This window comes from Haliotis rubra, unplaced genomic scaffold, assembly GCF_003918875.1.
Source record: "Haliotis rubra isolate DU_JTF1 unplaced genomic scaffold, ASM391887v1 Scf29, whole genome shotgun sequence".
In the NCBI taxonomy this organism is placed as follows: domain Eukaryota; kingdom Metazoa; phylum Mollusca; class Gastropoda; order Lepetellida; family Haliotidae; genus Haliotis; species Haliotis rubra.
Window position 1 is genome coordinate 1,338,560 of NW_025766957.1, and position 71,039 is coordinate 1,409,598.

The following is a 71,039-nucleotide window of genomic DNA, read 5'->3' on the forward strand; positions in this document are numbered from 1 at the left end:
GTGCTGTTGTACTGAATAACCTTAGTGCTACGTCTCTGTCAAGGTATGGATGTAACAATCACCTAAGTGAGAGAGTGAGCTTAATGTTACGCCGGTTTTAGCAATATTCCAGCAATATCACGGCAGAGGACACCAGAACTGGGCTTCACACATTGTGCCCATGTGGGGAATCGAACCAGGATCTTCGGCATGACAAGCAAACGCTTCAACCACTATGCTACCCCACCGCCCTAACAATCACCTTAGCTCTAAGATCACTTTGTACTACAGTACCAAGGTCACATATTGTAACCACCCAATCCTCATTTAACATGTTTAAGTTGCTTTACATCAAGTATGTAATGCCTCTTGTATAGGACGAACAGTCTCTAACAGAACGGAGAAACCCGATGAATGAATGTTTAATACAAATATACAGGATACACCTCACAGTTGTCGATAGGTTTCATACACGTACAGCTCTATTGCCATCTGTTTTATATACAAATTAAAAAACCTGAAAACTATGTGTAGACACAATATATTTAATTTCAGTTTACAGACATCATACTGCAACTCCTTTGTCAATACTCCATGGGTTTGTATACAATACATTTCTCCATCGTTTTCAATCAGTATGGCCATTTTGGGTGCAATAGTGACATCTGACTATTTTAACTGAGCACATAACTTCACTGAAATAAATATGCCCAGTCTGGGTATTAAGTTTTGTGTGAACCTTCTGTGGCCTGTTATTGAAAGAGTATGGTTTTACACTGCTTTTAAAAAGCAATATTCAAGTAGTATCAAGAAAGAAATGGACTTCTTATATGCTTTTTGCAATATTCCAGCAATATAATGGCAGGGGAACACCAGAAACAGGCTTCACACATTGTACCCATGTGGGGAACTGAACCTGGGTCTTCGGTGTGACAACTGAATGCTTTGACCACTAGGCTACCCCATCGACCCTATATTCATTAGCAAGGTAGAGTATATGAACCCATAAAGTACTGCCAATGAGTGACACCTTTGTAGTGAAACCTCCTCTCTCCTCAAACACTGATTGGTCACAGCAGTCTCATGTATGGCATAGAATAAATAGCAACAACACAGATATTGAATATATACACTATAAAACAATAGGACACATCACAGATGTGCCCTGTACATCTTGTATTGTTATTTTTATACAATTCATATTATTTGTTGTATCCAATATTCTTTTCATTATTGCCAGCCATCTTGAATTGTTTTCCTTCCTCTTGAAAAATCCTTTTTGTGCAGTCATTCATTGATTAGCTCTTGAATCATGTGAATGGTACACTTGTGCGACAATTGAGGTACTGTATTCAACCATCAAAGAATTAACTAGACACCTAGCAGGGTTTCACCTTAACCTTGAGTGAGTGAGTTCAGGTTCATGCCGCTTTTAGTAATATTCCAGCAATATCATGGCAGGGGACACCAGAAATGGGCTTCAAACATTGTACACACACATGGGCAATCGAATCCGGTTCTGTGGCGTGATGAGCAAACACTTCAACCACAAGGCTAACCGACCACCCCCTTAACCTTGAGAACTAGGAACCAAAGGACTTCCAATTAACTAATCTCAAGGGATCTTACTGGAAATACTAGGGTCCTGTGAAGTCATGACATGGTGCAAAGTACTTACTTCAGTGCATAAGTGAGTGAGCATGCTTTTACGCCACTTTTACCAATATTTCAGCAATATCACAGCAGGGGACACCAGAAATGAGCTTTGCACATTTTGCCAAGGTGGTTAATTGAACCTGTGTCTTTGGCGTGATGAGCGAATGCTTTAACCATCAGGGCACCCCACCGCCCCCGATATTTACTTCAGTTACATACCTTTATATTTCTTTTCAAGAATTTGGTAGTATTCACTACTGTGTGCTACTGCATCCATTCTATACACTTATGTATGATGGACACACATTTCCATGTCACTTTAAACCCTGTCTGATGAGGGGCGGTGGGGTAGCCTAGTGGTTTAAGCATTCGCTCGTCATGCCGAAGGCCCGAGTTCGATTCCCCACATGGGTACAACGTGTAAAGCCCATTTCTGGTATCCCCTGCCATGATAATGTTGGAATATTGCTAAAAGCGGCGCTAAGCCATACTCACTCACTGTCTTATGAATTTAAAAAAATACAAATCTGCTGACCTTATACTGGCTTTGAAACCACAGTCAAAATACTGAAAATTTCATTTTGTTTAGTGCAACCAGTCCTACTATACATATATTCTGTAATGAAAGACAACCCAGTGAATATCATATGGTGAATCATTTTAGAGCTAACAATTTGTCCATCTGAATCAACCACAACTTACCCCATCTGGTATCTCAAATAGTCAGTTATATGAGCACCATCTGGGAAGTATATTTGTCACAGATATGACCCAAACACAACTTGGCATTAGCAAGAATAATTCACTATCATCCAGGTGAACTTATGGTCGAGGAATGTAACCCAGTTTCAGTGAGTTTTGTCCAATGGATACGGTGGCAGCTGCTATCACTTCTTTAGAGTCACCACAAGTATGATCGTGATAATGATTGCGATCACTAAGAATACCACCAGCAGACAGCACATCTTCTTTCGGGAGGATTTCTGACAGAGAATAAATGTAATGAATTAGCATGAAGTAGTTTGTAAGCCACAATAAAGCTACAGAAACGTCAGTGTTCATTCCAGCATTTCTAAATAGTGAGCCCATGGCCCACCAGCCTCAGTTATGTGGGTCATCTAGAAAATATTGTGGGTCATGTCAAATTGCTATGACGTTTTAGCCATACACTACTAGTCACTAGTATGAGTTCACTTCCTTTTTAAACTTGCAATCCAGGTAAGATCAACAAGAGAAACCAAAGACGTACTTGAGTTTAGCTTGAGTTGCCAAGCAAAACAAACTGGTGACATGCTTCAGATTTACATTTATGGATGCACCAACACGACCTGCCCATACATGTTCAGTGCGCCGTGTTAAATATTTGTGCGCGAATATTGCAAGGGCACAGCTTAGAATGAACACTGTAATGTAATAGGGGTGAAACAATGTGGCAACGTCACACTAAAAAATGTATTACAAGATGTGCAACATGAATCTTGACACACAGGTCACGATACAATATGAATCTCGATACATAGGTCATGTTTCAATATGAAACGCACCATCTAATAAAATACACAATGGTGTCCAATGTTTCCACTGCAAAAGGACAGAACTCAACAAAAGACATCTCACAAACCATAATCAAAATGGTTCACTGATAATGAGTCTCCTAACAGGAGCATAAGTCTATTCTAGGCTCAGGGTTGAATCTTAGTAAAATCTAAATATTTTTTATATTTGTATACTTATCCTGCACTACTTACTTCCTGCACTTATTGCTTACGACTCGAAAAGCGTGGCTTGCCAGACGATGTCAAAAAGACGTAGAACTGCAATCACTTCCTGGTCTCGGCTGCTTACTCATCTGCGCATGCGTCACCGGAAGGTGACGTCAGCCACCTCAGATTATTGCTTAGAAATCCCACAGATGGCAAAACTAAGCGGGGAGGTAGCTGATAGCACAGGGTGGGCCTTATCATAAGTAGTGCAGGATAAGTATACAAATATAAAAAATATTTAGATTTTACTAAATTTTTAACTAATCCTGCACTACTTACTTCCTGCACTTTATCCGACAGGCTGGAAGGTGGGCGTCATCTGAGCGATCATACGCTACGCGTAATAGCAGCCAGCTCAATCCGTAATCCCGCTCTCGGGAAGCGTTGATAACGCGCCTATAACAGAGAGCTTAATTAGCGAAAGTGACGATCAGGTAGCGGTAATTCGCAAATAAGACTGCGCCTTAAATGAAAAGAACCCACTAATTTTAAAGCTGGCGGCTTAAGGAATGCAGCAAAAGCATGGACTTGAAAAACAAGGATACTTCTTAACTGACATACCTAGTTGTTTGTGAAGAAAAACAACTCATTCCCCACATGGTGGTCCGTGGAAGGAAACACAAGGCAGGAGGGTCACTTTCTTCGGGGAATGGCGAGTTGCTGAGCAACCACCAATGGTCCGAAGCTGTGGACATCATCATTAACGTCCCTGACAGCCATGTCACGCAAGTAATGACTGGCAAACACTGTGTCCGACCGCCAAAAATAACCTTGCATAATGGATGACACAGTGCAATTACTGTGAAGTGCCATAGTCGAAGCAAGTGCTCGAATCTCGTGGGGATGAGAGGACGTAGGAGGGTCCAGCCCAGCCGCTTTATACGCCTGAAGAATGGTTGTTCTTAACCATAAGGCAATAGTGTTTTTGCTGACATCTGACTGCGGCGCCGGGACAGTGGAAGAAATAACCGCTTCCTTGTACCACGAACGCCTTTGGTGCGATCAATGTAAGTTTTGAGCCGCATCGAATCGGACATAACAGTAATTCCGCGATCGCCTTCAGAGCCAACAATAGATGATAATGGCGGATGGAAAACTGGCGATCAGGTTGACCTGGTAGTTGGTTTTTAGCGATGAAATCCCAACACAGATCTAAGTGCACAGAACCATGACGACGACGTTCAAACTTGATCCTAGTCACGTCAAGGGCGTGAACCTCACTCACTCTAGCCGCAGTCGCTAATGACAACAGAAATGCCGCCTTCCTGGATAAATCAGCGAGGGAAGCGTTATCAAGAGGTTCATAAGGTGCACCACGGAGATGGTCTAAAACAGTGTTGAGATTCCATGCCGGGCGATCTAAACTTCAACTTCTGGTCTTCAAGTCGGAATGAGCGAAGCATGGCCTGTAATTCTGGGATTTTGGAAATCCTTCTGTCAGTGGGAATCGCTAAAACAGAGCTAATTGCCGCCAAATACGTGGCAATGGTGCCTCCCTTCAGACGCCTGGACGTTCGGAGATAAAGTAAGAAATCTGCTATGAACTGAGGAGACACAGTCAGCGGATCCTGCTTCTTGGTAACACAAAAACGTTCAAACGACTGCCACTTGTCGTCATACAAATGTCTAGTAGAAGTTCTGTGCGCCGTCGCAATGGCTTTGGCTGCTCTAGCCGAAAAACCCTTAGCACTCAGTGCTTTCTGCAAATGGTCCATGCGTGCAGATTGAATCGGTCTGGAGCCGGATGCGGAAGACGGCTGTGAGGGTGCACGAGAACATTCCTCCACGTGGGTAGAGGGAAGGGATCTCCTACCACTAGACTTTGTAGAACGGGAAACCAGTTCCTGGCTGGCCACCAAGACGCGACCAAAATTAGTCGTAAGCAAGTTGTCTCCTTGACTTTTGCGAGAACTTTGGGTAATAGAACTGGTGGCGGGAACGCATACGCGTGAAGTCCCTCCCATGATAGGCTGAGAGCATCCACCGCCCAAGCCGCTGGATCTGGGACTGGGGACACATACACTGGCAGTTGATGGTTTTGGCTGGTGGCAAACAGATCTATGTTTGGAGAACCCAGTGCGTGACTTAAAAGAGTGAAGGCCTCCTTGTGTAGCATCCACTCCGTGGGAGCAACTCTGTCGGGTCTCGAGAGAGCGTCTGATAGTATATTGAATATGCCGAACTCTCAACAGAATGTGGAGATCGTCGACCAGTTGAAAGAGCCGAAAGGTCTGATCGAGGAGAAGATGTGAGTGTGTCGACCCTTGCCTTCGTATGTACCATACGACCGTGGTGTTGTCTGTAGCCACTAGAAGACAAGTTCCTCGTAGTCGATGTGCCCAATGATGAATAGCGAGGATCACGGCCTCCAACTCCAGACTGTTTATATGCCAGTTGATGTGTTGACCCGACCACAGGCCGGAGGCTGTCTGGTCGTGTAAGTGAGCTTCCAACCCTGCAGGAGGCGTCCACTTAACAGTTGGCAATCCGGAGGCTGCTCTGTCAAAGAGACTCCTCCTAAGACGCTCAATGGGCGAAGTCCACCAAAGAAGATAGCGATGTAACTGAGGTGGAAGGCAAAACCGTTGATGAACGCCTGCCCGACGAATGTATGGTTGAAGAAAACGCTGCAGAGGACGGTTGAAGACGCCCTCTGCTGGTAAGATCCTGCGCCGACGCCAACAATCCCAGAAGTGACTGACCACTCTCTGAGGGACAGAGGTTGGGAGAGCGCCGCGGGAATCAGAGACTGAATCTTGTCCCACCTGTCCAGGGAATCTGAACTAGGTTCTTGTCCGCCTGGAAATGGCCTCCGATGAACGCCAGAGTGTGAGTCGGGACAAGCTCCGATTTGTCCAAGTTGACCAGCCGCCCTAGTTGGCTTAACAGACCTAAGGGTGAAATCCCGTTGTTGTATAAGAAGTAGACGGTCTAACAGGTGCATAAGGCAATCGTCCAGGTAATGGGTCGAAATTGATGCCCCTCAAATGCAGATACCGGAAATAGGAGTTGTGATACGTGGTGAACAACCACGGGCCGCTTGAAATTCCAAATGGGAGGACAGCCCATTGGAAATGTTGATTGTTGAAAATAAAGCGCGCAGGTACTTCCTGTCGCTGGGGATTGGAACATCGAGGTATGCATCCTGTAGGTCCAGGCTGATGAGGAAGTCGCTGATGCATACCATAGATTTGAGGTATTCGAGGGACGCCATTCGAAGTGCGGGAGGATCGCTCCTGGAAAGTCTCGTTGAAATAGGACAGATTGTGAATCATCCTCATTTTCGCGGACCCTTTCTTTGGCACTAAGAATATTGGAGAATAAAACCCTGGTGTTATGATGGGATACGGGAGGAGTTCGATGGCTCTTTTCTCCAACAAAATCGCTATGTTCTCCGCTAGAAGGTTGTGTTGAACCTGAAAGTGATTGTGCCGGAGCGGGAACATTGTCAGAGGTGGATCGGAGAGGAGGGGGAGCCAAAACCCCTGCCTCAATATATCGGTGACGTATGGATCCTCTAGGATGGACCGATTTTCCCAAAAGATCCCTATTCTCCCACCTACCGGTGTTGGATAAACTGGGACGACTAGAGGTGGGAGTGTCCAGTCGTGCGTGTCCCTCACTTCACTTGCCCCTACGCCCGTCGCCCTGGGCGGGAACACGGCGACATTGATATCCACCCCTGTCTGATCTAGGCTTGGCACCACGTCCCCTGCCACGAGACGGCGCTGAGTTTCTGGCACGCCGAACAGACGGTCGCCGAGGCTGGTAGGTGTTGGATGACGTGGAGGCAGGACGTTGTCCCTTTTGAAACGCTTTCAAGGCAGTCTCCCCTTTGGCAAAATCACACACCTGCCGATAAACATCATGAATGGCATCGTTAAACAGTGACGACGATGACCAGGGTTGGTGGAATAATTTCCGCTGAAATTCAATCCCATGAAGAAAAGGAGAGGAAGCCTTGCCGACGGATTACGCACGCCGCTGGCAAGCCCGACCTAAGGTGTTCACGCAGGTCAGTGATCACTTTACCCTGCCATAGCATCATAGTTGTGAGATGATCCAGTCGATCCGGATTTATTTCCTTAAGATCCTGAGTGATGGCATCAGTCGCTGACGCCAATGCCGATATAGGGCGGAGCATACGCTTAAGCTCTAAGTCCAAAGCCGCCGACCCTTGTATCCTGAACTTTATAGGAGGACACAGAGGAAGAACCTGTCACACGCTTCATTTCCTCATCCACCTTAGTCACTGTCTGGGCAAAGTCCAAGCCATGAATAGGATAGTCATCACGACGCACTCTAGGCTTTAAAAGTTGGGTTGAGAGTCATCCCCGCCAAATCTTCATCAAGGGTAGAGAGAATCTCTCTGACCGCCTCATGTGCTGGTAACATTAAGGAAGGCGAGTCCCAAATAGTAAGTGACTTTGCAACATCAGGGCCTGGTGAAGGGACTGAGGCTATTAAACGATCAGCAATCCAGTCAAACACGTGATCAAAGCCAAGGTGATTAGAGCCCGTGTCTTCCTCATAGTCTGGGGCAAAGTCCCTCTCAGAGGACGGTGAACGAAATGGCAAGGGGGAACGGCTACGTGCAGACGACGCCTTAGCAGAAGACGCTTTACTACGAGGTCTCGACCTATGTTCGCCTGCCGAAGACGTGGACGCAACGGAGACGCTGGCGTGAGGGCACAGGAGCAGACAAAGTTGACAGGATAGGCACCGATGCTGGAGGAGGCAGAGGCTCGGAATCGCCGGAGGTGGCAAAGGTGGCAAAGGCCGAGGCCGAGGCCGTAGGGGAGAGCGCCGATGTAGCTGGTGGCATAAACGGCATAGGCGCTGATGTACCGGCTTGACCTGATAGTAAAGTCAAGAGAGTGCTGAGCATGGATACATCAAACTGCTGGTGGCCGTATGGCGCTTTGCATCATAGACGCCTGAGGCATTGGAAACCCCGTGATGTGGTTGATACGCATAAGGCGCCTCGCCCCGAACACTGGCTGGGGTGTCTGATACGGGCGCAAACTGCTGGCCCATCGGTCGTTGTGGAGATGACATCGGCAACAGCGGAGGAGGTGAGGGAGTGCCAAGCTACCGGCGCCAGGCGCCCGCCGATCCAAGCGCAGCGGCTGCAAGCACCAAGGCGCGCTACGCCATACAAACGCTGTAACACCCGTGACATAAGCGGCGAAGACATAATCTGAATGCTGGTGACAGGCGCACTTCGTTGACACAGTTGACGCCGCAACACTTGACGTAGACGTAGTGGTCGCCAAGACCGGTGTCGGCGTAGTAGACATACTCTTCCGTCTCTGTTGTCCCAGGCGCTTCTTAACAACCTGGAGATAAACGGAGAAACTCTTGGGTGATAGCACAGCGCAGCTGGCACATTTATGGCCAGGGGTACATTGAGTAGTACATTTCAAACATCGGGGATGAGGGTCTTTACGAGACTTCCCACCCGACAATGTATACAACTGGCTGTACATAGATCTGCAATGAAGCAGAAAAACCCAGTAAACGCATTACACAAAGTAATGAATATAACAGCAAAGTTGAGAACAAAAGTCTCAAAATAACTGAAAGTTTAAGAGACCATAATACAGGCACAATAAATATACCACTATTATATGGTATAGTATATAAGCCTGAACCAAATGAAACACAACGACGATCAAATACGGCAAAGTGTTTTAATGGCGAAGTGAAAGTGTGATGACGGACCGTGTATAAACGAACGACATCACTACACAGAACTACTGAATGACAAAAAGAAAGTGAAAGATAATACCTACACTTCTCGTGAGGGTACAAAAACAAAATACACACAAAGTCAGTCTTTATTAATGCTTCACAAAATATAATCCCGTAGGATACAAGTTGAGCTGGCAAACAACACGTCTAACGAGGCGTGCGAAAAGCAATAATCTGAGGTGGCTGACGTCACCTTCCGGTGACGCATGCGCAGACGAGTAAGCAGCCGAGACCAGGAAGTGATTGCAGTTCTACGTCTTTTTGACATCGTCTGGCAAGCCACGCTTTTCGAGCCGTAAGCAATAAGTGCAGGAAGTAAGTAGTGCAGGATTAGTTAAAAATTTAAATTTTAGAATCTGGAAGCAGAGTAAAATCATTTATTCTAAGACCTTGCTTTCATGTTACTTCTGAAAGTACAATTGACCACTGTAATACCAGCACCTACCTGATACTGTGATGCCTTCACCAACTGCTCATTGCCAGTCTCCACATTACCATACGCCTTCTCTACATTCGCCTCTATTGTGTCTGAAGACAAAGACAGGAAAGGAAGTTACCAACAATGTGATACAAAATGTCATATCACCGACGATACAGCCTTACCATAGGCTAAAGCCTAATGGTTGGCAGTAATAACAACTTATTATGGTTTCATAAACAAAATGTGTGTATAGCAAATAGACATCCAAACATTTCACATATCAACAAGTGTTTGCCACTAACATGTCAATGTCCCCCACCTTGAAAATAAGGTCAAGGTCACACAAATTGACTGGTGTCCACGTAATCTCCCAATGTAGGCTGTCACCATATTTGAAAACATTGGGTACAACAGTGCACAAGATATCGCATTAACAAGAGTTTGAAAAGTGGTCAAAGTGTCATGGTGACCTTGAAAATAAGGTCAAGGTCACCCAAATTGACTGGTGTCTGCATAATCCCCCAATGTAGGCTGCTATGAAATTTGAAGACATTGGGTACAACAGTTCATGAGATATCGCGTTAACAAGAATCGTGACGTACGACGGATGCTGCTGAATGCATAGTCCCCTGTTCCGCGTTCCAGCGGGGGACAAAAAAGATGTCGAGATTTGTCATATAATTTAGATGAATACAACTTGAAGATAAATTGAAGTCTACCATCACTTCTACAATTGTGGTCTTCATACCATAAGCTTTTTTAAATGAAGTTGTTATCTATTTAGTTTATTTCATATTCTCTGTACATCTGGAAGATCATTATCAAAATTCTAAGAATAGAAATGTCTTTACGTTGTGAAGTGGACGACTGACTCACTGTATTTTGACTTTGTACGAAAAAGAAAGTGAATATAAAAAAATAGAAATGCGTGATAATTAACTGGTTGTTGTCCATCCCAGAAACAGAAGGTCTACTGTAATCAACCTATCCCCATTCTATAATTCTATCAAGATATTCAAGAATGATGCATCAGCTATCCACTTGACACCTAAGAAAAGAGCCATTTTACACAATGATTTTTGTTTGCTTGTTGTTTAATGTCACATTCAGCAATATTGCAACTATATGGCAGCGATCTGTAAGTAATCGAGTCTGGACCAGACAATCCAGTGATCAACAGTATGAGCATGGATCTACACAATCGGGATACGATGACACATGTCTGCAAAGTCAGTGAGCCTCACCATCTGATCCTGGTAACAGCCTCATACGCCAAGCATGGGTTGCTGTTCTAACCTGGATCTTCATGGGTTGTTTTACACAAAAACTTGGTGTTTGAATACAAAGATAACCAAGCTATCAAGCTATCAAGCCATAAAGATGGCTGCCAGTGGGAGGCTGCATGAGATAGGCTCTTTAATCCCCCAGTAAGCATAAGTGTGGAAGCCTCCATGTTTTATGTTAACATATCTGACTTTCAAACATTTGTTGCTATGGGAGTAACATACCTTCTGATGACACAAGTGGACGAGAAATAATGGTGATTCCAAGTGAGGTCAAATGTAACATCTTATATTTGGGATTGCAGATTCTTGTACTTTCAGGAGTTGAATTCCATACAGGATTCAAAACCACACTCTTGAATCAGAGACACAATGACAAGGAAAGTCAGTGATCGAACCCATTCAGTCACAACAAGTGTAAACTGGCTCGGTTATTAATATCTCATGTTCACCTAGCCATTTTGTTAGAACCAAACTTAAGTAATATCATAGGTGAAATCTGACTGGCCAACAGAAGGATCATTGAAGGTACACAACTCGTAATAGGTACTGATGACACTATGATCGAGCCACCAAACTCCTGGCTAGTTCAGAACCTGGACAGTCAGAGTTAACTCCCTTGCTTCAGGAAAATGGTGACAGCCATAGTGCAGCAACCAGCCAGCATCAACTGAACATGTTTCCTGTACTCACCTAGTGTTTCTCCCTGCTCTTGTATCATGGCACCCAGGTCTCGGAAAATCTCATTAACATCAAGGATGTCAGACTGAAATGAACAGTTGATCTCTCGATAAAACCCACTGTCAGTCTATCGTTCTGTCTCATATGTCTACCCTAAGATAGATAGATCCATCTCCCCATCATGCCAATGTTTGCTCAATACAAGGTGACATGAGTATGACTCACAGCGGACAATTCTAGTAACTCAGTGATGTTCCATTATTTAAAATTACAATGGTTAAGATGTTCAATGAGAAAATGAGAGGAATCAATTTTAAACATTTCATGGATAAGCCTAGTTCATATCTGGGATTAATTGCAGGTTTACATATTTTGTATCTGTACCTATATAGAATAACAAAGTGTGTTTCAATCTATGGGGACACTGATGTATCATACAATACTTTATAGTTGAAATATATAAAAAAATGTCCAAACAATGTCAAAACCAACATTTCCCTGGATATCTTACCAACTACTTACTGAAACAAATTGTTCTGCTTCTTATAGAAAATGATATATTCCCTTAATGATTGCAGTCACCTACTAAAAAACTGGCTTTAGCTCAGATGAGTGTAAGTGTGAATATGGTTTTACTCTGCTTGTAGCAATATTCCAGTAATATCACGGCAGGGGACACCAGAAATGGGCTTCACAAATTGTACCCATGTAGGGAATGGAAACCGGGTCTTTGGCTTGACGAGTGAACGCTTTAACCACTATGCTACCCCACCGCCCCTTAGCTCAGATGAAACAAATTGCCAAAACTTACCTCAAGCTGTCGAATCCTCTCTTCTCGCTCCCTGATGAGGGCAAGGTCATCCTCGATGATCACTTGTTGTTCCTGTAGCTGTGCCCGTCGGTCATCCTGTATTAGCTGACTTGTGTCCGCCGTCCCGTCATCCTGAACAAACCTAGTCTGTTTAAACCACCAAGCTTTTGCACAATAAATGAGTGAGTTTAGTTTTACGCCACACTCAGCAATATTCCAGCTATATGGCGGAGGTCTGTATATAATCAAGTCTGGACCAGACAATACAGTGATCAACAGCATGAGCATCAGACTACACAATTGGGATACAATGACAAGTGTGGATCAAGTCAGCGAGCCTGACCACCCGATCCCATTAGTCGCCTCTTACGACAAGCATGGGTTACTGAAGATCAAGTCTAACCCGTATCTTCACGAGTTGCACAATAAATGCCCAAATAGGCATTTGTGGTTTCTAAACACTGACAGATCTATTTTTGACAAATTTGAGTAAATGGTTTATGAAAGTCAACAATATTTAAGCCACATAGTGATACCATTAACACTCAACAATCCCTCACCTCAAGGCTCATTAGAATTTGTGTTTTTTTCAGTATAGTGGAGAATAAATGGACGTTAATGTAATTATGAGTGAGTGAGTGAGTTTAGTTTTACGCTGCTTTTAGCAATATTCCAGTAACATCACGGCAGGGGACACCAGAAATGGGCTTCACACAATGTAACTATGAAGAAATGATAGCATGTACAAAAATCTAAAAAAGATAGCCAGGGAATTTAAATATAACTTATAACACACATTCTTACACTCAGTCTGGAGAACTATCTCTTAGATCTCTTAAACACTCTCAGTCAGTAGCTTATCAGTACCTTCAGTATGTTTTTCTGAGAAAACGTCCATTTCACACAGTATGGTTTAGGTTGAAAAGCAGTGAGCAAGGACCTTAACTCTGAAGAATTGTAAGCTGCTACACCAATACTTATACATATTTCACCATGTGATCAGTATGATCAGTGTGTAAGATTTGATATCTCTCATTTGAACAGTTTCGGGGAAACAGTGTCCCCATTGAGAAGCAGATGGACAGACTGAGGAACTCCAATCTTGTATCCCACTATGTGGCAGGGAATAATAAAGGAATCTGGACAAGGCCAATCAGTCGATAACTGAACAACCTGAAGACACAATTACACAACAACACACATAGTCAGGTCAAATCAATCACAGCTTGAGTGAGTGAGTTTGGTTTTACTCCGATTTTAGCAATATCCAAGCAATATCATGGCGGGGGACACCAGAAATGGGCTTCACACATTGTACCCATGTGGGAAGTCGAACCTGGGCCTTCAGCGTGACGAGCGAATGCTTTAACCACTAGGCTACCCCACTGCCCCAACAGTTTGAAGACTCTTTACAACAAGGGTAGTATTCAGAGGGCCATTGTCACCCTGAATCAGTGAGGGTGCCTCCACTGTTGCAAGCTTCAAAACTCACCTGATAGGGGGCCAAATCCACCAATGGCTTCGACGATGACCCTTTAGGACTCATAATCACAGTTGTTTTCACCTTCTCAGCTGCTTTCTGAAAACCCAAAGTACAGCTTGGTTACAGAACACACAATGTATACCTTACAGACAATGAGTGAGTTTGGTTTTATGGCGCTTTTAGCAATATTCCAGCAATATCACAGCAGGGGACACCAGAAATGGGTTGCAGACAATGAACAAAAAGATTGAGGAAAGTTACAAAGGCTGCAGTAGTTGTCACCAAGCAAGACAGAGCACACTCATATGAAAACTTGACCCATAGTTTTTTCAACACTAACACAATGAGTGAGTGAGTATGGTTTTACGCCGCTTTTAGCAATGTTCCAGCAACATCACTGCAGGGAACACCACAAATGGGCACTAACACAATGAAAAGAGTCAGTAAAAGTATGAATTATATTAGCCTATCTAACACCGTCATTTCCTAGCAGGCCTACCATCAGCAGAAACTGGTCGGCATCCAAAGCTAATTACAGTATTGAGCCAAACCAAAGCTCTTCAAGACCTACCCACTGTAGAGACTGGTAAACGTCCATTCAGCGTGCAGCATACACATGCACGCATGCACACACACACACACACACACACTCCCTAGCAGACCTACCCTCTGTAAAGACTGGTATCTTTGCACTGCTTCCTGGAAGTCATTCCTGAGACGGTCAAGTTGGAGTTTCTGTTGCTGGAATCAAATTGTGTGAAGTCAGTAAATGCTGCTTAAAGTCTGGTATGGTTTTATGCCAAATTTAGCAATATTCAAGCAATATCATGGTGAGGGACACCAGAAATAAGCTTCACACATTGTACCCATGTATGGGGAATCAAACCTAGTCTGTAAATAATCGAATCTGGACTGGACAATCCAGTGATCAACAGCATGAGCATTGATCTACACAACTGGGATATGATAACATGTGTCAACCAAGTCAGCAAGCCTGACCACCTGATCCCATAAGTCGCCTCTTACGACAAGCAATTCTAACCCGGGTTCGGAGTAACCATGAAAACTATATGGGCATGATATGACTGTAACCAAATCTGTCTGTCCAATCCTCTTTACTGTCTTACAGAAAGCATGACATAATGAGGACATATTCTTCCCCAAAATCTCAATGAAGTTGGCAATAACAAAAAATAGCTAAAAGTAAAAAAAAGTGATTAAATTTTCGGCAAACCATAAACGTGTACATATCATTGTTTAAATTTTACCATTAGTTTCAAAAGCATAACATTGTTTAATTTCCAACGTGAATTTCCCCTTATGTTCTAAACCAAAATTCAAGGAATCGGGAATGTGTGATTGAGTTTGGTTTAATGCTGCTGTTAGCAATATTCCAGCAATATTACGGCGGGGAACACCAGAAATGGGCTTAACACGTTGTACCCATGTGGGGAATCAAACCCGGGTTTTCACGATTCATATGTTGAATGCTCACACCTTAGAAACATGCGACAAACGGTGACCAATCAATTCGTTCTGAGTTTCTTGCATGTGTTCATTAAGTTCATCAAAGATGAAATCCCCTGCAAAATTCAAATTGATGAGTGAGTTGGGTTTTAGGCCGCTTTTAGCAATATTCCAGCAATATCACGGCAGGGTAAACCAGGAATGGGCTTCACACATTGTGCCCATATGGGGAATCGAACCTTGGCCTTCGGTGTGACGAGATAATGCTTTAACCACTAGGCCACCCAATGCCCTGAATTCAAATTCAAATTGAGAGTAAGCCTTTTGAACAATCATACTAATTGCACTTTCAACTGTCCATCTTGTCTAACCTTGTTTATTCTCTTGCTTCCAGCTGATTTTATCAGTCTCATGGTCGTCTGAACCAGCTGATGTGTACTCTGTGATGTCTCATGGCTACAAGAAAGTATCTAAGCATTAATGTAACTCTAATGAGTGAGTGAGTGAACTGAGTTTTACGTCGCACTCAGCAATATTTTAGCTATATGGTGTCAGTCTGTAAATAATCGAGTCTGGAACAGAGAATCCAGTGATCAACAGCATGAGCATCGATCAGCGCAATTGGGAACCGATGACATGTGTCAACCAAGTCAGTGAGCCTAACCACCCGATCCCGTTAGTCGCCTCTTACGACAAGCATGGGTTACTGAAGGCCAATATTCTAACCCAGACATTCACGGGTTGTCACTCTAATGATAGTCTTGACATACCAAGGCTCCTGATTATTCTGCCATGACAAGTACTACTGGTATTAAAGCATCGTAATGCCCGTTTGTAGAACTGACGAGTACAAATGTTGCACCGCCATCATTCACAAACATTCAGATTTTGGTGCCAAAGTAAAGTAAACAGAATAGAGATGAGAGACTCGGAGTGCTTTATTATTAGCAAGTGACAATACAGGACTGGGAGGAGTGAGTGAGTTTAGCTTTACGCCGCTTTTAGCAATATTTCGGCAAAATCCTGGCAGAGGACACCAGAAATGGGCTTCACACATTGTGCCCATGTGGGGAATCAAACCAGGATCTTTGGCGTGACAAGCGAATGCTTTTAAGACTAGGCTACCCAACGCCCAGATTGGGAGGAAATGACATGAAATGACATATTCATATTTAAGTGGAAGGAAATGACTGATTCAGCAAACAGAAGTTTAACAATGTTTTGAAGAAAGATTTTAAGAATGAAGAGACCTGGTACAGTAATAATTAATCATGAGAGCATTTAGCATTGTATGCTCATGTATTTGGACTGTACTGTACTGGACTGGATTTCACCTAGAAGCATCTGTCTGTAACACTGTATCCTATACTAACATTTTAAGTTCGATGAATGCACTTATAAGTATCAATATTAATTTGTGTTAATGCTTTAAATATACACTTGGCATATGCAACACCTTCATTGATAACCTTGAAAAGGTTGGACCATTTAATTGAGAAAATGCCATGAAAAGGGAGACAACTCATGAATTTTTTATTATTAAGGTGCCAATCGCACTATAGAAGTTTATATCAAGGAAAGCCATAGGTGAAGCAGACTGTACATTTTGCAATGCTCTACAACAGACACCCATAAACATCATAACTGGGGGCAAATCCAGGACTAAAACCAACAACCAAGTTTTCAAAGCAAGGAACTCCTCATGATAAGTGGTTAGTTGTGGCCCAGTATATGCTGAATCATTTGACAACCAATGAGACTTAATGCATTACACACATTAAACTTATAGCTGAAAACTGTGACGATCATTTTCCCACAGCAATATTTCACAAAAGACAGTCAATGCTTCACTTGTTCAAGTACACTTACATTTTATCTCTAAGCTGGACACTGTCTCTTTCTGACCCTATGCTTTTCATGGCTCGGTCAACAACATTTGCTGAAAGAAACAATCAAGAAATAATTAACTTTCATATTATTCATAACTCCTGAAAAAAGTATCATGCTCATAACATTTATAAGATTCATATTCTTCCCAGTACAAATACAGCAATATTGTTAGCAATATTCTCATTGTAAACAATGTAACATACTAACATTCTACCTTTTTGGATATAACAAAACAATTGTTTTCGTTAATTTGTGACTTACCTCCATTGTTGATTTTGAAGACATTAGTTCTGATTTGATCAAAGACTTCATCAGCTGAAAATCCCCCCTGGAAGACAAACATATCCTTGACATTCCTACCTGACAAATGTAAATCCCATATGAAACAGCACAGGCATGATACTCAAAGTGTCCACACAAATGTTTCAAAACATTATCATGATTATAAGCATTAGAGCAAATCATCATTAAAGGCACAATATCACACATTTTGGATAATATTTTGGCCTATATTTTACATATTGGAGCATATGCACTCACTTTAGCTTTCTATTGATGCAATAAAAGACTTATTATCCCTTACAACTTGCCTGAAATTGATAACTGAAACTTTGAGGCGAATAGCTTCCAAAAAGAGAACACTTGCCACATATGGAATATAAACAATTGCTCTGTACATCAAAAACTGTCACATGCAGTGTTGTCGGTGTTTGCCAAACTGGTTTTCAATCACAAGTTGTGCGCAGGCTATAATCGTAAAGAACGCTCCAAGGGACATCACTCTATGGAGTTCGGTTAAATTATGTTCGGTCAGTAGAGGGCATGAGACTTGATTTAATACAACGTTGCATTAATTCATTTGAACTTTTTAATTTAATTTGTAATCTAAATACATAATTTTGTTTGGAATAAATTATATGGTAGCTTCCCTGAGGGCTGATAGCTAGTATTATTGAGAGAAATGCATTATTTATTTTGAGAGAAGTGTGGTTAACCTGTTAGCACAACAACACCATGCCAGTACTACCAGACCATGCATTGATATAGGGATTTTTCTACATTTAAAGCAAATGTCCCCAGCACATTAGCTAGAAGCTGAAGGCACATGGGAAATATAAACATCATCATGATCAAGTATTTCAACATAGCATTCAATTAAATTCCAAACTGGGAATTTTTACAAACATTTGATTTGCCCCAAACCTAGGATCCATTATCAGGATATGAGAAGGCCATGAAAATCCCATTACCCCGATCATGCATCATTATGACCAGCCTAAGCTGCAAGTTCCAATTAAGTCTTTAACCTAGGTTATTTCATCAGACATGTTAGAGGATGATGACTTATGTTAAAGTTATATGGTTTGTTTGAAATGATTGCATAAGAGTTTAATATCCAACTAATGTCCCCTGTTATACTGGCTCTTCATTGAGTTCTATCTGCACACTGTTGCACATGCTTTAGAATTATTTCTCATGTACTCACTATTTCCTGGGTCATCTTTGTAGTCACTGAAACCAGGGTCATCCCGGTAACCAGAAACTGCCCCATACCTTCCTCCAGACATTGTGGAAATGTGGTCTCACTACAACAAAAACAACATTTCAACTTATAATTTATGATGAACATGTTAACCATAAACATAACTATTGATGTAATACTCTTATTTGTTTCCTCTGATTGCCCTGAATATATTCTTACATCGGATTATATGTTTCAGGCACCATACATTTTTGAAGAGCAGTGTTTATGATCACGATAACGAGCCAGTTTTGCATCACACAGATTTTGTAAATATTTGTATGATAGCTTGAGTTGACGATATAGATGTCCTTAATAAGTTAGTGACGTGTTCATACAATAATCGAGAAAACAATGGATGTTGTTCAGGATCCGAAAACCCACAACATGGCGATATATCTTTAATCATGCTGGAATATGAAATGTAAGCATTTGAAAAAACAAATGCAAACCCTTCAGTGACATTTCTCCAAAACCAAAAATGTCATGAAATGAAACATTGAACATACAATCTGATGGTGTACCCAGTTCAGCCAATCTAAGGATCTATTTCAAGCTGATGGCATTATCTTTGGTAAGAGGAAATACATGCAAACTGCCCAAGAACATTTGCATGACAGTGATTGAGAAACGTTTACCAAGAGGTATCAGTTATCTGAAGACGTTGTAAACTGCAGCACTGACCAAAATGAAAACAATAAATAAAGAAATACATCTGAACAGCACTGACAAAGAAAGTGTCTCGATAATAGAAATCATATCGATACTAACAGACTAAAGATGCCTGATGATTATAAGCCCAAATCGCAGTGGCAGACGACGGCCTCAATAACTCTTAAATCGACAGCGCAATCACATACCACCTAGTTCAACTCATTTATTCCATTTGAATATGGTTAAGCTCTGCATGTCGTGACAATCGTATACTTGACTAAAAAGGTATGTAAGGCGGTCCAGTAAGTCACTAAGTGTGTAGACACACCATAGTTCCACATTGAAATAGATTAGGACTTGGCTACACCAGAATCCCTACCTGCAGCAGAATGTAAGTAAAATATATGGCGTTGTTATTGATATGGACGTATGTCTAGCCTCTTCACTGATTCATGATATCGACGCTATGAGTCAAAAATAATATGAGTACAACGACTACCGCTCACATGATCGACTTTACCATATGATTACCTCCCCTAATTTACTTCCGGTGTAGGAATATATCGACCGACTAATGTAATCATCAATATATACCCAAATTTGGCCTTTATGATAGAAATATGTAATGGTTTAGATATAATTAGATATATATTGTGTCAAAGAACGTTTTAGCATCTGAAACAACACATGATGTTTTAGAACTATCATTTGACCGTATTATTGAGTAAGTCGGCGGATGTTGTCACATTTTGACACTTGTTGATATCAAGAAGTACACATTTCTCAGGTAACTTTCTTCTTTGTTTTGGATAAAAGATTTCTTTCGTTTTATGAAAAAGACAAGAACAAATAGATTGTACAGGATTTGTGTTTAATTTGAACGTTTGTTCAAATGTCAGTGACCATCAGATCAACACGATCAATGCCGCTATCTCTCTCTGCTGCTGATGTGGTGATTTTGTGATGCTGAGTCAGTGAAAGTGGGTCTGTTGCCTCTCTGGTAATTAGGGATGTGTATATGTTTTGCTTTTCATGCGACGTATGTATTATGTAGGCCTAGACAGTTTCAGATGAGTTTGAACCATGGTCAGTCTCTGATGATCGGTGTTTTCTTGTGTTGTGAGTGAGTGAGTGAGTTTAGCTTTACGCCGCACTCTGCAATATTTCTTGTGTAGATAAGCAAACGATAGCTGTCGCTTTATAGGATGAGGAGTTCGGCATCTTCAACATGTTTAAGTGATAGGCTTCAGGTTTGATTCTCATTTTAATTTCAAGAAATGTTTATGCTTGAGATCTAGAGTGTTCATTTTACTGGGCACATTTTTCAGGGTTCACTCAGTGCAGTGTGGAGGATCAAACTCACTTTGCCACCTTGAAACTGAGCTTATCTAATAATTAATCTAATTGGCAACACCCTGCCATGGGCGGTGTCACAAATGATTAATTGCCACAATTATCAAGTCATCACCACCTGACTGTTCAGGGGCGGATACAGCTATTTGAGAAAGGAGTGGGGGGGAGTGGGGGGTTGTTGTTTTTTGCACACTGTTGAGAAAAGGAGGGGTGCACATTTCATTTTCACCCGAGTTTCAATGGTCATTTAACAAACTTTCAGCACAAAATTGTCCTGGATGTATAAAATAAAAGAGTTAGTTAACCCATACAATACCCTAAAACTAACCCTTAGGATATATGGGGTACTAGTATTTCATCTACAAGTGGTGTTGTGAAGGAGTGTTCGATTAGAGAGGGGATAAAGATGGATGTAACATACCCTAACTTTATGGGGCACTTGAGATCTCTGGAGTGAGATCCAGAGTTGGCTATGTGAACAAATTAGCCTCATCTGTAAAACTGCACTGTTGACATTTTTTCGTTTTTACCAGTCTGATCATGTTCGGTGGATACTCACAGATCAGTCATGCTTATCCTTACAATCAGCTGACATAAATTGTTTAATGTTTTCGAAAAGCTGATGAATCAAACTAATCACCATATCTAAATCTGTTGTGGAAGTATGGTAATTTCAAATGTACAATAATTAAGAACTGGTAGTTTGCTCCTACGAACTTTTAAAAAGTTACTGTATTCATATGTTACTATACCAATTACAATGTGAACAGGTAAAAAATGATCTAGATTACAGATGATGAGTGTTATCTTCTTACTGTCATGAATCTGTTCTACTATCTGACTATATAGATAGATATATATATGTATTTGTGTGGGAAAGAATAAAGAAGCATAAATCCATAAAATATCTTGGTCATTTATAGATTTATGTATAGTATCACTGAATAAAGTGATCATGGAGCACATGTTACAACAAACATAATACTAATACCGGTAATCATGATGTTATAGGCCAACTGCATTATTGAAGTAGACCTACTAATTTAATAAAAGGGGAGTTGACATATTTTTTACATGATTCTCAGTTTTTTTAATGCTATGGAAGAATGTCCGATCCACATGACCTAAAGTTGCTAAAATCCTGAAAATGTCATACATGCCATGTCATGTGTCTCAAGCACAATCCATGTGATGACCTCACACTGTCATTGCTGATGTCATGTTGACTTGTCATGCTTCCTTTTACACTTCTTCTCTTAAGATACGCCCATTCCTAGTGTCCCCTGCTGTGATATTGCTAGAATATTGCTAAAAGCAGCTTAAAACCACTCACCCACTATTTTTCAAGTACAGATGCTGCACTTGAGATTTATACAAGTATATTGTTACAACTACAATACACTATGGCCGAGCTTGGCAACACAAATGCTCGTAATCATATTCTGTCATTCACCTGATGAAGGGGCAAGAAGTAGCCCAGAAATGTCGTGATGTAAATATTAAAGAAGTTGTAAATCCATACTATATGTTGTCACGTGATAAGGTGTGGATATACCATGTGGTACAGTTTGCAATATATTGAGAGCAAAAGTGTTTGACAGTATTTGTACCAGATGATCATTTTTTTATTACCCATGTGGTCAACGTATGGGTAGTTGCTTACTAATCTCCTACGTCACACAAGTGTCGTATCGCGTTGACCTGTGTCATAACGACTTGACCTGAGATTGTAACGATTTGATGGGATAACTGATGACCTCTCAGTTAGGTCACGTGGTGATGGAACTATTTGTTCATTCATAACAAACACGTGAATTCATTCATTCTTCAACTTATATGCATTGTGGGAATGTAAACATTGTGTATCGCCGTTTAATTGTGAGTCGAACTGAGACAGTATATGCGCCGAAAAACATAAACGCAAAGTTTCCACCAGTGATGTTAGCCGAGTGAAGCAACTGCAAACTAAGAAACAGGGTGCTACGGAGTAATTTAATGTAGGAGGCTGTACATGCATCGTGACATCGGTTACCAATGGGTCAGACGAGCAAGGCGTAGTGACGTCATTACAGTGTGACGTCATGCAAAAAGTGTACTACAGAACAACATTCTTCCGCAACCTCTTTATGAAACCTATTTCGGTTTGAAACCATAAAAATAACAAAAATACACTATTTTTTCACTTTAAAGCATGTAAGACGTGGGTAATAAATAAAATACCACACTCGGTCTCATAACATACAAATTATACAAAACTCGTAACCTTCCTATGGTTTCTGACCTCGCTTTTGCTCGGTCTGATACCATAGGAAGGACACTCGTTTCGTATAATTCTTATGTTATGAGACCTCGTGTAGTATTCTCTATCTACACATCAAAGTAAATGTCCTTCAGCATGGCCAGTCACCACTGTCTTGTAGTCATGGATACTGGGTAAGTCACTTCAGAGAAAAATTATTTCTTTATTTCGGCAGCTTTGTGGAACAACATCAAAGGGGAAAATCATTTGCGAATGAATTTCAGTGCAGATTTTAGGTCAGATAAGAAAAAGGGAACTGAAACTAGTTATTTCTACATATTTCGTAACCAATTCACTGAAACAGAGAAAGTATTGTTTGAAAATTGTGTTATATCCATGGTATAGTGGTCATACCATACTATCCTAGTCAAAATACCTGAAAAAAACAAAACTGAGCTTAAGCACACATGTCATATATGACTTTTGTCACTAGTCTAGTGTAGCTAATGTTAGTTTGACCAGTAAGTTCAGCTGATAATAGTCCTAATATCACTAAATCTAATGTAAAAGATGCTAAGTGCCATATTCAAATTTGTAGTCTGAAACCTTTTGTGACACATATAACTTGTACCACCTGTACAAGCTTTTTTTAAGCTTCCTTTGGACATGTAGAAAGTACTGTATCTAGGAACATGCCCGTGTATAAGATAAAGTTATATTTTACCAGTGTATGAAATAAGGCCTGTCCGACCACCTGAGACAGGCCAGATTTCTGACGGATGGTCTGAATTTACAGCTTGCCTGCCCAGTGGTCTGGTAATTTTTTAGATGTTCCATACATATGAGTAAATTCACCATATCTTGGTGCCTGGTCTGGTTAAATCCATTTTGGGCTGGTACCATTTTGAAGTTGCCAGCCCTGATGTCTGGCTGGGTTTTTGGCTTATTTCATACAGAGACTGTTATCAGTTTAATCCTTATATATGATCCATTGAGACAGAGTGTCGTGTCTTGTCTAAATTAGATTGTCCACCATAGAGGACACATTTCACAGTGCTAGTGGCACCCCTATTCAAATATGATGCTAATAATAAACCCATCCATGTGATCTTATTAAACGCTATTTTCTAACGGTTTATAGTTATTAAGCAGATGATATATTCCTAGGTGAATCATATATACAATTACAAGCTGAATGTTTGCATTTGGAGCTCACAATACATCCATCCATGTATTGGTTTGTACCAGGTCCATTCTGAACATACTGAATGCTGTGCTGGGACAAGGTCTTGTTGCATCCAATTCACTCTTCAGCTGCGTCATGCTCATCATGATCTGATCATGTTGATGGTGTTGGCTATTGATTTTGCCACAAATACTAAGGATAGGCACCATGTTGAAAATGCATTTCCATTATTGTGAATGTTTTTATGCTGTGTTTGTAATCATGGCGATGACAGCTTGTGATCAGTCTAGCATTGTTATCATCGGTGTTTGGCCGAGGCAGCAGCCTCGCAGGATTCTTAAAATAATTTGTTGGTTGGTGCTTAATAGTTATACTCAGACATCGGGCGTACTCATGTAGATGATTTACTTCATCTAATTATTGGGCATATTAACTGTCTCAAAAATATGTTTTTTGCACACTTCCAGCTGTTCAAGTTATTATTCGTAATTGACCTTTTCTGACTTATGCATCCAAATTCGCTTTTCATTTGTTGAATGTCACAAATGGCTCAATCGGAACTGAGCCTTCACATTTTGTAAATATAGTAGTCATAGGTCTTAAAATACCGTAGACTTTTCCTCCAACCCATGAAGATCTGGGTTAGAATTGATCTTCAGTAACCCATGCTTGTTGTAAGAGGCGACTAGTTCCTGAGAGTTTCTAGGACTTCAGTCCTACCCCACAACGAAGCACATGTGATACATGTGGTCTCACCTTAGGCAAGTGAGTTTGTTCAAAATTGCCTCTGTCCACCCAGCAGTAAACTGGGTACCTGGTATGATACGATGGTAGTCTGAATTTGAACCTTGAGCGCCTGACAGGCGACCGGTTGTATTCTCCACAGGGAGTGTTCTGTACTGGTTGACCAGGGGTAATATGTCAGCGCTTTGAGCATGCAATGTGCATGGATTAATGCACAATATAATTAAATTTATTATTATTACATTATTATTATTGTTGTTGATGCTGCGCTGTATTTAGGGGTGGCTATTGGTATAGATTAATTAGATCGATAATTATTAACTAAATATCGATTGATTATCAATAAATAACGTAGAAGTAACTTTCAGCAAAATTGCCAAAGAATGTCCTGAAGAAATGAATACTAGTATATTTCAAACCGCTAGTGAGTGGTGAAATATTTATACATGGATTACTAACAAAACAGCATCTTGAACATAATTTAGAAACAGCCCATGAATAAAAAGCAACTTTGTGTATTGATTGAGTAAATTAAAACTTTATTCTATCACAAACATTTATGCACAATATTATTGACACTATTTTCATATCAACAAACCTGTAAACTCCGGGTTAGAATTGATCTTCAGTAACCTATGCTTGTTGTAAGAGGTGACTAACGGGATCGGGTGGTCAGACTCGCTGACTTGGTTGACACATGTCATCGTATCTGGCCCATTACGCAGATCGATGCTCCTGCTGTTGATCAGTGCATTGTCTGGTCCAGACTTGATCATATACAGACCGTCGCCATATAGCTGGAATATTGCTGAGTGCGGCGTTAAACAACAAACCAACCAGACAACCAACCGACACCAGATACAGGCAGACCCCAGATGCTTAATTGATATTACGCCTTAGGAGAAAGACCATCCCCACAATATAAACAACATATCAGGATATAGGCAATTTATGTACCATGGCGCATGCTAGCAGTGTTTTGAAGCTAGCTACACCAGTAAGCGTTTAGTGTTTAACAAGTTGTTTTAATGTCCTTTTGTTATTGCTTGGCCAGTATTCAGTTCATATCTGGCATTATTACAGAGGCGATATTGATCATGCAGAATTAAAAGTTCCAATTTTGCTACATAAATGTCACAAGTATAAATATGGTAAGGCACAAAAAGTTCTGATAATGAGTATATTGATTATATGCGCGGCTGTAACAGCTTTCATACTGAAATGTTTCCACTGTTGTGTACTTGTAATGTATCAGGATGACTATGATCTTGATGGAAGAGACTGAAACGACACAGCTTGACATGTTCAGTCTCAATTCTGCATGTTTTGTTCCTAATAATACAGGCTATGAGATGTTAAGGCCATGAAGGGCTGAAAAGTTGTCTTGATAATGTATTCTGATTCAACACCTCTCTGCATAGAGATCTGATGACATTCTTCATAGGTGACGCCAGGTGGACTTTCTGTACAGGTAGTAAGTTTGAGGCTTCTAAACTGAGGTTTCAAAATTCTTGATACTAGCAAAGCATTCAGACAGGAATATTGAAACAAAAAGTCCATGCTGCTTTATTTTGGGGGAAAATTTAAGATACTGTTGTTTCTGAGCAAGACGGCTTGTATGGTGGTATATATGTACTGTGTACTTTTGCACTAAAAAAGCATTCCACTATATGGACAACAACCTGTTTATCGCAAAGAGCATTATACTGCACACATAAATGTTGTTTTCTGATTGGCTGAGACAATCAATGTACCCCTCTTACACGCGAGTAACATTTTCTATGTTACCCTATGGAAATGCTGAACTGTGGGAATTCGTTTGGTACTTTGTGTTAGTAGTGTTTGGGCTGTTGCCTAACTCCGGTACTCCTTATTATGATCCAATACCCGTGCTTCAAACAGTTGACATTAAGGTGTTCGGTAAGATAAATATGTTGTTCACTGGTCCCTTCGGGCTCAGGAAACATAAACAAACATCGAGGGTACATCAACCCATGTTCCCCTCACGACCAGTGAACACCATATAATGTTTTGATATGGATGAAGCATTTAATCATTTGCTTTGATGAAAATTTCTGAATCAAAGAGGTGGAGAGATGAAGTTGAATTGTTTAGAAAGCAGATATCTGATTATATCAAGTACTCGTTCATTCTCTGTTTTGATTAGGCAGTTGGAAGAATTTTGGTGTACATGTTAAACTGTGACATGGTTTTTAAGTGCCCTAACATTATAAAACATGGACAAAGACAGACAGCCACACACACATCCATGCATATTGCTCTATGTGAGGGATCTGTGAAGATGGTGGCGATATTTTATTTTGATATTAAAAATATGGTTGAACATACTGGCATATTTGATTACAAAATTTGAATGACATGTTATGAAGCAATGGAATTCAAGGTTAGAACCTATAATGACAGAACATGGGCTCAGTGACTCAGGGACCGCCTCTGTGGTGTAGTGGTTAGAGCATCCGCCCGGAGAGAGCGGAAGGTCGTGGGTTCGATCCCCGACCGCGTCATACCAAAAGACGTTGAAATATGGTACTTGTTGGTCCCTGCCTGGCGCTCGGCATTAATGGGTACAACAAGGACTGGTCGGCTCGGAGTCAGTATAATGTGTCTAAGTGGGGTATTCATGCTTCACTGCGGCATGGTATCTCAGTGGGCTAGCACTATAAAACCAGCTTAAGTCTGGGCTAGTACAAGCAGCCGTACATATACATACACACGCATGCACGTCGTCATATGAGCGAAATATTCTCAAGCACGACGTTAAACCCAATTTCACCTCACCTCAGTGACTCAGATGATGCTCATGATGTCAATCACTAGACTGCTTATGTATACATCAAATATTTTCTTCCTATAGTCTATAACTTCATATAGCCTCAGTCCATCAATGCCTTTGATAATAAACACTGAATGACTGTCTGGCATCTGATTACTAGTTTGAACATTTGTACTTTGAATTACGTAAGTACTAACAATACTTTTTTATTTTCAGTCTAATTGACCATCCCAATGTCAAGGCCAGAAGACCGAGATCCAATCCTGCCTAATGCTCCACCCCCGTACACCCAGCCACAAGAGAATGCAGGGGCCACTGTCCCCAATGAACCACCCCCCAAATATGAACCTCCTAAGGGGGAATACCCAGCGACATACCAGGGTGGATACCCACCTCAAGGAGGATACGCAGGACAAGGTAAGCAGTGTCATGTTGTTATCAAATTCTGAGTTTGTAAAGAAAATATACCAAATATTATCATGATTATAAAGGGCGTTGTCAACCAGTGTCTTAAACTGAAGACCTTCAAAAGTATTTGGTCATTGCATGAATTAGTAGTAAGTAGGGCTGGGACGATACAGTATGTCACGATACGATACATATCGCGATATTTTACCTGCGATACTATACGTATACACTTTGAAAGAATGACACAGTATTAAGATTTAAGATGATATATTTCAAGGTATTTGTGTATAACAATAACACTATTGTAATAAATAAGCAAGTAACTGTATCATACTTGCATATTTTTCTCTAAATATGTACTTTATCATGTTTAAGATAATACTGTTTTGAAAAAAAAGTCGTGTATCATTTTGTATCGATACACCAGTCGACGATACAATAGCTGTATCAAACTTAAATGTATCGCGATGTATCGGTGAATCGTCCCAGCCCTAGTAGTGAGTAGAGCTGTGTATCGTGGCCTAAGTGGCGAGACGATATATCCCGATACAAGTTTAATGAGGCGAGACGATATATCATGAAAGTATTGGCAAGGAACCTGCGAGACGATTATCATCACGATACAGTGATGGCGATACGATACTTATCCCGATACTTTACAATCCTAAAAACAGGACATATATGATAGATAAAATGACTGAATCTTTATTTGTTATTCAGCAGAACATGTGTTACATTCACACACACTTAAAAGGCTGTTCATGTAATAAAGTTTCAGCATTTAATGTTTAAGAAAGTACAATCAAACATATTCAGTACACCTTGCTCTAGGTTTCCCTTGGAAAGTTGTGTTTCTGCACCAATGCTTGCACAGGCAATTTATACAGTAATTTATACCAGAATCACTGCAAAAAACTCATAAGTATGCTTTCTAAATTTTATCTTCTCTTTCTTAACAAAGCTAAGACATCGTTCATAGTTGTTAATAAATGGTTCACAGAGATTGTTCACATTCTTTCACTGATACACTAACTCCTTTGTTCATGTAACAAAGATGGCAGACACAAACAAATTCCTTTTAGGTTCAGTTTGTTTTTAAAATTCAGAAAAATTTCAAAGAGACTCCCTTCCTATTACTTATGCAATACTCCCTACAACTTTAAGTAATATTTAAGTTGTATCGGGATATATCTTCTCTTGTGGCGATACATCGATGTATCATGGACCCTCGCGATATAAATATCCTAATATATTGCCTAAACGTGTTTTGTATCGATGCACTCGTATCGCGTAGTTGACGATGCAAACATCGATACTATTGATGAATCGTTACACCACTAGTAGTGAGACAATGGAAATCTACGACTGAATATTTTAACCATTGTTAACAACTTAACAGTCCCTTGCCTATATATCTATATAATCTGGATGCATTATACGAAAGTGTCAGGTTGTCAACACAATCAGCAGAATGATCAGTACAATGGTCCTTAGTCATGATTGTGTATTTTTTCTGAAGTGTCAGATTAAAGATAATGTTTGAAAGAAATTGTCTGTTGACCTGTATAAGCTCAAATGCAGTGGTAAACAGACATCGTCTGCCAGTGTAATGGCACCTTCTTCATCATGTCAATGCATGATTTTAGTTTTCAACACAAAGCTTGACATATCTGCAGATGTTTGACAAATTTGGTGTTCATGTAACCATGGTATCTGCCTAACACCAAATGATGAATCAAGGACTTGACATTGATCACTCACTCACTCACTCACTCACTCACTCACTCACTCACTCACTCACTCACTCACTCACTCACTCACTCACTCACTCACTCACTCACTCACTCACTCACTCACTCACTCACTCACTCACTCACTCACTCACTCACTCACTCACTCACACTCAGAGAGAGCTTATGTTGCATCTCTTTTACAAGCAGGTGGATATCAAACAACTCCACCTTCAGTCATATTGGTGACGACACAATTTGGGCCCCACTCCCAGCAGCTGCAGTGCCCTCACTGCATGGCCCATGTCATGACCAACACGGACTACCAGGCCGGCGGACTCACCTGGCTGGCGGCAGGACTCATCTGTTTGTTTGGGTAGGTAGCACAGGAAGTAGGATCACAATGAGTCTCCCTATAGTCCTAATGATACTGCTACTGATGAAGGGCACTCGTCAGTTGGTAGTGTCTGAAATCTTGACTACACGTCACAAGTACCACCTTATCTACCTTGTTTTCTGACCTCAATCTTATAAGTATATCATTTATAACTTCTTCAAAGTCATATTACAGCTGTCATCTACCATGCCTGATAGCTGAAATCTCTCCCTAAATCTGCCATCTACCATGTCTGATAGCTTAAATCTGTCCCTAAATCTGTCATCTACCATGTACGGTACCTTAAATCTGTCCCTAAATCTGTTGTCTACCGTGCCTGATAGCTTAAATCTGTCCCTTAATCTCTCATCTACCGTGTCTGATAGCTTACGCGTCGCCGATATAACTAAATTTGCGGCTATATAACCACCGGTATACGTCCCCAATTCGTCAAACACAGTACAGTTATCCCCTAAGAAGCCTCTTTGTTGCTGTGGAGATCAACAAAGTTGATGTAAGCTTGATTCTGCTGGCAAACCAATCAAACTATAGGGCTGTACATGCCATGGTGGGGTGAATTTGTTTAGGTCAACCCTTGAGCTAATTATTGCTCACAATATGCAGATCAATAACTGGAGCTCAGTAAACAATAATTGATTGTAATCATAAATATCACCACCATTGTGCTAACGAAACAGGCACTGATTAATACTACGATCAAGTTAGTTGAGACATGCATGCGAGTATGATATTTATTTTGCAGTTTTACGAGTAAGAAAACTGCATTAGTTGTTTATATTTTGATTTAACAAACATATCAATAACAAACATACCGGTACTTTCTGAAGTTTGATTTGATGTTCCAGTTTTCATGAATATCGAATAGTTTCCCGAGCCTGTCGATAATCGCTGACTCAAGCAAACAAATTGCAAGCAAATCTGCTTTGCGAAGTCAAATCAAGATAAATGCGAAAATGATATAGCTCAAAGTTTTTACATTTGTCATGAAGTTATTTGGTCAGTCTGATGCCAAATATGTGTACGGTACAGTATCATGTTAATATGTTCACAATGCCAGTTATTTATATTCATATCAGAAGTGTTCCTTCTATATATGAGGTGTTTTGCCGTGGCCAGAGGCTCAAAAGAACAAAACAGTTGAACAAGTATATGAAGCGCATAAACTTTTTCATAGATGATATAATCCTGTTAAAAAGAATGCACTTCTGCACAAATAAACAATACAGACACACAGTTCAAGCTTAATGACCATTCTTTTATTTGTAATGTAAATTTAAGGATTAAATGATTAAATTTTCAACCTAGTAGAAGGAGGGGTTAGAATTTTTTAATAACAAAATGATGTTAACTCAGTTATTAAACAGATAACTTAAGTTGACAATACAAGAATCGGGTTAGAATTGATCTTCAGTAACCCATGCTTGTTGTTAGAGGCGACTTACGGGATCAGGTGGTCAGGCTCGCTGACTTGGTTGACACATCATCGGTTCCCAATATGAGTAGATTGATGCTTATGCTGTTGATCACTGGATTGTCTGGTCAAGACTCGTTTATTCACAGACTGCCACCATATAGCTGGAATATTGCTGAGTGCGGTCAAAAACTAAACTCACTCATTCACTGCTGTAACCACTGTAACTGCATGTTCTTGCAGCTGCTGGCCGTGTGTTCCGCTCCCTTTCTGTATTGGAGAGTGTCAGAATGTCGCCCACTACTGTCCCCTGTGTTTCGTTCATCTTGGGACGTTCTATAGGGCCTCGTAGCCCTGTACACAATGGAGGACATCCATATCTAAATCCTAGCCTTCTGGTTCCAGTTATGATACACGATCGACTAATTTACATGAATCACCTATATATTCTATTATTTAGAAATATTGTTGTATCTTGTGACGTCTATCATTTATTCAGCTGTTACAAATGTTAATACTTATTTCCTGAATATATTTGCATCTTAAGATACTCTGCAGGAGTATGTAAAGATTATAGAAGCATTCATAAAATATACCATGTTATAACATAGCCCAGGTAATTAGCTCGATCATGTCTATTCCAGTATACCTTCAGGTGCTTCACAGAAATCACCTGTATAGACTGTAAATTTGTTGTGCTGCATGATTGACAATGGTGTATTTATCATGAATTTATGATGCTAAGGTTTTGACAAGAACATCTTGACCGTCATTTTGAAATGTGAACTGCTTAGCCATGTTAGTATTCATTTTAGTGATGCAGTCTTATTGAAGTGGTCATACTATCATTGTCTTGAGCTGAGCATGTTGGTGTTTCATGGGGAACGTGGTGGAGGTGTATGAAATATGCATGTGAATGAGGGTGCAATAAATATATGTTGCATATGTTATATATTTACTTCAGTATTATGGGTTTAGGATGGGTCAGTAAATTCTTGGTCATTGACTCAGAACAACATTGAAAATGTTCTGAAATATATATTTAATTTTTAATCAAAATCTTAAATATCACATGGTTATGATTTCGTGAACTGTTGATCATGGTCGATGCAAGCGCTCAGCATCATTGCTCTATTTCTCTTTGTTTTCACACAACTACTTCTCTATAAGGATAACTACCCAAGCACTTGATATACTTCATTTAGATTTATGTATATTGTTGTGTTTTGGGGGGCGTTTGAGACAAGTAGAGTAGTGGGGAAGCCTAGTGGTTAAAGCGTTTACTTGTCATGTGAAGACATGGGTTCGATTCCCCACATGGGTACAATGTGTAAAGCCCATTTCTGGTGTCCCCCACTGTGATATTGCTGGAATATTGTTAAAAGTGGCGTAAACTAAACTCACTCACTCGCTCACTCACGGTTAAGACAAGTATTATAGTTGTTTTCATGAGTCAGTGACCAAAGGCTGCTCTTTTAGCATGGACAGTAGTTTCAAGTATTTTATCACTTACTAACTTGTCATGTGTAATTAGATACTGAATATATTCAGAGACCACTGGGAATGGGGGATGTCTTTGGAGATGTTTGTCTGAGACCAATCATTTTGACATATTCAGCTAAGCATGTTACGTTGAATATCAAAGTAAGGCCACACTTTATTCATAATCATGATAATACTGCTCATAACAGTGTTTTCATTCTTCTGTTTTCATAATTGGTTGAAATACCTATAAACCAAAAATTGGAAAATAGGTAAATATAGTTTCAGCGTTTTGCAGGGCCTTGAAAATCTTGAAAAGGCAATAAATGTTTATTATGTGCCTTTGAATTTAGAGTCTGCAGAAAAAAGGTCCTTTGGAATTTGGGATTCTTCTTTGAACACTGTTGAAAAGTTTTTTTAATTTTGTTCCTTGGAATTTACATTTACTGTAAAATACATCGAAGAAGTTTTTTGCAGCACGAGCCAATTTGTCCTGCTTAACCAAAGGAAGCAAGCAATTTTAAGCCAAATTAAAAATATATTGAACTGGACAACATGGAATATATATTTATTTTATGTTTTTACCTGCCAAAGATAACTGGTCAAAAGATACTGTGGAGCCTTACTTTGAAAAACTCTGCCATACTCTGCACCAGGGCTTTTGGTTGGTTTTTTTGCACAATGTTTTGGTTGGCAGTTATTAAGTTGGTGTTAACTTTGCAGGTGCTGGCTGGGGTGCTGCCTTATTCCCTTCTGTATCAACGATCTGCAAGATGTTCACCACACCTGTCCTAACTGTAATCGCTTGGTGGGGGTGTGTAAACGCCTTGACTGAGAGACCAACACATGACCAAACAGGGAACTGATGCTTATCATAATACAACAGTTGCAATACAGTGGATAGGGGAATTCATGAAGCCAGGGTGTGTTCAAGACATACTGACATAAGTGTTTTCATACTAGGGGGTATAGGAGCTGCAGGAATGGCCTAGGGAATTTCATACTAAGAGGTATAAGAGCTGCAGGAATGGTCCCGGAATTTCATATTTAGAGGCAATAGGAGGTTCAGGAATGGCCTAGGGAATTTCATACTAAGAGGTATAGGAGCTACGGGGATGGCCTAGGGAATTACATATTAAAAGGTATAGAAGCTACAGGAATGGTCTGGGCAAATTCATACTGCAAGGTATAAGGGCTGCTAGTATGGCCTAGGTATGTTCATATTTGTACTAAGGGCTATTGGAGCTGAATGACTGGCCTATGTATTTTTACAATAGAAGATACAAGGGCTGAAATACTTAAAATGACAACTGCCCTTTGAGTCTGGTCTGATGTAACATGTTTTATTTGGATTAAACTCTCTTGACAAGGGACACGTTAGTACTTAACCCACTCAGCCACTGATGAGACTTTCTATTGTATCTGTAACTAAATATTGTGATAATGCATCAGTTAACTGCTACACCACAGATGGGAGGAAATTTTAAGGTTACAGTCATTTCTAGATGGTCAATCCTGAGAAAAAGCATTTCATCATATTATTCAATGTAATTGTTTTGTTTGATTATGAACTTTGATGTGATCGGTATCCTGAAGCAAGTGGCCTGTGATGTATGTTCTCTCATCATACCTGCATGTAAAGGTAACCTTTTTGTGATGCTATACTAGGTTCTTTCATAACCAGTCAGTTTATGATGTGAAACAAACCTTGCTGTTACCACAATTTCAATTTCGATTGGCATCCCTCAAAAGTGAATAGAGGGCGGTGGGGTAGCCTAGCGGTTAAAGTGTTCATTCATCACGCCAAAGACCTGGGTTCGATTCCCCATAGGGTACAATGTGTTAAACCCATTTCTGGTGTCCCCCGCCATGATATTGCTGGAATTGCTAAAAGTGGCATAAAATCATACTCACTCACTCACTCAGAAGTGAATTACAAAACCATGGTTATGAAGCTCAAGAACCTGACAAAGTATGACATTATAGAGAGGTTGTATATGTATATACTCAAACACTGTTCATATTTGATATGGTAATGGGTTATCTTCAGGGCAGTAATGGTTCATCCAATGATTGGAGAATGTTTAATATCAGGAACATAAATAATGTATAAAACGTTTTTGACATTCTATGGAAGTCTCATCAGTTCATTCTTAAGCTTTAATTTTGATGACTCAAATTAACTTGTTTTGCTCTTGTATGGTTTCTAATCATACCGTGAGATAATGAAAGATCAATCTTTAACATGACTTTGAGTTTTCATATTGTCATGCATGGTATCTTGCCATCTCCTGAATTGACCAAAGGTGAAACATTGCAGCCCTGGACATCTTTCATATGTTCATTTTACCAAAGTTGAAACTGAAACTGAAGTTGATTTATGATGTAGAACATTTGTGGCTTAATCCTCCAGTGTCTGTTTGAGATATTTTATCTGTTTGTGCTGGAAATCTATCGTTATCTTGCTCGAATATACCTTTACAAGGTATTTTCAGAAAAGTCTGGTTGTAACATATGGATGCAGGGATTTATCTAGTATTCCAAAATAAATGCTTTTGGTAAAGCTGCTGGTAAAAGATGTCATTTTGTGCAAAATATCTTTTTATGTTTAAAGAGGCCTTTTTACATTGTATTTTAATATGATGTTAAATTCCTATCTTTTGGCCCTTTAGACATTGATTTCAAGTCAGGGTGATATATTGGTTGTAAATGGATTCACATTGATGGGGCTTTTTGATTCCCGCTAGTATTTTGTTGATATTTTTCTACAGACTTTGTTCTGAATATTGGTGTCTAAACAGGCCTAGATAAATCCCTGGGACTATTGCAAGATAACTACAATTGACTAACAGACTAGTGGTAATGTGCAATGGTTGCAGGCAATACGTTTTTTGTTCTTGAAGATGGAGACATGTTGACTGACACACATTCCTGTGTTAGAGTGGAGTAGAAGGGTGGCATGCTTTTCATTCTATTTTGTCCACCCAATTTCACTATTCTTTGAAGTGTAAAAAACAAAAATAAGTGCAATATTGGGGACCTTCCAAGAAATGTACTGTAATACTCACTGCTTGCTGAGGACAACAAGGACTAAATGTGCTTACTTCAGTCTTTAGCAACTATTGAATGGTATAGTTGCCAGAAATTGGAGTGAGACTTTTACCACATTTATGATTTTCATGTTATTTTTGTAGGTGCTCTAGGAGGTACAGGGGTCTTTCATTGTTTATTGTATGTATATTTTGTAGTGGAAATAAAAACATTTTGCTTGTGTTGATGCTATGGAATTCCACAATAACGTGCCTTACATTGCCCTAAAGTATGTGCAATTTGTATGTTATTTCAAATTCTTTGTTTTATGGAATTCTGAACTTTTTTCATGTACATTAAGTTAACATGGCTGGAGTCTTTGAGACAGTTTTCACTGTTTACCTGTGAAAATCATTTAGATTTATTCATGTTGATGCAGATGAAAGTTTAACTCATGAAAGAGTGAAAACATGAGTTTGCAAAAGAAACATTATATGCTCAGACAAGTGGTTGTTTTTCTTATGGAAATGATGAATGATTTTATCCACTTTGGCAATGTTGTTTTTCTAATTTGGTCATTCAAGCTGTGATTACTATTTAAGTCATTTCAGAGACATATTAGGCAACGGTGGTATAATCAGTTTTTTAAATACAAGTATCTTCCTTTGTGAAGAATGACTTTCATCATAAATATTGGCACAAAAATGCAACATTGGTTTAATGCATTATTCAAAGTCTAGTGGTGATATTTCATCTATTCAGTTCAGGAAGAGAAATCCAGAAAAGAAATCCTACCTAAGTTGATGTGTAAACGTAGTCTACTTGTACAAGCAGGGAATAACAGTATTCCTGCATGACGCTGTAGTCTCTAGCTGCACCAAGAAAGTATTCTGTATATTACATAGTTTCCAGTATTTTGCATGAAACATGTTTACAAGACATCTACATTGTCTACTATAGTCCTTTGTCTTATATCATTTTGAAATGAATTTAATGCTTGCTCTGTATGCGTAAGTATGATAAACAGAGGATACTAAACGACCTCCCATGTAATTCCATTTTTATTAAACGAGTCAATGATTTGGAGCAAAAGTGAGTTCGATACTAAGTGTAACAAGTCTTTCACAAGTTTAGTAAGAATGGTATTTCACAGAAGCGAGTTTAGTATTGTTTATTACTCTCCAACATAAATTGATAGAAACTGCCTACAGTTTGATGACTCTCAGCTTTCCACGAGTCAAACATGGTCTAATACCATTGTGACAGAGGTATTAGCATTGTGACGTCATTACTGTAAACCATTATGGCGTCATATGTCTAGTGGTATTACACTGGTGTAATATTGCCATAAAAGTATTCCACTGCAGTATCTTCCGCGGGCGTGTAATAACTAATGATAACGGTGCAACCAGAAGATATTTTTGCTTCGCTTTCCTGACACACCGGCTGTTGGTTTTGCAGGGCTGTTATACTTCTGGTCATTGGGTTTAAAACTGTACAGAGGTTATGTGCTTGTCCCCAAATGTCAATTACAGATGTCATTGAAAGCATCTGTCATTGTAACAGGCTTCAGGCATGCAGTTTTGTGATTACATTTTGTAATTTCTGATAATTCAAGATGTTTGATGATTTAAACAGGGTAATCGTAATATTGTTCTAATCATCTCAACTGAAAATGATATGTTTTGTCCTTCCTATTTGAATCCTGTTCCTAAATATAGTATTATGAACAGCATTTGTCTACATATGTTACCTGTGAGACTGAAGTCACTGCAGACCATGGAAGCTCTTGTCATCCACACCAGTACCTGAAGTTTCGAGGTTGGAGAGACTGTAATTATGCTTGTTAAAATCGGTTTTGTTTGATGGACCATGAGCAATACTTTGTGGTTTTGTATACTCAATATTCAACCATCACTGATGGATGGTTTTAGATGGGTAGTAATGATGCATGTCTGTATTTAGTCAAGTAATGAAATCAAGCTTTGTACGATTCATTTGTGTCTTACTGAAACCTTGATCCGTGATGTTGTGTCGGAATTCACCTGTCTCCTTGTGCTTCTTTGGGTAAAGATAGCTGCAGAACATGTATCTGTATTCATAGGTGATTAGCGCACTTAGTGTCTACAGGCCTGTGAAGTATTTCAGACCGTTTGTGATGTTAATGTGTTAGATGGTGAAGATTTATGCCATCATACTGAGGATCTCGAAGTCTTCCCAGAAAACATAATCTTGTGAAAGATAACATATTGGATCTTGTTTTCTTTTGAATAAACAAATAAACTTGACAATTGTAGCCATGATTTATCATGTTTTACTGATGTAAAAGAAAATCCTGGCTCTCAGTAAGATGCATTCTATGTGATGATGAATTGTGATTTCTCTTGAATGAAAACAAAATGTCCCTGCTTGTTTTGAAGCTTTACATGTTAGTTCATGATTTTCTGTTTGTGTTGTGATGTTTTCAGACCGATGCTAATTCTTCAAAGATATTCCTGCTATGTCTTGCTTTCGCTGACACAGTTTATGTTAGCTAGGCTTATATATGACTTTAATTGTTTTGCAACAATTGATTTATCTTTAACTGTGATAGCTATGATGGTTTCTGCTTTTCTGACATAATAAGATCTGTTTTTCTAACAAATGTACCATATGACAATGGTTTAGCTTGGCTCACAAACACTTTTATTCTTGTAATTAAATTAAACCATTTACCTTCAACCTGTACTGGTGTTATTTTTAGCCACCCTTATCCTGGACAGGCCCAAAATGGCAAAGTTTACAGCATACCCTTCAGTAGCTTTTCGCAGGATAGAATATGGTGTCTTCAGCTCAATACAGATATATGGCGAGGCTCTCCGGGCGGACGCTCTAAACACTACACCATGGAGGCGGTCACAGATATGGATGTTGATTTGTAGACACATTGTACTATTAGGCAACCTCTCCGCGACATAGTGGATAGAATGTCTTCCTGGAGCAGATGTCGGATGTTCCGGCTGTGTCATAACAGAGACCATATAATATACACAAAGACTGACTGACTGACTGACTGAGTTTGGTTTTATGCCGCTTTTAGCAATATTCCAGCAACATCACGGCGGGGGACACCAGAAATGGGCTTCACACATTGTACCCATGTATATACACAAAGAACTTACTTAAGCACCCCTGTTTATGTTTTTAAAATGATAGGTTATCAACACCTACATAAAATTTCTCGTGGTGACCACAATGGAAAAACATTAGAGTTTTTCTGACCCGTATGATCTTTTGACTAATACAAAACGACAAAATGATTGGAATATATGTTGATGCTATGATGACAATTGCTCATTTTAAAAAAAGAACCCAGTGATTTTCATGGAAAACCATGTCTGTACAAGTATGGCCCTGGAATATTTAGTGTTGAATTAATTGGTGAATGCGAACATTCAAAATGTCATTTTGCGTGTCTTACACGATTCGACCTCCATGGTTGTAACCTCCATGTGACTGTATGACAGCCAGCACTCTCCTCCTCATAACCCCTGTCAGCCTCCTGATCCTCTGAAGGGGCAGTCTACCTATTTATCGTGTAAAGCAGTTTCCAACTGGGACAGGTTCTGTACAGGAGGATCCCTTTCCAGCGACCAACCATGTCCCAGATATGCTCCAAAGAGTTTGAGACCGGGGCTCATTCAATTATGAGATATGTCAGGGGGTGCTAAACTAAGTTCTTTGTGTACAGAATAATTTATTGTGTGGTCTCTAGTCATAGGATGTACTTGTTGAAGAGGAACAAGTTTTGTGGATTGACAATTTCTTTATTGCAGTAGACGCAACGATTGGCATTTATATTGTTCAGTGTGGCATCAGGGTAGCCTGGTGGATAAAGTGTTCCATCGTCTCTCGTCAAAGACCTAAGTTCAAAATCCCCACAATGTGTGAAGTCTTTCTGTTTTCAACCCGTGACGATCAGAGTTGGAATGGGTCAGCAACCCATGCTTGTCGTAAGAGGCGACTAACAGAATCGGGTGGTCAGACTCACTGACTTGGTTGACACATATCATCCTATCGCAATTGCGTAGATCGATGCCCCTGCTGTTGATAACTGGATTGTCTGTTCCAGATTATTTACAGACAGCTGCCATATACCTGGAATATTGCTGAGTGCGGCGTTAAACAAGGTTCTACCATCCAGCCCCCGCGGTGATATTGCTCGAATTTTGCTTAACGCTGCGTAGAAATATACTCACTTACTAAAAGTGGTATTGAGCCAAACTTACTAAACATTAATAAACCGTCGACATTCACCTATAAACAAACGCTTCCAGTTGATGTCCTAAGGTTGAATTTTCAATACACACTGGATAAAACGTTGACCAAAATACATGTTATGATCGTTTCTGAAAATTAGATTTATTCATGTCGATGTTTCTTCTGGGCGGCGGGAATCACTGTTGTTAGATAATTATAGCAAAGTATCCTGAATCATTTCTGGCCGTTTTTAATCCAGAAGTAAACAAGTAAACGATTTCAAAACGTTCATCTTACATAAAATGCCTACAACACTACACAAAATTTTCAGAAGCTATTTTTTTAATCACCCAATGGACATCAAAGTCAGTGATATGAAACAGACTACTAAAACGTCTCTCCCTCTGAAATACAGAAGTTGTTCAACCAAAAGTTGGGTACAATGTGTGAAGCCCATTTCTGGTGTCCCCCGCCGTGATGTTGCTGGAATATTGGTAAAAGCAGCGTAAAACCAAACTCAGTCAGTCAACCAAAAGTATGTACTCGTATCGTCATTTTGATATACAATGCTCATTCCCACTTACGTGTGTGTGTGTGTGTGTGTGTGTGTGTGTGCGAAAAGAGATTTATCACGGCCGGTTTCTTCTACTGAAACAATAGGAGTTGGGTAAGTGGAAAGATCCCGTTTATTTCATGCTATTGCCCATTTTTGAGGTGTATTAAGAACTGATACACATTTTGAGTGATGTAGATAGACAGCAACGGGTTTCAAAACAAAATATTTGTACATTACTAATCGACTTTCATCTTAAACAGTGTGTTTACGTTTCACTTCACTCAGGAAAAGACTGCCTCCGTGGTGTAGTGGTTAGAGCGTCCGCCCGGAGAGCGGAAGGTCGCGGGTTCGATCCCCGACCGCGTCATACCAAACGACGTTAAAATATGGATTTGTTGGTCCCTGCCTGGCGCTCGGCATTAATGGGTACAGCAAGGACTGGTCGGCTCGGAGTCAGTATAATGTGCCTGAGTGGGGTATTCATGCTTCACTGCGGCATGGTATCTCAGTGGGCTAGCACAATAAAACCAGCTTAAGTCTGGGCTAGTACAAGCAGCCGCACATACACATACACGCGCATGCACGTCGTCATATGAGCGAAATATTCTCAAGCACGACGTTAAACCCAATTTCACCTCACCTCACCTCATGCAGGTGCGCCAGGTATGTGTGTTATGTGCATAGTTTATCTTCCTGCATTGAAGAAAAAGACGTGTCTAAATATTATTTCCACTGACTCCCATTGAGTGAGCGAGTTTAGGTTTAAGACAATTAACTATTCCAGCAATATAACGACGGGGAACACCAGAACTGGGCTTCACACATAGTACCCATGTGGGGAAATGAACCCGGATCTTCTACGTGACGCTTCAACTAGTTGTTGACCGTTAAAATCCCAAATTACAATATCAGAATGATAAACAGGTTCGACAGGCAGTCTCACTGGTCAATGTCGAATATCTCAAATGTAGCCTTTGAAGATCTGGGTCATAACTGGTCTTCTGTAATCCATGTTAGTCTTGAGTGGTCAATCTCGCTAACTGGGTTGATGCATGTCATTGTATCCCAAAAACATAACCGACGATCGTGATGTAAATCACTGGGTTGTCTGGTCCAGACTGGATCATTTACAGGCTGGAAAAAAATTGTAATATTGTCAGGTGGCTAAAGTTGACCATTTTGTAGTGTGTACTGAACAACGCCATGATTGATATCATGTTTGTTTATAATGTTGCGCTCAGTAACGTCACACAAGTTTGTTTTAAGCCACTTTAGCAATATTCTTCCAACAGAACGGCGGGGACACCAGAAATGGACATCAAACATTGTGGGGAATCGAACCCTCGTCTTCGGCGTGACAAGCGAACGCGTTAACCACTAGTCTACCCCACCGCTCCAGCACCTCCAGGGCTACACGACGTTGACTGCCTACACTGAGTTCAACACAGATTCACATTGCGCCACATTTATTCAGTGGATAGGTCATATCTGAATACAGACAAGATCAAAGGCGAATAACAACATATTTATGGATACCTCTACAATTACATTGAGACATTACACAAAAAGCATCATTGACCGTGTTTCAAAAGGGGAAAATTGTACATCAATAATACCACGATTAACGCACCAAAACGAAAATGAAAATATACTAATGCATAATACATGTATATAATTGAATGCAGTAATTGTATTAAGGTAATGAATGTGGTTTGTTGTTTTACGCCGCAATCAGCAATATTCCAGCTATATTGCTGTAAATAATCGAGTCTGGACCTGACAATCCAGTGATCAACAGCATGAGCATCGTTCTACGAAATTGGGATCAATGACATGTGCCAACCAAGTCAGCGAGCCTGACCACCCGATCCTGTTAGTTGCTTCTTACGACAAGCATGGGTTTCTGAAGACCCATTCTAACTCGGATCTTCACGATGAAGTTAAACACATACTTGCATGCTTTGGACTTTGTTTATGTGTTAATTATGTGTTGACTTGCTTCTTTTAGAGAACGGTACTCGCGTCGCAAATACGGTCCTCTCATTTCCAGTATATGACATTTCAAAGGTTTTTGTCATGTCTAACCAGGTCTGGATGTGAAGTACTAGTTACGGGAGGAGGAAACATGGGCCTATTTAGTGCTACTGCCGGGCCTGCGTCTATTAGTGATTGCTAAGACGGTACAACATGTACGCTCAGGGCTCAACACTCGCGATACTGTTACTGAGCACACCTCTCGTACTGATTCTAGGAAACCAGCCCTTCGCTAAATTCCAGAAAAAGCTAATGGGTGCTACTAATAAGGTAATAAGGAATAAAATGTCCGATTCTGCAAGTCGAAATCATGCACTGAACTAGTACAAGTGTGCTCTATTACATGAAAAATTGTTTTGAATTGAAAGTGTATCAGTTCATTAACTTTTTTGATCAATAAAAATCAATCCCCATTTCTTACAAAAGGTTGATACGCAATCAAGTTGTCGTTGTAAATGTATTATAGTATATGAAAAAGTCACAGTATCGTCTACAAACAGAAGTAACAGATCCTCAATAGCTGGTGAGACGAAAATACCATGGTTACACGCATAATACATTTCACTCACAAGTTCATTGATGACGAAAATAAGTAACAAGGGACTCAGAATTAGGGCTGTGCAATATTACCGGTAAACCGGTATATACCGGTACAGTATCTCGCGATACGATTATCGCGATATGGTTCAGATTCTGCAATATATTTGGTCTTCCAGAGTTAGCTCCATTTGAATTATCTGCCCTTGATTTCCATAGCAAACAAATGTGCTCTAAAAGTGCCAAATATATTTTTATTTCTGTTGGTTTCATGTAACATTTTACAAGTGGAAGTGTCATTATAAGTGGCTCCAAAATTGCCAAATAGTCTACCAAATACTTGACTCTTTGTGGGTTTGAATGGTTTCATTTGGAGGAATTAAGTGGCCTCAAATGGACCAATTCTTATTTAGACTTATTAGTAGAGCCTCTGGCTCTGAGTGACCATTTCACAGTTCACAGGATTTTGTTATTTTTGTTTGTTTCATAATGGGGCATATGGTATCAATTTATCATACAGGTCTGAGTCTTAGATAAAATGTAGGACTGTATAATGACGTTCCAGTCACGGCAAGGTCACATGCGATTTAAATCTCAAGTAGTTCAACTCAATCTTGTTTTTGTTTCATTTGGGAAAAGTTCATGTTAACACACTGAATCTGAATGAATCACATACAGTAACAATAATTACATACTGCACTGAAGCACATTCTGTTTAAGCAAACAACACTGACTATGAAAATCATGTTATACTATTACCTTTATCATTATATTCGCAAAACGTTGGTGCAACATATTCCACATTAAGGCTCTATATTATTATATTTATCTGTAAACGATTGGCATACAGCCATACACAATGGGGACGGGGAGCCTGAAAGTATGGTGTAACAGCAACGGAGAAGATGATGTCGCACGCAGAGAGCTATTATGAATTTATGATGTACGCACTTGGACAGAAACCTTCCATCAATATATCACAATATATATTGCAATATCTCTTAAATTATTCCAATATATCGCAATGTGAAATTCAGGGCAATATCCAGCCCTACTCAGAATACATCCCTGTCGAACGCCTGTGTTTGTTGTAAATAATGGTGTCTTTTCATTATTAAATTTTACACATGATTTCACAGAGCCGTACATATAATTGAGGAGATTGTATACTTTCCCATGGCACCCTTTTAGCAATAACAGGTACAAAAGTTTTTTTCTTGGAACAAAATGGAAGGCTTTTATTAAGTCTATAAAGGTGCAGTCGAAATGATCGTTCGATCTGGATAAGTATTTGTTACAGAGTGCTTGAAGAGTAAATATATTGTCAATAGTCTAAAACATTTTACGAAAGCCAGATTGGGATTCTGCAAGAAGTTCTAATTTAGTTCTCGTTTAGCTCCATCCAAGATCTTAATCGTCGGTCAATAATAATAGGGAATACTTTTCCAATAACGTTTAGTAAAGATATTCCACGCTAGCTATTGGGATCATCTCTTCCACCTGACTCATATAATGGCATGATCATTCCGATGTTCCATGCTTCTGGGAAAATACCACAGTTCAAAATGTTATTAAATAGTAGGTTCATATAAGGAAGTATATTAATACTATTCTGTTGGGAGACTTTAATGTTGATATCAGATCCCGTGACAGTAATCTGAAGAAACGTGCCACATACTTACAAAGATGTCTATTAGAACGACTTATTATCTGCTGTTCCTACTGACGACCAGTCTCTCTATACCTTCACCACTAAGTGTAGATCATCACGTACCATGATTGACTATGTACTAATGAACATAGACTATGTAACTGTGATGGGATACATAACAGACACTGGTGTTAACTAGCATGTATCTGACCATATACCAGTCATTGTGTTTATCGACTCTAACAACCCAGATAAGCGCTACCGTGGTGATAGACTGCAGTGGAGGACTGACTGACTGACTGAGTTTAGTTTGACGCCGCTTTTAGCAATATTCCAGCAATATCACGGCGGGGGACACCAGAAATGGGCTTAACACATTGTGCCCATGTGGGGAATCGAACCCGGGTCTTCGGCGTGACGAGCCAACGCTTTAACCACTAGGCTACCCCACCGCCCCTGCAGTGGAGGAAAGCCAGCTGGGTGGATCTGATGCTACACAGATGTGAAACCGAGAATCACCTCAGAAACACTATTCTCTACAGATCTCAGTACAGATCACATGAGGAGCACATCAACTGCTACAATGAATATATTATACAGTCACTTCACTCATCAGCGTCACTTAGTATCCCAGCATCGACCTATCAAGCACACCTGAAACCATACTGGACGAAGGACAATCTTAAACCTCTCACGATGAGACAGATGAACATAATATCCAATACAATGAGGCAAAGCGAATATTCCGAAGACAACATCGTCGATCGAAACAACAACAACTAGACGACAAACTAACTGAAATTCCAAAGGCTGCCGAAGTTGACATTCAAGAATACTATCGAATGACTAAACGTAACTCAAGACAAATAAAGATAATATTACCAACAGAACTACAGGACATCTGTTCAATGTTTGGAAACTATTTCAGTGACGTTGCTACACCAGTTATGCTTGACAACCGTGATAACGAATTTACATCGCAAGTATCGGAAACTGTTGACTCTCTGTGACTCTTTAAATTCACCTCTAACGAAACCAGTGACAAGTAGTGAGCTATGGACTGCTGTAAAATCACTAAAACAGGTAAATCTCCCGCACCTGATGCTATTACCAACGAACATTTGAAGCGTGTGCAGGTAGATCACTCTATCCACCTGTCAATCCTGTTTTAAGATATGGTAAAATACGAATGTGTACCCTCTTCGTATCATATCGGTAAAATCCTGCCAATACAGAAAGGCCACAGCAAAACTAAAATAGACCCTGGCAATTACAGGGGGATAACTTTGACGTCGGTACTCAGCAAACTCCTTGAACGCTTCCTGCTCAACAGAATAGAAACATTGGTCAGCGCTAAAAGTGTTTCTTCATATCCTCTACAATTGGTATTGCCAGAGCTGAGACATCATGCTTTAGTCTCTTTGAAAATCGTGCTTACTACACAGAGAGGAAATCTTCTGTGCCTTATTGGATAACGCCAAAGCCTTTAACAGGGTATGGTTAAATGGATTATTTGCTAACCTACATGATCTCGACAGGAAAAACATGGCGTCTGTTACGTCTATGCAGTCCTACGTCACACACTCAGGATGTCAATCAGAACTGTATCCAGTGAAGCAAGAAGTTGGACAGGGTCGCGTTATGTCTGCCAGGTTCTTTGTGATCTTTATCTTTATGGACCTTATCAATTACCATGATGAATCTGAACTTGGACTTCAGCTACCTTGGGGACACTATCCAGGACAGCTACTTGCAGATGACACGACAGTTGTAAGCAGTCTCCAACGACAGCTTAATATTGTGTACTGTTATGCTTGCAAATGGCAACTAGTGTACAATGTTAGTACAAATGAACTCATTAAATAAATGAATTCACTTTTACTTACATTGTACACGTGTATTTTGCGGAGATGATGAACTTCCTCACAAACACTCTATCTTACATGCGGGAGTACATATGAGCAGTATGAAATTGAAGGATCACAAATGACATGTGAAAGACTCAAGAAACTGATAAACGTTAATCACAACTCTGGACTCTACATTGGAGGACTCAATTATAGTACCCACGCCTATCTGTGAGAGAGTAATCCTACCTTGTGCTCTGTATGGATGAAACATCTGGGGACCTGGCTCTAGAGAATACAACTTGACACCATCTAACGATACGTCTGCAAAAAGGTACAAGGTTTTCAAAGCAAACAGCTAACCCGGTTGTAATAGACTGTTTAGACCTAGATAAGCAAGCTCGGGTAATGTTTGGAAAACTCTGTAGATCGCACTGTGACATGTATTTTAAGAAGGTATTCACATATCGTCTTGGCAAACATCAAACTGATAACATTGACAACACTGTAATACATCTCTACTCTTCAAAATGCTATTAAGTCATTACAGAGACAAATATCTGTCAAAAATATGTGCACTAAATGCTCCCGGCAGAATCAAATATTTATTAACAATAGCAAATCTCGGTGTCAGCAAAATCAAATCTGGTGAATGCGAGCGTGGAAGAGTAGCAACTGACATTGTCAAACACACCCTTATGTTCTGCCCTATCACCTTGCTTGAAAGAAATGAACTGTTTGAAAGTCTTTGTACAATTTGATGCCATTGATGTAAATACCATTGTTGGCAGGTGGTCTAATGATATATATATCATGAACATACCTCTTCCTGCCATTTAAATGATATGTGTGCCAATGTATAATGCTATTCAATAACCTGTAATCTTCAATCGTGGAGGAAATAAAGGCAATCTATCCCCCCTCAAACCGATTCTAGGAAACCAGTCATTCGCTAAATTCCAGGAAAACCTAATGGGTGCTACTAAAAAGGAATGAAATTTCCGATTGTGCAAGTAGAAATTATGCACTGAACTTGTATAAGTGAGCTCTAGTACATTTAAAATTTTAATTTTAATTTCAGTTTATTAACGTTTTTGATCAGTCAACATTTGCTTCATTTAGAGATTTATCGAAAACTCGGTTTCCGCAGAGAAAATTAGAGAGAATTAAAGCGGGACAATTATTTCGGAGTACTAAGATGGTCACGTGGCTCCTAATTTACTACAGCTATGTGCATTGGCCATTTGCAATTACCAAAATACAAAGAGACCAAGTATCACTGGCTCTAATTTTACTACGCTGAAATTCGACTAGTTGGGATGTGGCCGAACGGTGAGGGGTCCAAATACACAGACACGTGTGTTTGCTTCAGTTTGAGATATATTTTAAAGCCATTTTTGAGGTGTCTATTTTGGGGCTTATAACAGCTGAAATAAAATGTTATTTTAATTGCCTAGTCATGAAAAGAAATCACATTTGCTGTTCTTAAGCTGTCTTTAAAAATTCATAGTTGGAAATATAAGGTGAACAACTGGTAATAATTACATTAGAATATGTTTTCAACAAATCATCATCTTAATCTTAAGTTATCATTCATGTTGAAAATAGGTTAAAATCTTTTAAAAGCAGCCATTTTGATTTCTTCAGTAACGTTTATAAATGTTGGAATAAAACAGAAATAGAGTTGTTGTTCTTGTTTGAAGTAGTTCTGATGTTCTTACACCCAATATGAAATCCTTTCTAGAGGGTCACAAGTCACTATTCAGCATGTCCCAAAATAACACGAGTGGGTCACGAATGGCCCATTGCATGGGTTTCGGTTGCAATACACAGCAAAGTCATAAGGAGCATCTTTCACACATTTCTGTCAATCCATGTTTTCCAAGTGTTGTCAGGGTGGATATCAACGGATCGTGATCGTTCAAAGTATAACTGACAGGTGTTGGTCGTGTTCTGGTAGCTGACTGACCTACAGCTGATCCTGCCGTGACAACTTATGATGCAGTTTACCACAGAGGAGGCCGTCACTGAAGACAACGTTTGGCGTGTACTCCAACCATAAGGCACCACCCGCTCAAAGTAATTCCCGGCGTAGCCATCTAAACAAAGAGCAGAGTTTTACAGCCTATGTTTTATATCCAGATAAATTCGTGAAGAATCGAAGTAACAAAGAACTGTTCACAAAGACGAATAACTTTTCAACAGTCAACCTTCCTTTACTGTCGAGCGATATTGGGTTGAGTTGGGTTTTACGTCACATCGGCATTATTCCAGCCATATAGTGACGAGATCAAGTCTGAATTAGTGCACATTTTATGTACAAAGTCCAAATGAGTTTTATTTTAAAAGCAAACATATTCATTACATTGTTATATAAAAACAGAACATGTCATAGCACTAAATTCAAAGGCACGCAGTTCGTTATTCACATTACATAGTTACAAGTTACGATACAGATCAACTTCCCTCAGATAGCTCACAATGAGATGCCTAGCTACAGCTAACGCGGAAAAACAGATCTTTCAGATATTTCGCATCATAATGTGAATCCCTTGCAGTCGAAAAGTCCACGCAGTCAGGCAGTATATGCATGATGGTGGATTTGTTTCGGACCTATTGAGCTTTGTGAGGGTAAGATCGACCTGTGGTTTCGCCAACGGCCACTGTGGCGAAGACACAAGTCGGTAAGGTGCTATGATATTGAGATCAATTTTAGCTGCAGATATGTGTGCTTGAATTCTGATTCCAAGTGGTTTGGCAGATAGAGAGGTTTTCATAGAGAGGGTTGTAAACACAATTGTTTGCTGGATTGTACTCATTCGAACGGAATTTAGTGATATACTGCAGTGAAAGTTTAATGCGGCGTTGTTCCAGGGAAAGTTTCTAGCCTCCGCATATAGGCCTTCCACCGCAGAGGTCCTAAAAGCTCCCAGGAAAGCCTCAGGTCTTGGTGGTGGATAGAAGCTATTTTTTTCTAAATTACTTTTGAGTGATATTGAAGTAGGTCTTGAAATTGGGAGATAGCACTTTTGAAAACAAGCAAGCATGCTCTTGTCAGTGGAATCCTGCTCAAATGTTAGTTGATGCGGGTTATATTCACGGCCTCGAAAAGGCTTGCCAAACGTACTACATGTATATACATTCGGACATTATCTGGACCTTGTATTCCCTTGATTTTCCACGTGAACAGTTTGCTTGCCTTTGCATGTGTTTGCAACAGGTTCCATTGGTGAGGCATGTTATTTATGATAATGAACATACTTTTGCAGCTTTTCTATTTTTTTGGCAAATTTTATTATTTAAAGAAAGAACACACATCATCTATCTAAATTGTATACATGCGATTATTTACATAGGACCGCCATGAAACCTCAGTATTGTTTAGTACAGCAGTTAATAACAAATGATAAAATTATGAGGTGACCCACCCTGATTTTATACGTGTAGCATCTTATTAACGCCGGTAAAGAGATAACGTAAGGTAAGTATTTGCACCAAAGTCTTCTTGGCCAGAAGCACATAAAATATATGACGACGTAAGGAAATATTCTGTCAACACAAAAAATAGATAAATATTTGATGCACTAATGAGCACAATAATTATGAGCAATATGCTAATAACAAAAGAATTGAGATTGTTGTTCGTTCCAACATGCAAAATTGTGAATATTTTACAAAATGATTAAAATATCTCCCAAACAAATCAGTACCCACACGTATCTAAGAGCTATTGGTTACTTACCAAATTCCCTTAAAATAACCTTTAAATAACCTTAATATTTTACCAATATTTTACAAATTGATGAAAATATCTATAAAACAAATCAGGACCCACACGTATCTAAGAGCTGTTGGTGTTACTTACCAAATTCCCAGTCAAATACTGCACTCCAACCGGATCCAACTGCAAAATACTGGACCTCGAAGTCCCTCTGCTGTTTAGTAAACATAAAGGTTTGTTCTCCCACGTAAGCCCCTTCACCGAGGCTAAGCAATCTGCCAGTCCAGTTAACCCACATTGGCCTCATCTCCTTGCAATTTAAGTACGAGTGTCTTTGAGAGTATTCGTGTGAACAACTACTGCACGGTTTCATTGTACACTGACTATTTTCGCGCATACCAAGCACAATGTCAGCATGCTTGGCTGCGCTGAAGTCGGGGCCATCATACAGTCGTATGTGTCCATCATTACACCCTTTGACCCGGAAGAGAATTGCTGACCTATTCTTCACGTCAACGCCATCGCCGTGTGTATTGTGCACCGTGCTGTGTCCATTAGTAATGACGTTGATGTCTGTGCAGGAACAGCACACGATAAAGTAGAAGCCTGTAATAAGGATAAAACACTTAAGTGTGGCTTCCTTTTAGTATGGATGCATTTTGGGTCATTTCACTGAAATAGATTTTTTTCTGTACTCACAGTACATGACATGCCCAATAACCAAATGAACTTTGGCAAATCTGCCAATATTGTCTGAAACATACTATCGTTTTCATCCCAGCCCAAGTCATCAAATAATCGACCCATAATGCAATGCCATCGATTCAAGAGACAAACCAGCCATGTCGTCTCAAAGCATTGTCTGGTCGTGAGGATGAAAGGATACATTAGCACCTTATCTTATCAGAACAGTTAACTGGCCATAAGAATGAGAGAAAACATTACTTTATTGTCAGAACAGTTATCAGGTCATAAGGATGAAATGAGGCTTTACGACCTTATTTTGTTTTTGGAACAGTAACTGACCTTCAGGACGAGAGAAAACATCACGACCTTCTTTCAATATTTTGACCATTTGAAAGAACACTGAAGCATATGACGTTTTGAAAGGAATTGCATGGCTACAATTGTTGAATACAAGAATACAGTGTTAGATATGCTGTTATGTTGAGTTTCCAATTCAGCAAGGAGATAATTAAAACAAATAATTTCAAATGGATAATGAAATACACAATGAATACTGTTCGTTTACCAATTGCACAAATCCCACCAGAGAGTACATTGTTTATTAATAACAACATGTATGTATTAACAATAAACAGTTAACAGCAGGAACAACACAAATAGCCCGCGTCCCTGTATTAGAACGTACAATAGCTTTTGAAATAAACTTCAATTCATGAGAAAATAACTGAAATTAATTTAAATGATCAGAGGAATGAATGTTGACAGCAAGAAGATATTTCGGTTTAGAAAATAATATTATGAAAGAAAGTAGTACAATCAAACTTTGTCCCGTGAAGATCCAGGGTAGAATTGATCTTCAGTAACCCATGCTTGTCGTAAGAGTCGACTTACGGGATCGGGTGGTCAGGCTCGCTGACTTGGTTGACACATGTCATCGTATCCCAATATCATACATCGATGCTCATGCTGTTGATCATTGGATTGTCTGGTCCAGACTCGATTATTTACAGACCGCCCCCATATAGCTAGAATATTGCTGAGTGCGGCGTAAAACTAAACTCACTCTCTCAACATTAAACTTTCGTTAATATGTTCAATTTGAAAGTATACTTATTTTCTTTCTCTGAATATATTCCAACATTGTTATAATCTATTCAAATGAGAAACACTGAGATGTTTATGAAATTTGACAGAGCCATATGTATGCTCTCAACAATATCTAACTGAGAGAGCATCCGTTTTTCATACTGAAGGTGAAAGGCGTCAAGTTTCGTTTCCTTTCTTTCTATCAGTGACAAGACGTTTAAGACAATCTTTAGACGACCAAGTAATGCAGCTTGCCTTTGAAATGAATTTCACAAACTTTATTCCAGACCACAATGGCAACATATTTGTCAAATTGATAATGTTTTGCCTCCGCACTTCTTTATCCCTTTGGAGTTGCTATTATCAGTACACCCAGTGCCAATTTGAATTAAGGAAGACAGTTTCGTGGATGCCAACTTCTTTATTATGAGGAAGACAACGTTTTGGAGTTAATCCTTACTCCTTTATCAGGTGTAAGAAACTGAAACATTTAACGCGCTTGTGGTCAGAGATGCTGTCCAAGTGCACTGTACAAAACTAACATGCTCTTCATTATTCAGGCAATCCCATTCAGCAATAAAATAAACTTTACATTCAATGTCCATGGAATGTATAATGAGTAGTGTATTATTGCAAACTTGAGCCCTGAAATGAATCTTGTGATGATTTAAAGAGTGGACGAAGTTGTTTCAATCGAAATATGAGAACATTACATGTTATTGTAAAATATCCAAAAGCCACAGGGGTACCTAGATATTGTTTGGGGGCTCTTTTGTTTCATGCAAATAATCAAATATGAATAAAAGTCCTGCTTTAGATATCATTTGTACTTCATGTCACAAAATAATAAATCGCCTCTATTGTCGCGTGAATATCTCTGGTACATTCTGGAGTTCCACTTAAATAGCGTTTCGCGGTCCCCTTGTATAACCAGGAAGGTTTTAAAAATGGATTATGACAAAAAACGTAATTACCTGCAAAAGTGTTGATTGAGAATCCCATCTTTGTCTAGAGGCACTTACGTAGCATTCGTGTTACCCGCGGCCTTCAAGTGAAAGTGTACTATCCTATATTGACAGCGATACACACACGCATTCAACAGTGAGTCATGAAAACAAGTTAAATATTGACGAGCAAATGGTCTACCATGCCCCTCTCCTTGGTGAGTATGGTAAATAATGCATCACCTACTGGGAAATACTGAGTCAAAATAAAAACTTCACAATTCATGTTTGTATATTAAAATATGAAATGTTATAGTAGACAGTTTTTTTGGGAGCATAATATTAATCCACAGCACATTTAAGTCAATCCAAACATCGTGCACCCCACAATAGAGCTAAAACGTGTTTTTCACGTGCAACTAGTCACGTGATCTTACCATTCTGCGTGCATTCCCATCAACCGTACAAAGAGAACAAACACTTTAAAGCACTATTCAGAACAGCCAATTCTTAAGCCTCTCACCTCTCAAATGTGAAGCGTGAACGTCAGTAAGTCACGTTGCAAGGACAATAGGGTGCAGCCATCGGACTGTTTATGATATACAGACTCGACTGCAACAAACTGGCACCACTGCTGATCGCCCTAGGCCAGGTCCACCCCAGGCGGAGGACCGTCAAATTGTGTTACGTCACCTCCGTAACCGGTTTTGACGGCTACAGGAACCAGAAATGAGCTGTTTAAGGGTCGATTATCGGCAGAAACCACCCGAAACCGGCTGCGATATGCTTACCTTATCGACGACCACATCGCGGAACCATATCGCGCCATTACATCGACGTCAGCGTTTGCTGTGGGCCCGACGACACCTCCGATGGAGACTGGAATCGAGTTGTCTTCAGTGATGAATCAAGACTTACCCTCAGATTCACTGATGGTAGGATGAGAGTGTGAATGCCGTGAACGTTTTGCTCAGTGTTGTGTACATGAAGTTGACAGATTTTGGGGCGGAAGTCTCTTTTTTTGGGGTGCCTTCTGTGGGATTGCCCGTCCCCGACTTCTGGTTATACGTGGGAACCTTATTGCTGCAGGTTACAGTGACCAGGTGCTAGCCCCAAACTTATTCCATCCATGGCAGTACATGGTCCATGTCTGCACTTTAAACATGGCAATGCCAGACCCCATACATCCATCTTGACCAGGAATTACCTGCAGAACGCAGAAATCAACGTTCTTGACTGTCCGTCAAGGTCACCTGAAATCAATCCAATCTTGGACGACGTCTGTGCACTCTCCGGAACCAACCCCAGAATTTGCAGGATCATGGTTCTGCTTTGCTGCTTTGCCGACTCCCCAATAATGTATTTACACGCATCAGGGAGTCAAGGCCTTGCTTGGCAGTTGTGAATGCACAGGGTGGCCATACACGCCAGTGAATGTTTAAAACATCAGATACTATTTCTTGTGACTTGCTACTTTGTTCAAATCTTTTATTGATAAATTCTGTAACCACATGGAACCGATTTTGGTCATTGTGCTTATTCTCAGTTCATTATATCGACCGTAACAAATAAATAACCCCTATACCACATTCTTGTGTACTTTCTTTTATACACTATTTAATATATGATTGTGAAGTTTCTATTCTGACTCAGTATATTCCATCAATATTCTTCCTTGTCAAAACACAAGACTGTATGATTCAATGGAACGAATGTTTTATTGTCCTAGCTCCGTCAATAGAACCGTCCAGTGGATAAAGGTGGACAGTCGGTGCTTCCATCTCCTAGCTCTTCCCCAGAACTTTCAAGTAGTATGTATTCGAGTAACCAGCCATACACCGGAGATTCAGTGCCGTTATTTAACAGGGATACCAAGCTCACTAATATTATCATGACTCTGAACCGGCTGGTCTGTTTTATCCCGCTTTATCGAACGCTTTAGCCAATAGTTCTAGCTTTCATGACATCCAGCAGTCTGTCCTCACACTTCTGTGCAACTCGATAATTGATTTCCAAAAACTTCCATAATAAGTTCAGATAACTTGGTGTGCCTCGAACGATTTGTGTTCATATTCGTACTTCCCTGTGTCATAAGAAGAAACTCGTATTAGAAGAACTGTGCAGTCATAACTACAATGTATATTATGCCTCTGTCGGGCAAGCCGCGTTTAGTGATAAGCTATTCTGACTTCAGTTACAAAGGTTACATCTAAATAGGTTCATAGAAAGATCACATTGTCGTTGTGGAGTAGTTTTAGGAGACACAGCTTACAATATAAGCATGTAGAAATATGTTGAATCGTTATTTCGAGAAATATCTTGGTTAAAACAAAATGTGTTTCTTCTGACATTAAGCACAGGAGTGAATATTTAATACAAAGACTACATTTATATGTTGATAAAACTATATAATTACAAAGTAATACATAACTCATATTTGATAAGTAACATAAACATGATAAAAGAGAAATTAAGGGACTGTAGAAATATGTGTTTTCCGTAATATGAATCCAAGCCCTCAAAACCCAATTATACTGAGTTGTAGCATTATCATATATATATATATATGTTACAGGGAATGTGTGAAACCAGGGATTTCACGTAATTATGAGAGACACTTGTACAACAATATACAGAGTATAATATATGAATATTAAAAATGCAATAATAAGGGTACAAGTTACATTAAGAAGATATAGACAAATTTGCAGTACGCTTTTAAGAATATTAAGGCAGGGTCTGGCAGATAAAAACGATACACCTGGATAAGCTAGAAAAAACTATTTTTTTCAACATATCCAGATTTAAAAAACAAACATCTGAAAGACTTGTACATAAAAGCTGCAATCGCTCATTAGCATACAAAGGACAATGCAATAAAACTCACTTCAATAAAATCACTACAGTTTCGATCAATCAATCAAATGTTAATTAACGTCTCACCTGTGTACATAAAATCATGCTCATAAAATATCATATAGTACAAAAGTAAAAACAGGTACACAGCCAATTGCCCAGCGATTTATAAAAGACGATTAAAGACAAGTATAATGATTCATGATATTATATGTACATACACTAGTATTAAGGTACACGCTATATATACAAAAATTAACTATATAAAAGCTCTTTCCGTTTGGCTAAAATAGAGCGACAGGTGCTGGCAGTATAAGAAACAACATCTGGAGTACTTAAAATGCGGATAAAGTTATCACAGTCCGATAAAACACTAAAATCATCCCATAAATCTTGACAAAAGTTTAAAACTCTTTCACGCTCTGCAGCAAAGACGATTCTAAGCGGCGCTACTGCACATCTAAACAAAGCTAGTGCTTTTCTCATAGAGCGAGACATTACAATTAACATAAAAATCATATGAAGATAATCTATTCAAATGTCATTTGTCAAAACATCAACTGGAATATTATCGAAACCCCTTTCCCTGTAAAATATATATATATATATATATATATACATATATATTGTCACTAACTGCTTAACGTCATACGCATGATGACGACATGGCTATTACCGTTATGTGTCGCCTATGACGACACTCAGCTTTCATTGTACACCTGAAGAGCCGTTGAACGGCGAAAGATCTTGTGCAGATATAAAGGAGATTTGACAAGAAGAAATATCTGGACTCATATTTTATATATTTATTGCTTATACACCTGCAGAAATCACTTTCCTGCAGAATCACGTTTATATACATCCATATAAATATATAAAATATTCAAGCGATATTGCGCTGGTCTGTAAACAATCAAGTATGGACCTGACAAACCAATGAACAGCATAAACATTAATCTACGCAAGTGGGATACGATGACATGTGTCAACCAAGTCAGCGACGCTGACCTGCCGATCCCGCCAGTCACTTCTTACAGCAAACATAGGTTGCTGAAGACCAATTGTAACACGGATCTTCAGGGGTAGATGTAATATAGGAAATGTCAAAATCATCAAAGTTTTCAGCAAAATATGTCCTCATGCCTTTCCTTTGTGATTCATCCTCATCCTCCTAGCTCTTCCCCAGAACTTTCAAGTAGTATGTATTCGAGTAACCAGCCATACACCGTATTCACCAGTATTTCATGAATTTGGTGTAATCACAACTTAAGCATGAGATATATCTGTCTTATATGAGATGTATTGGTCATATCTCCTTTGATATATTAGAAATGTGGCGGTCGTTTCGATAGTTTCCTTATCAAAATGTTGAATTAAGTTGTCTTTGTGATCAGATTTACAACATCATTTCGCTCTTCATAATACCCAACTAGGATATGTTGTTTAATAAAATCTAGTTTAATTCCTGTTTTCTCCTCGATCCAATCTTCTAGTTCTTTCTAGATATGGCTAACTTTTGTACATTCGTTAAAGAGGTGTGTTATTGGTTCCATGTGAGTTTTGCATAGTCGCAAAATATGTCCTCATGCCTTTCCTTTGTGATTCATCCTCAGTGACGTGTTTTCCAACAGTAAATTTCTCCCCTACGTCGACCAATATTCCAGAAGATCCGGCCTCCGACATTTCAAAGAGCTCCTTACGACTCTTTTTATAACTTCATCACTTTTCACCAGTACATGTTTTATCATAAATGGATGGTTCGTAGTTCAATACACATAGTATCTAATCAAAATAGGTATATGACAATTCAGTAGCTGATAGTTATGGCTTTTACAGGAGATGCATTGTTCAGGTAAATAGGCAATGACATATTCACCAGTATTTCATGAATTTGGTGTAATCACAACTTAAGCATGAGATATATCTGTCTTATATGAGATGTATTGGTCATATCTCCTTTGATATATTAGAAATGTGGCGGTCGTTTCGATAGTTTCCTTATCAAAATGTTGAATTAAGTTGTCTTTGTGATCAGATTTACAACATCATTTCGCTCTTCATAATACCCAACTAGGATATGTTGTTTAATAAAATCTAGTTTAATTCCTGTTTTCTCCTCGATCCAATCTTCTAGTTCTTTCTAGATATGGCTAACTTTTGTACATTCGTTAAAGAGGTGTGTTATTGGTTCCATGTGAGTTTTGCATAAGTCGCATTTATTATTGTTCGTAGGAGGTGGTTTGTGTGGGTTTTCTGTAAATGATGCCGTGTTGAAACCATTGTAGTTTGCTGTTTGCATGTGTGCAGAAGGGTATATAATGTATTGTTTTCCATTCTTGTTCTCCTATTACAAAATGTGTTTACTGGTCTTTATATTGAAAAGGTTTGTGTTAATGTGTCATAGACTATTCTACAGCCTTTTTTCGTTTCACATATATGTTTTATGAAATATGGCAGAATTACTGTTTGGAGTTTTGATTTGAGTTTAATGCGTTTGCTTTTAACATAAGAGTCAACTGATTTGATCATGCCATGATATTCAAGGAAGTTTGTTTTTATCTGATATTTCCTCTGAAGGGAGGAAAGGTTGAGATTTCCTTATCAACTAGGTCATTAATGTAGTGGATACCTATATTAGAATAGCGTTTATAGGAAAAGGTGTTTCCTCCTATTTTCATGTTCTTATTGTGCCATATGGTTTGGGAAAGGATATCGTGTTCGTTTTTGGCATTGTCACCTTTAGAGTTTAGGTATAACTCCCGGCATTTCAGGACATCCCTCCAGAAGGGATTTGTTCTTCGATTTGTTAGTTTACATGTGAGGTTATCTTCAATATTTATGAGGTGGTTGAGAGATGATCACGTGGTATTGATAAGAAATAATTCAGGGGTTTTGGAATTAGGTCTTGCGTTCAATAGTCGTCTAATCCATGATATTTCTGAGAAGATATTATCTGCCTTATGTTTGGAGCTCGTGGTCCTCCTTCATCATATGGTTTTGTAATTATTTTTCTACTAATTTTATCGGGTTTGTTTTTTCATATAAATTTGAAGCAGAGTGATTCGATTTCTTTGATCAGTTTATCGTTAGGATCTGGAAGCGACGCAAATAGATGGTTGAGTTTTGGTAAGATTAAGCTTATTGATATAGTATTTCTTCCTAGATCACGTTGTAACCATAAATTCATAATTGACTTAATGCTTTTTAGTTTGTCCTTATAATTTTGTTTTCGACCATTTCCGCCAGATTGTGTGTAAAGGTGATGCCTAAAACGGTAAAACTCTTCTTTTCCCAGTCTAATTTCCGTTGTTTACATAATATTACATCTGATGAGCGTTGTGATCCTATCCAAAATAGTTGTTTTACTCCTGTTTATGTTAAGGCTTGCGGAAGCAGCGTACATATACAGTGTGTTTAGCGCACTGTGTACGCAGGCTTCATTTCCATTTACAATCAGCGTTGTATCGTCAGCGAACTGTGATATGAGGTATTCGGTGTTTCCGATATTTATTCCTTTGATTTGTTACGGAGCATCATGGCTAATATTTCTGCGCATAATACGAATAAATAGGGGGATGATGGATCACCTTGTCTGCACCTTGTCATAGTAAAGAAATCTGTTCCGAATCCATTAATAGTGAGTGAGTGAGTGAGTGAGTTATTATTTAACGTCACATCGGCAATATTTCAGCCATATCGTGACGAGAACATATATGATATTGAAGTGGAATATATGTATAATATAAAAACCTGTCGACGAAGGACAGTAAAACAACTAGAATATCACAATTAGAATTAAAACTAGCGTGGAAAGTTTAAAACTATTAGCACTATAGGGACAATACAATATAAAAACAGGCCATAGATCGCCAACAACAGAAGGTAGATCACCATACTAGGGACCATGGGGACTTACAGTACCTTTGCTACCTGCATGGACCCTAGTTGGATTTACACCTTCCCTTCAGCCGATGGCGATTATACGAAATGTTAGCCAAAATTAAAATAACAAGAATACTACGTTTAAAAATCCTGGTAAGTTTCAATTGACTTTCAAAGTTATGGGACTTATGTACCCTCTCAGGAGGACAATAACTTTACACTACATCAACCCCCTTTGAGGGTACAACCACTAACAATCTCAGTTACTAATCTAAACTACCAATAATAATATATATATTTATTTACAAATCAGTTAACAAGTTTAATTCTTTTAAAAATGCAATAATTAAATGAGAACTAATATTACTAAAAAGATCCTTCATAGTTTTTACTTTGCAATAGATATCCCTTGTGATGGAATATTCAACACAGTCAAGCAGGACATGCTTGACCGTGATTCTTTCATCACAAGGGATACAAAACGGAGGATCCTCACCTTTTAATAGGTACTCATGAGTATATCTTGTGTGGCCAATACGACATCGTCGTATGATGACCTCTTCAAATCTGGACTGACAACCCAAGTAGGTGTAACCAATATAGGGTTTTATTTCATGTAATTTATTAATACCTACTTGGGTGTCCCACTTCTTCTGCATCAGATCACGGATCTAAGTTCTAATGCTAGCTTTGTAATCAGAGTATGGAATAAGAAGTGGTGTCACAGATTTGTTGAGTGCTGCCTTAGCAGCAAGGTCGGCCATTGTATTCCCAGAAATGCCAACGTGGCTGGGTAACCAACAAAAGACGGTGTCGCATTGGCCAGTAGCAAGCTCATTATACAATTCAATAATTTCTAATAAAAGTGGATGTTTACAAGAAATATTTTTAATAGCCTGAAGACACGAAAGAGAATCAGAAAAGATGATGTATTGTTTATATTTACGGTGTTTATTTATATATTTAAGAGCGAATCCATTAATAAGAATGCTTGATCTAATATTACCCACCGAGTCGAAAGCTTTATAGAAATCAATTAATAAAAGCAATCCAGGTATTTCCATGCATTCCATAAAATCCAATATATCGTAGACCAGTCTTGTGCATTCTCCAATATATCTGTTTGTTATAAAACCTTTCTGGTCTTCGTTTATTATTTAGGGTTATACTGTTTTAATTCTATTTGCAATTGCTGAAGAAGCTATTTTATAGGAGACATTTAATAGGGATATCGGCCTCCCACGTTTTAGATGCCGTTTTCATTTGTTCTTTTGGGGGAAACAGGTTATTAGCCCTTGCGTCTAGCTTACTGACAGTGAGCCATTATTATAGCTAAAATTAAGAGATCGTATCAAGTATTGATGTAAATCTAGCCAAACGAATTTGTAAAATTCAACTGTGAATCCCGTTTTTTCATATTTTTTTTCAAGGATCGTAACACTTCATCGTGGTTAAATTCGCCTTCTAAACTATGTTGCTGTTTGTTGTTAAGTTTTGGGGGTTTAATGTTTAAGTCAAGTTTTGCAGGTTTATATTTTGACATGTCTGTTAAATGTAAAGGTTTTTAAAAATAATTATGGGTTTCGGTTAAGATGTCTTTCTTGTTTGTGAGAATCTCTTTTCTTTTATTTTCTAGTCTAGTTATTGTTTTATTGATACAATTTCTTGTCTCAGGGGAGAGGAAGAACCTGGTTGGTTTTCCCCTTTTTCTATCCAGTCTGCTTTTGATCGCATTATTATTCCTTTTGTTTTTATTTCGTTTATTCTTTCTAATTCGTTATTTAATTCTGCTAACGAGTTTGAAATCTCCTGTTTGACACTAGTGTTTTCGATAGAGTCTAGTTTGTGTACGTTTTCTTCAATTCCTTTCTTCAATTCTTTTTCTCGTTCTTCCCTTGGTGTTTTTTTTCTCGGAAGAGTATTTAATGGTATGGCCAATAATCACTTACAGAAACGTTTAAAAAGAATAACTGATCGTCTATGTTAAATATGATTTTCCCGTTCTCATCTGTCTCTTTTTTGTATTGTTCTTGGCTTTTTTGTACTTTCATAAAGAAGTAAATTATTGAATTTCCTATATCATCTGCCTCTTTCAGTGTTTTTTAATTACATTAAAGGGTTATCCAATGAACTGAATGACCTGATCTATATGCTGGAAATATTCCAGTTTTATGTATGAATTTTTCGATGTCTCGCGATAGAAGGAAGAAATCGAGTCGGGGTTGCTTAATTGGTTTTGTTTGTATCCAGGTAAATCGTTTTGATTTTTGGTGTAGTTCTCTCCAAGGGTCATACATGTTATAAACATCGATAAGTTCTAGAACCTTTTCTCTTGCATTCGGGTTATTTACAGCTTTATAGTTATATAGGTCAATATCCGGATTTTGGATTAAGTTGTCCCTGTCGCCACAGATTGAATGGTGATTAAAAACGAATCTTTTAACAATATCTTATATTTTTTCAAAGAACGATGGCAATTCCGTATTAGGTCCCTATATTCTTATTAGTGTAAAGCTTGCGTCTGTTAGTTGCAGTTATAGTGCGAGGAAATTTCCATTTTCGAGGTCTTGTATTTGGTCTAAGATTTTAAATTCAACATTATCTTCGAAAATAATAGCTACCCCATGGGAATTACTTCTATATGAACTGAATGCTCTCCATTCATCTTTTATCTTATTTTCAGATTTATTTGTAAAACGGGTGTCTTGTAAGCAGTAAATATTCCCATGTTTGTTTTTCAGGTTTTGAAATACGCCTGTCCTTTTATGTTTGTTATTCAGGCCTTGACAATTGCAGCATATTATTTTTAGGGATTCAGCCATTATCTACAGTTGAGTGTTGGATTATTGAGTCCGATGTGTGAAATTGAACTATTTTCTTATTGGTGGTATGGTGTGTTTTGTTTAAAAGGAAGGAAGGTGTGCAAGGTATACGAAAGTAAAACCATTACTTTATCGTAGTTGGAGGTAGTGATGTGCCCCCGATGGGAACCCCATATTCTAAAATACGAGCAGGGTAAGCCCTATTTTTTATTACAGAAATGAATTGAGCACATGTTTTTACATATAGAGTGGAAATATAAGCATTTTCATGAGACTTTGTCAAATGGTAAGGAACCTCCTCGACCATGTTTAAACATTCAATGCCTCAGTAAAACTTTCAAAATATGCATGGTAACTATGCAGAGGATTTTCGGTTTTGTTTTGTACCATGTGTTCCCGTGTTTTGGTTTTTGTTGTTCTCTTTAGTAAACAACTGTGGGCTTGTGATGAAATCAGACAGACAGACAGACAGTTATATTTCCATGTATAAGGTCATGGCACACACTACAGTACATTTCCAGTCGTTTTATTTGATGCTGATAAACTAGAAGCAATCATACAATTGCAATCAGTTTTCGTAAAATATCAAACATTTTTGCACAATGTATAGGCATAATATATCCTTCTAAAGGTAACATATGAATCTTTGTATACTGACTGAAATGTATGCATTTCTAATTTTATGGGACTTTATCAGAAATTTAGCAATACTGATCAAAACATTTACATCCTTACAAGACACACGTCTTCAAAACCTTTCCTTACAATGGGTTACTAATATTGGTATGGTGAAAACATTTACATCCTTACAAGACACACGTCTTCCAAAACTTTCCCTACATGGGTTACTAATTTTGGTATGGTGAAAACGTTCATCTTTATAGCATTGACAAACCATCAATAAGTGGTACTCATCTTTAACTAATGATATACCCTTGCTACGACAACATAAACAGAGTCTATTACAGTATAGCGTATTATTATGCCTCCCTGTTTCAGTTGCAAGTTTGAAGTAATTACATCTGAACTGGCTTAAAACATGTTTGTAATACCATGGAATGCCTGAGGAAAGATGTCTTTCAACTTGCAACATTGTCTTAAATTGACAGTATGTCTGACATTAACTTAGATGTGAAACTTTGTGATGCCAATCTTGGCTCAATCAGTCAAAGAATTTCTGCTTTAAAATTAAGAAAAGTATGTTGACATTTCCATGTTTTACCAAAAGTAAATTGAAATAATATATTTCTGGTATGCGATGTCCATGTAGTTCTCACTGCATCATCAAGTATCTTAAGCATACAATAGGCTTGATAAGGTATTCTATTAATTGTTTTCCATCATAATTAATTTACGCTAGTATTTTACTGGTTTTAACATGTAATTGCACCGAAGGGGAGTCCTGCCACAATCACCCAAAGCCATATCATTACATGGATATTTATTCAGCCTCAATATCCTCTTACATAGCAGTGTTTGAACTTTTTCAATAATTTGTGAATAATGAACACTCCATATCTCAAAATGCAACCTTGCTTAGTTCCGATATTACACTGGAACACCTCTGTTATTCCACTGGGTGTTCTAACACAGGAATACATTGAAATAAAAAAAATTTAAAAAAAATCTACCCTTCCTTTAACACCAATATCATAGAAACTCTGAAACAGAACTCTATGATCGATACAATCAATTCTTTACCAAAATCAATGAATAAAAAATAGAACCTGCCATTTTTCTTGGAGGGATATTGTTTAATCATTGATTGCAAGGAGAATATTTGATTAATAGTTGAATGATTCGGCCTGAAACAACTCTGAAGTAACTCTGAAATAACATTTCTCTTATCACACCGAGGTATCAACCTCTAAACCTCAAAACAGCAGCAATGGTTTTAGATAATGTATCTACTAGTGAAAGCCCTATATAATTATCAACACTCTTTTTATCTCCAGACCTATGTAATGGACAAATAATGCTTTTACCCCACTGAGCTGGAAATACACCAGTATCGAACAACGTATTGTAAACTTGTGTCAATAAAGGGTGAATATAATATTTGTGCTTTCGAAAAGTTCACTTGGAATGCCATCCTCCCCTGGCGATTTACCCTGCTTAAGATTTGACTCAACTCAATGTCAGTCTCAGTTTAGTTTTCCTCAACATCAACACCAATATCTTCACCAAAATCAAAACATAAAGGATCCTGGTCAAAAACTACATCAGAAATCTTATCTATAACAGAAATACTATCATCAGTTTTGTTAACTTATATGTTAAAGTTCCTCAAAATGACTGAACTACTGATTTCCACCAATTTCCTTTGGCAAGTCTCTGGCAATTCTATGCCTCTTAAGAATCTTCTTATAAATAATTTCAGTGAATGTATTAACAAGGACAAGATCAAGTCTGTTGGCCTGAATACGCATGAGACTCTATATCTAAAGAGTTATATAATTGTCATTGTCTATGATACCCTCAACATATTTGGGTCACACCATAGATGCACCTCTGAGCAACAACCACAAGCGTGGCGAAGAAGGAAAGTTTCAATGAATAAATGAATATTTAGGCACGAACAGAAAAGCAAAGAACCAAAAGAAACGCCCTGCAATATTCCTCTTTTAATGAAATCGATTCAGCACCTGCTTTTGAAAACAAATCTCGAGTTTGGTTACCAGCAATTCATGAAAGACTTATTGTCAGGTGGCTAAAGTTGGTCATTTAGTTCTGTACAACTCCGTGATTCATACCATGTTTATTTAATACTGCGCTTAGCAACCAGAAACGGCTTCACACGTTGTATACATGTGGGGGATCGAACCTGGGTCTTCGGCGTGACGAGCGAACGCTAGAACCACGAGGATACCCCACCGCCCGAGCACCGTCAGAGATACATCACGCTGACTGTATATGTTGAGTCCGACACAGGTTTGCACCACAATTATTCAGTGGATAGGTCATATCAGATTACAGACAAGACCAAAGGCGAATAACAACATGTTTGCAGATACCTTACAATTACAGTGGGACATTTAACAGAAAGCATCCTTGACAGTGTTTCCAAAGGGGGAATTGTATGTCTATAATAACACGAGAAACGCATCAAACGCTCACTGTACATGAAAATATACAAATGCATATATACTATCCAAAAAAAAAGAAACGCAAAATCGTTTTGCATTTTAAAAAATCTATTAATTACCTGTTGTGTTTCAAACAATCGTCAAAATATGTAACAAATGTGTTGATAACACGATTTTATACAATTGCACAAGTGAAAAATCGACTATACCTGAAAATGTTGACTTTGATGAGATTTCGTACAAAAATTAAAAAGGCATCGCCACAACGCAACAGAAACCACTTTCCAGTTGAAATTGTGCAGCAAAGAGCATGCACTGTCTGGCTATAAAAATCCAGATTACTTTCGGAAATCGGAAATCGTTTTGAAGGAGTTTCTGTCCATGAATGACCGCCAAAAAGAAAGACTAAAATATCCCCAAAGATGTCAAAAATAAGCCCTACGTTAAAGATGAAACTTGGTTTGTTATATAGAGATCTAATATTATCGTTTTGAGACTCGTAGCGATTTATAAAGATATTTCCTAAAAAGTTGGAAAGCGTACGTACAATCTCCAAACCAAGCCCGCAAGATCGTCAGAAAATACACTCAATTGGACCCATGAGAGCCGTTATGTCAACAAACGCACGTGCGTGTATTTGAATCTCTCACCGTCCATGGCATTATCCTTACTAAAATCCAACACAATTCTGTAAGATATGTTCTTTGTTCTTTCAATATGACGATATATATTTTTCATGATTTTTTAAACAAACACATAATGCCATAATCGATTTAAGTACTGGGGATTATTTTTATCAAAGTACCGCATCCATTACGAGCGTTCTGATTGGTTTGTCGTATTTTCGCACACAACAAGCATCGATAGGGGGACGAGTCTTCTTGGAGGTTACGGAAAGGGGCGAGTGGTGACGAATGAAGTCTTCTTGGAGGTTACGGAAAGGGACGAGAGGTGACGAATGTCGCAATACCCAGTGAAGTCATGAGGAGCATCTTTCACACATTTTTGTCAATCCATGTTTTCCAAGTGTTGTCAGGGTGGATATCAACGGGTCGTGCTCGTTCAAAGTATAACTGACAGGTGTTGGTCGTGTTCTGGTAGCTGACTGACCTACAGCTGATCCTGCCGTGACAACTTATGATGCATTTTACCATAGAGGTGGCCGTCACTGAAGACAACATTTGGCGTGTACTCCAACCATAAGGCACCACAAGCTCAAAGAAATTCCCGGCGTGGCCATCTAAACAAAGAGCATAGATTTACAGCCTATTTCATATATCCAGATCAATGCGTGAAGAATCAAAGTGACAAAGAACTGTTCACAAAGTCCAATAAGTTTTCAACAGTCAACCTTCCTTTACTGTCGATCAATATTCAAGTACGTCTAGCCACAGGTATGTACATTTCACAACGTTTGAAAACAATTGAGCATGCTCTTGTTAGCGGAGACTTTCTCAAGTGTTATTTCACGAGGGTTACAATCAAGGCCTCAAAAAGGCTTTCAAAAAGTGTTATATACATTCAGACATTATTTTGACTTGTAACTTGGAATGGCCTTGTTTTTTCCACATGAACAGTTTACTTGCTTTTAGATGTGTTTGCGACGGGTTGCATTGATGGGGCAGGGCGCGCTCACCTTTTCGCAAACACCTGATATCATTTCCGTTGGAAAGTGATTAAAACACATTATATCATACAATCAGAATCGCACAATTCACTCTGCTTTTAACCGATATTATTTATGATAATGAAAATGCCTTTGTAACTTTTATCAGTTTTTTGAACATTTTATCAATTAAAGAAAGAACACACATCATTTATCTAAGTTGTATACATGCGAGTATGTACAAAGCATCGCCATATAACTGCAATATTGTTTAGTACAGCAGTTTATAACAAATGACAAAATTATGAGGTGGCCCACTGTGATTTTAAACGTGAAGCAATGATCATTTTATTATCGCCAGTAAATAGAGAAGTTTAGGTTATTATTTGCACCAGGGTCTTCTTGGACAGAAGCACAGACAACATATGGCGACAGAAGTTAATATGAAAAAATGAATTAGACAGATGTTTGATGCACTTGTGAGCACAGCAATTATGAGTAACAGGTCAATAACAAACGTTTCGTTCGATCCAACATGCAAACCTTAATATTTTACCAATATTTTACAAATTGATGAAAATATCTATAAAACAAATCAGGACCCACACGTATCTAAGAGCTGTTGGTGTTACTTACCAAATTCCCAGTCAAATACTGCACTCCAACCGGACCCAACTGCAAAATACTGGACCTCAAAGTCCCTTTGCTGTTCAGTAAACATGAAGGTTTGTTCTCCCACGTAAGCCCCTTCACCGACGCTAAGCAATCTGCCAGTCCAGTTGACCCACATTGGCCTCATCTCGTTACAATTCAAGTACCGGTATTTTTGCGAGTATCGGGTTGAACAACTACTGCACGGCTCCATCAAACACTTATCATTTCCCCATCCACCAAGCAAAATATAGGCGTTCTTGGCTGTGCTGAAGTCGGGACCATCATATAGTCGTATAAAACCATCATTGCACCCCTTGACCCTGAAGAGAATTGCTGACCTGTTTTTTGACGTCGACGCCGTAGTCGTGTGTATTGTACATCTTGGAGTCTCCGGTAGAAATGACGTTGATGTTTGTGCAGGAACCACAGACGATAACATAGAAGCCTGTAATAAATATAAAACACTAGAGTCTGGCTTTCTGTTAGTATGGATTAATTTTGAGACATTTTACTGAAACGCTTTGTGTCACAATACATGGCATGCCCAGTAAACAAATGAACTTTGGCAAATCTGCCCATGTTATCTGGAACAAACTATCATTTTCACCCCAGCCCAGGTCATCAAATGATCGACCCATAACACAAGGCCATCGATTCAAGAGACAAACCAGCCATGTCGTTTCAAGGTATAGTCTGGTCGTAAGGATGAAAGAAGACATTTGGTTATCAGAACAGTTAACTGGCCCTACGAATGAGAGAACACGTTAAGCCCTTATGTTATTATCAGAACAGTTATCTGGTCGTAAGGATGAAATGAGACTTTACGACCATATTTTGTTTTGGGAACAGTTAATCGACCTTCAGGACGAGCGAAGACACTATGACGCTATTTTGTTATCTGAAGAGTTTACCGACCTTTTGCAAGGAAGAAGACATCAAGACAGCATGAGCATCGATCTGCGCAATTGGGAACCGATAACATGCGTCAACCAAGTCAGCAAGCCTGATCACCCGATCCCGTTAGTCGCCTCTTACGACAAGCATGGGTTAGTGAAGGCTCATTCTAACCCGGACCTTCACGGGTTCAGGACGAGAGAAGACATCGCGTCCTTATTTTAGTATCTTGATCATTTGAAAGGACACTGAAGCATATGACGTGTGGAAAGGTATCGCATGACTACAATTGTTGAATACAAAAATATAGTGTTAGATTTGCTGTTATTGTGTAGTTTCCAGTTAAACAAGGAGTAAAATAAACCAAACATTTCACACGGATAATGTAAGACGCAGAGAACACTGTTGGTTTACCAATTGCACAAATCCCACCAGAGAGTACATATTGTTTATTAATAAGAGGACGTTCGGCAGGGTACAACATGTATGTACTAAAAATGAACAAAAATATTTCTTCTGCCGGTGTTAGCATGTACAAATGCTCATAATTTCGATTTTGAAAAATAACTTTAACGAAAAAATGATGTAACTTAAGGAGTGACGATTACAAACTCTAAATTTCGATTAAATAGTTGAATATCGAGAAAATGAACATGGAACCAAAACCAAAATTGAAATAAACTTCAAACAATGAGAAAGTAATTGAAATTAAGTGAAATAATCAGAGAAATAAATGTAGACAACAACAAGGAATTTTGATTTAGAAAATAACATTATGTAAGAAAGTAGTACCATTAAACTTTCGTAAATATGTGCAGTTTTAATTTATTTCTCTGTATATATTCCAACATTGTTATAATATATTCAAATGAGATACACTGATCATGAGATCAGAGCCATATGAATACTCTCAACAATATCAAACTGAGAGAGCATTCGTTTTTCATACATGAAAGGCGTCAATTTTTGTTTCCTTCCTTTCTGTCAGTGACAAGACGTTTTAGACAATTTTTAGACGATCAAGTAATGCAGTTTGCCTTTGAAACGAATTTCACCAGTTTATTCCAGATCACAAAAACGTATATAAATTGGCAACATATTTGTAAAATTGACAATTTTTTGCCTCCACTTTTCTTTGTCCCCTTGGAGTTGCTATTATCAGTACACCCAGTGCCAATTTGAATTAAGAAAGACGTCAACTTCTTTATTATGAGGAAGACAACGTTTTGGAGTTAATCCTTACTCCTTCATCAGGTGTAAGAAACTGAAATATTTAACGAGCTTGTGAGATACTGTGCAAGTGCATTGTGGAAATAGACACTGTACAAAATAAATATGCTCTTCGTCATTTAGGCAGTCCCGGTCAGTAATAAAACGACGTTTAGATTTAATGTCGATGCAATGTATGGTGAGTAGTGTTTTATTGCAAACTTGAGCCCTGAAATGAATCATGTGATGATTGCAGGAATTGATGAAGTTGTTTCAGTTGAAAAATAATAACATTACGAGTTAATATAAAATATCCAAACATCATAGGGGTACCTAGAGATTGTTTGGGGGCTCTTTTGTTTCACTCCCCGAATAATCAAATACGAATAAGATTTCTGTTTTTCATATCGTTTGTACTTCATGAATTTCATGTCACAAATGAATAATAATGAATCGCCTCTATTGTCTCGTGAATATCTGTGGTACATTCTAGAGTTCCACTTAAATAGCGTTTCACGGTTCCTTTGTTTAACCCAGAAGGCTTTGAAAATGGATCATGACAAAACACGTAATTACCTGCAAAGGTGTTG

General features: G+C 39.0%; 3 protein-coding genes across 5 annotated transcripts in view; 1 reads left to right on the forward strand and 2 right to left on the reverse strand.

Moving 5' to 3' along the window:
- Window positions 1-385: 385 nt before the first annotated feature.
- Window positions 386-19,899, reverse strand: LOC124281791 (syntaxin-12-like). Its single transcript, XM_046717777.1, has 11 exons — window positions 19,744-19,899; window positions 18,675-18,774; window positions 17,450-17,515; window positions 17,168-17,237; window positions 15,670-15,754; window positions 14,498-14,572; window positions 13,841-13,927; window positions 12,349-12,480; window positions 11,550-11,622; window positions 9,598-9,680; window positions 386-2,618 (listed from the first exon to the last, which is right to left on the reverse strand). The coding sequence occupies exons 2-11, from the start codon at window positions 18,754-18,756 to the stop codon at window positions 2,523-2,525; spliced, it is 849 nt and encodes a 282-aa protein (XP_046573733.1). The 5' UTR covers window positions 18,757-18,774; window positions 19,744-19,899; the 3' UTR covers window positions 386-2,522.
- Window positions 19,900-20,043: 144 nt separating this feature from the next.
- Window positions 20,044-38,859, forward strand: LOC124281793 (lipopolysaccharide-induced tumor necrosis factor-alpha factor homolog). Of its 3 annotated transcripts, none has more exons than XM_046717781.1 (4): window positions 20,044-20,151; window positions 27,897-28,097; window positions 30,029-30,194; window positions 33,832-38,859. In XM_046717781.1, the coding sequence occupies exons 2-4, from the start codon at window positions 27,914-27,916 to the stop codon at window positions 33,941-33,943; spliced, it is 462 nt and encodes a 153-aa protein (XP_046573737.1). In that variant the 5' UTR covers window positions 20,044-20,151; window positions 27,897-27,913; the 3' UTR covers window positions 33,944-38,859. The 3 variants fall into 3 exon arrangements, with proteins under 3 accessions (XP_046573737.1, XP_046573738.1, XP_046573736.1); XM_046717782.1 differs by lacking the exon at window positions 33,832-38,859 and adding an exon at window positions 31,870-32,917 and having other exon boundaries at window positions 30,026-30,194; XM_046717780.1 differs by having other exon boundaries at window positions 20,045-20,151; window positions 30,026-30,194.
- A 9,997-nt stretch (window positions 38,860-48,856) lies between these two features.
- LOC124281874 overlaps window positions 48,857-71,039 on the reverse strand; it is a 22,249-nt gene continuing 66 nt past the window's right edge. Inside the window, exons 1-3 of the mRNA XM_046717889.1 lie at window positions 71,026-71,039; window positions 68,329-68,791; window positions 48,857-49,101 (exon numbers count right to left, since the gene is read on the reverse strand). The exon at window positions 71,026-71,039 is cut by the window's right edge and continues 66 nt beyond it. Coding sequence (XP_046573845.1) covers window positions 48,857-49,101; window positions 68,329-68,785 — 702 coding nt within the window. The 5' untranslated portion in view covers window positions 68,786-68,791; window positions 71,026-71,039. The remainder of the gene's footprint in view (window positions 49,102-68,328; window positions 68,792-71,025) is intronic.

Excerpts from the sequence above, each read along its gene's own strand:
- LOC124281793 (XM_046717780.1), top strand. The coding sequence starts at position 27,914 with ATGTCAAGGCCAGAAGACCGAGATCCAATCCTGCCTAATGCTCCACCC. Across the intron at positions 28,098-30,025 it reads AGGAGGATACGCAGGACAAG|CAGGTGGATATCAAACAACT; the intron begins GTAAGCAGTGTC and ends CTCTTTTACAAG. Across the intron at positions 30,195-33,831 it reads GGACTCATCTGTTTGTTTGG|GTGCTGGCTGGGGTGCTGCC; the intron begins GTAGGTAGCACA and ends TTAACTTTGCAG.
- LOC124281791 (XM_046717777.1), bottom strand. The coding sequence starts at position 18,756 with ATGTCTGGAGGAAGGTATGGGGCAGTTTCTGGTTACCGGGATGACCCT. Across the intron at positions 15,755-17,167 it reads GTCCAGCTTAGAGATAAAAT|CCATGAGACATCACAGAGTA; the intron begins GTAAGTGTACTT and ends ACTTTCTTGTAG. Across the intron at positions 12,481-13,840 it reads TGGATTTGGCCCCCTATCAG|GATGACGGGACGGCGGACAC; the intron begins GTGAGTTTTGAA and ends AGGTTTGTTCAG.